This window comes from Lagopus leucura, unplaced genomic scaffold (genome assembly GCF_019238085.1).
Source record: "Lagopus leucura isolate 7727_CA_CO unplaced genomic scaffold, USGS_WTPT01 Super-Scaffold_650, whole genome shotgun sequence".
Classification (NCBI taxonomy): Eukaryota; Metazoa; Chordata; class Aves; order Galliformes; family Phasianidae; genus Lagopus; species Lagopus leucura.
This window is the reverse complement of record NW_024962253.1, coordinates 6600437-6672525: the sequence shown is the minus strand read 5'-3', so window position 1 is coordinate 6672525 and position 72089 is coordinate 6600437.

Below are 72089 nucleotides of genomic sequence, written 5' to 3'. Positions count from 1 at the left end.
TGGCCTTCAAATTTGACATATCTGCAAGGCAAGATTTGCAGAATACCTGGTATTTATTTCAAATGGCTGAGCTTTCCGAAGTTACTCCAGATGCCTAGAAATTTATGGAGCAATCGGGACTACTGTAGATTTCTTCTTGTTTGTTTGGTTTTTGGAGTTTACTTTTTGCTGTGAGTAAGAAATACAAAGCTTTCTCCTTTTAAACTTGAGAATTTGAAAGACATTAAGGACATCAGAGAGGAGGAAGGGTGATGTAGGACAGTGAAAACAAAAGGACAAACCTTTGTTTCCTTTTTTTCATAAAACAAATAATGGCAGCATGAGCAGGAGGAGGAATTAGGATGAAAAAGTGTGACTGACATCACCCTAGACATCAGGGCATCTGAGGTGAGCAGATGATAATGCTGGTGGATCTGCAGATGCTACTATGGGAACTGAGATGCAAATAAGGCATAAAGCAGAATCATTGGATGTGATTCATTGTCTCAGGTATGTTGAGTCTATTGGCAGAAGCCAACTATCATATTTGAAACTTAAACCAGGAAAAGACCACAGCAGTAGGGGCAGTAGGTTGTGTCCTGCAGGAAGAAACCTGACAGAAGTATAGAGGGGAAGGATGGAAACTTTCTGGAAGAAGTCTTTTCATTTAGGAAAAGAAAATAATCTAGTCTGACCTTGTCCTTATCTCAGAGATGGACACTATTCCAGACTCATCTAGACTGAGACCTTGCTTCTTGACATTAAAGGATCTGTAGCTGAAGATTGGAAGAAGCATAAAGAGGAAGGAAGGTAAAGACATTTTCTTCTACAACACAGAAGAATGAAAACACCTTTGTCCAATGGATTTTCTTTCAAAATAGCGCAGTAGCCACCAGTCAAAACCATGTTGGGTTTGTGTCCAAGTAACATAGCTGGTGCATAGGCAGCAATTCACTGAACAGGTGGTTAACAGGACTGGTGGATTTGTTTGTGTGTGAGATTATTTTATTTTAAGGAGCTAAACTGTTTAATTACATTGCTCCTCTGTCAGTCACAGTTTTTTCCATGGATGCCTCTTTGCTCTCAGCTTGAACCTTATTCTCAGTGCTATGTCCACCTCTTGAACTGATGTTGAGCCACTGTCAGTCTCTCTGTTTCCTCAGAGTTAGACTTCACCTCACCTGCTGCAAGAGGTTTGATTTTTGTTAGCTTGGGTAGAGCTGTTTGCCTTGGTTTCTTTTTAAATATATTATGTTAAAGAGAGGAATGGAAGTGAGTGGCAGGTCAACTAACAGCACTGTGTCTTCCAGCACCTGGTGCTGGAGGATGATTTGATAATGACTTTTGTTACCCTGTATGCCCATGTGTCTTTCTCCTGATTTCAGTGAGAAGCATTTCCTTGTCTCAGCTGAAAAATGAGGGTGGAAAATGGAAACAAAATGAAGTATAGAGTTCTTTTCTTGTATACGTCATCCACAAAAGTGAGCAAATCTGTGATGTGGACAGTTCCTCCAGACATAATATGCAGTTTCTTAACATATATTCACTAAAACCAAACCAAAGCAACAAAATGAGGTGAATAAAAATAAAAGCAAAAACGTAATCCTTCTAAATTTCCTAAGAATAAATGAATGGGTATCTAGACTGCTTAAATTTCAGCTTTATTCCCTTGCATTTACCAGAGACCACACTTGAACTAGGATTACTCTAAGAAGCATGTAGAAAAAGTGATTGGATACCACATTACAAGCTGAAGTCTGGCAATGCTTTTCAAACTAACATGAATGGATAGTGCTAGCTTTTTCTGCCTGTAGACCAGCATCTCACCACCAACCTCAACACTCACTCACAGGTGGATCAAATGGAGGCTGCTTGGAGAAGAAAAACAACAAACATCCTGGGCCCAAAATAAAAGGCTTAAAACTGCTTCCCTGCTTTGTCTAGGATGTTCCTGGTGCAAACTCACACCTGAATGCCAAACACACTTTTGGAGCTTAATGACTGGGAAACCTTTCATGCAGCAGTACAGATTTAAGGGCAGCCATCAATTCCCAGTCATTGCAGATGGTGTGCTGGTGGTTTGGCATCATTTTGACAGCCCTAAATTACCCTCTGGCTCTAAGAATCGTCTCTGTTGCCTTCACCCTAATACACATCCTCAGACTTATGCCAATTCTAGAAGAGGTTATCACTTTTTTACTCTGAATTATGTGAAATTACCAGAGACTGAATGGCACATCAGAAATGCACACTGTTTCTTAGTTCATGGCAATATGTTCACCTGCCCTTCTGTAGAATAACACTGGGGTATGATGAAGGCAGATTTATGTTGTGACATATAGAAGCTACTCCAACGATAAATTTACAAGGGGATTTGTCTAATCTATTGTTTAAGGAAAAAAAAAAAAAAAAAAAGCCTTCTAATTTAGAGCTTTGGAAACTGCTCTGATGTGCTCATCTTTTAAGTGAATCATAAACATGGTGCACCTAAGATTATGTGGGCATTCTGATGATCCAGGGAAACACTTCTTGGCTTTCCTATTCTGGTGAAGGAAGGGAAGAAAGGCCTTGTAAGAGAATCAGATCTGCTCTGGAAATGACTGAGAGCTGTTAAACACAGAGCCTTGCAGAGCCATTTTTAGACCTCTGCTTTTTAAATATAGCCCTTGCCACCAGCACCTGCTCTACCAATAATGTGTCATCTGTGAGATGTCACTCACTGACATTGAGTGTCACGTACAGAAGAAGGCCAAGCATTTGCCAAGCAGAGTGTGTTCTTCAGAGGAAGGAATATAGCCACAGAATATATGACCTGGATAACTTCTGACAGCATTATGCCTCCATACATGTTTGCTCAGCACCTTATGCATTGAAGCTCCCTCAGTCCGGAGCCACAGGACATTACTGTAACCCAAGTATTATTTATGCTGGCAACTGAGAGATAGATCATGGGTAAGGGAAGAGAAAAAGCATCATTGCTAGTGAATGAATTTGCACATTGCTGCTTTTATAGCACTGAACAACTTAATAGAGACAAAGCAGAGAGATTTTGTCTCAAGAGCGTTTGTTTTCATAGAGATCTTTGATTTGCAGAGTTTATACTTATTTTTATGCATTTTTGTGGTTTGGATGTTCTCTATTTTGCATGATCACTGCCCCTCAGTGAGTGGTGGAAGGAGAGTTGGGAGGAGGCAGAATCACAGTTCCCGTACCCCTAGCAGAGCAGTCAGTGGGACTGAAGTGACATATGCTTCCCTCCTTAACCCCTCAATTCTTTCATTGCTTGGGATTGCCTACAGCAGGCTTGATATTTCAGACAGAGTTAGAATCATAGAAACATTAAAGTTGGATCACCAAGTCCATCAATCCATCCCCATCATGTCAACTGACCACATCCCCAAGTGCTACACCTCCACAGCTCTCGAACACTTTCATGGACTGTGATTCTACCACCTCCCTGGGCAGCCTGCATCAATGTCTAACTGCTCATTCTGGGAAGAAATGTTTCTGAATATCCGACCTGACTTTCCCCCAGCTCAACGTGAGGCCATCACCTCTCATTCTCTCTCTGCTACCTGGGAGCAGAGTCCAAACCCCACCTTGCCATAACCTCCTTTCAGGGACTGTAGAGAGTGATAAGGTCTCCCCCGAGCCTCCTCTGCTACAGACAGAACAATCCCTGTTCCCTCAGCTGTTCTCCATAAGACCAGTACTTCAGACCCTTCCCAGCTTTGTTGCCTTTCTTTGGACACATTCCAAGGCCTGCCCCACTGTTATCTGCCCCAGCTCTGCTGAAATGCACCAGGAAATCTGCTACAGATCAGGATGAGAATCCCAGGTCTGGTCTGGAAATTCCTGTGCTACATTCACTGTGGGTCTTTGCTAGCTGTACTGTTGTTGAACCCCATTCATAGCATTGATGTGGGTATGTGCATGGAGGAGGCAATGAATCTTGATGTTCTTATTGCTGAAATAACTGCCTGAACACATCACCACCATTTACCCCAGTTAGACTCTTACTGGACATAGGGATATTAAAGTCACTGCTTTCCACACTCTGCTTCTGTAAGGTGCATTTGTGGCTCTCACTGCTTTTCAAATAAGCCAGCTGAGCTAAGCTGTGGTCAAGTAGATTGCTTTCTCTCTTTTTCTCTCTCATATCCCTTCCAAGCACCTGCAGTGGTTTTCAGAACACATTCACTCTCTCTCTTTCGCTTGCTGCATACACGTTACAATTTCCCAGCAGATGTATCGCATGAGGGCATTAAATTCCCATCCTTCCCACCTCGCTCTCAGAGCGATGACTCCACATTCAGAGAAACACTCATTTTATTATAACAGAGCTGAGCATTTAAACTTCATTCTCAGATTCATTTGCCGAAAAGCAGAAGATGTTAAAAATATCGTTGATAGGGAAGCGGTGAGTGTAACCTCCAAATCTCCCCCTGTTCGGATCAGATGTGGCTTTCCTGCTGCAATCATTCCTCTCTGCCCCTCTTCCCCTCCCCTCTGTCTTTTTGGAGATGTATTTCTCTCTGCCTGTGATTCTGCAGTGGCAGAAAGGGGTCAATCTAGCTGTAAAAGATGGACTCAGCCAAGCTTTTCTAGCTCTTTCCTGCTGATGGCAATTATCCGGAGGTTGGCAGCGGTCCCAGAAACCTGCAGTTCCTGCAGTCCTGCTGCTGTGGGCCTGCTCCACAAAGCCAGCATCCTAAGAGGATCACTTGGTGTGATGCCCAGGAAATGACAAACAGAAAAGGTCACACGTACTCCAAGAAGATATACTGCTCGGCAAATTTAATTGACATTGTGCAGCTTTTCAAAATGTCCCTGCAGACATTCCAGCATTTAACAGATGCAAGCCAAGAACAGCAAAATAACAGGGCTTTAGAAAAGAGGCAGAAAAAAATACATTTTGTCCCCATAAAATAATTTTCTCATACCCTGGTAATATCCTTTTCACATGGTCTATCGGATCAGGGTAATTTTTTTGCTACCCTTGGCCTGGCAAATGAAACCTGCTCCCATTCTCCAGCTCCTTCCCTTCCTCATACTAGCACTGCTGTTTTTTAAATCACTTAGGTTTCATTACACTGGGTAGCTGTCCTTGTTTTTCTTGCATGTTTTTCTGTTAGAATATTGTATGATGAACCAACTCCCTGCTTAGCCCAATGCTCTCCTGGGGCTTCATCACTATGTGTCGTGTTATCTAGCTAGAGGGAAAAATGCTGGCTGCATGAATGGGTGCTTTCTTTAAAGAAAAGAAACTGGAGATCTGTGGAAATTTAAGAAGGTGTCTGATATCTAGCACTCTTAGCAAGAGCTGATGTGAAAGAAATGAGTGGCCAGAATGAATCTAGGATGAGGGCAGCCGATCCTATTTCAGCAGTGGGTGTGCTCCTCGAGGGTTCAGCTCTTCAGCTTTTATATTCCAAACTCCTTCTGTAAAGAACAAATTAAAAAGCAATTTGTTCTTTTAGTTTTGTCTTTAATATCCCCTAATTAAATAGAGAACATTGGCAAAAGTGAGTATAGGGTGAATATTGGAGACGAAGTAGGCTTGTGACACAAGAGATTTGAATTCTTGGCCCACGTACACCCATGCAATCTACGATGAAAGCCAACACTTTCCCTCTAAAGCTAGGAACTGTAATTGCTGTTATTTAGATGTGTAGAACAGCAAAGAAGTAAAGTTTGAGTCCATGGGGAGCCTTGAATCTTCATATCAGGAGTCCCAGTATGTGTCAGCTGGAATGCTGCTGGGAGAAGTGATGAACATTTCAGAAGCTTTCACAGGTTGCTATCTACATAAAGTGCCAAAATTGTCAACTTGTACTGATAGTTTAAAATATTCATTAGACATACAGACAAATATGCATTAGACAAAATATTTCAGGATTGTGTAGAGCAAATACAAAGATCTTTATGTGGAGGCTTCTCTAATTAGGAAGAATTATGTACCCTATCCAGAGTGTGAGCATATACATGAGTAGCATCAGTGAAACCTGGTCACTTATTTATCTGAATATGGCCAGACTTCACACAAACAATTCTATGACTATAATTTCTACACAGAGTTGATGGAACAAATAATTTTGATTTAGATGAAGAATGACCAGGGATCTTACAGGGCATGGCAGCAACGCGTAGCAAATGATGAGAGACATCCGAAAGTGGTTTTGCCTTGAAGAACTGTGAAAAGACATGAATAATACAGCATGCAGCTGGAGGTATCGAAGTGCTCTCTGAACAACACCTAGCTCAACCAGCCATAAAAGATAGGGAAACAAAATGCTGTTAATTTATTTATTTGTTTCTATTTCAGCAGGCAAGGCACGGTTACTGGAACTATTGGGACTGTTGTCCAAGATTCCCTGTCCACCTCTGTACTTAAAGAGCAGATTGCATGCAAATAGTGGGGACTGGATAGTGTCAAGGCAACTTTGTCAACTTCAGTATTTGTGTGATGCAAAGCAGGATACAGCCGAAAAGGCAACACCATGCTGGACTACTTCAACATGGAGGTACCAACATCCACTTCCTGAACAAAAGGTGAACCTTATTATTTAACAGAGGTGTTACCCTGCAGCTAAAACACAGAGGACTCGTTTCTGCCTGAATGTGAACAGGGTTTATCCATCCTTCACCCTGCTGTGCTACGGCAAAAGCTCAAAGTCAACAGCTATAAATCCCACCTCAGTGCTCACACCACCAAGTGCAGGAGAAGCGTTATCCCTTCCTTTGAAATGTCCTTCAGAAGGAGTTTCAGGACTAGCTCAGTCTCAGTACAGGTTTCAATTCTGGCAAAGTTTCACCTGCTTCTCACTGTCAAGAAAAGTGTGAACAAACACACTTTAATTTACATGGTGTTGGAAAAGGATTTCGACTTCCTCTTGGACAAGACAGTTCTAGCTAAGAACCGTCTGTCAGAAATGGTTAACTTTCTGAATGAAAATGTTTCCAAGAACAGGATTTTACTCCTGACAAAATCACTGTGTAGTAAGTGACTCATAACCGTGCAATATTAATGGCTGGTTTCATAACACTCTCTCCTGTTACACTGGGCTTCACAGGAGCAACACAATAAAATTCAGAAGTTGGTTTTCTCTGTACTGCAGAGTTCTGTCAACACAATTATATTGGTCAGGAGAGGCAAGAGGTGAGATCTTTGGCTGAAGAACAGTGTCAAGAAAAGCCCAATTGTAGAAAATGTCACAGAATCCAGAACCGTGCTTTTGTCATATCATTGCCTTACTTCAGGTTGAGGTGAGCAGAGGAAAAAAAACTACATATTTTTCCTCAAATATCCTAACCTTTGGCTTTTGTTTCCCATGGGGAAGTTCTCGATAGCATCTTGAGACTTTAAACACAAAATGTTTTCTGAATTAAAGCTTGATTTAGTTCTTCTGTCTCCGAAGGCAAAAGCTCCAATGCTTTAGACCACAGGAAACTTGCCAGCTGTGTAAATATTAAGGCTTTTACTGTATGCAGTTGAGCTGCTCTGCTTCCATCTGCTAAAACAGTAAATTTTCACATATGCTTGTTTTGACTGATACCCAGTCCTGAGTGCTTTGTAAGACAGTTAAATGTGTGGGCTTGGTAAAAAATATTCATCTCTTGCCAATTTGGTTTGTGAGCAGGAAGTGACGGGATGGGCCTTCATGACTTCAGTGGAGAGAGGCAGCGTTTGTAAACCACTCTCTTGTTTTGTCAGCAAAGGGGATACTATGGCTTTTCTGGCCATCATGGAACAACTATTTGAAAAGGCTCAAGGATAGCACATACATGCCATTGAAATTCTTTTGACCTAATGACAACTAATATTCTGCAAGTCATTTCTGGGTTGATTTTCTTAATCTTGGTGTTAGTTCTTTCTGTTTTCCTCTCAAGCAACCAAGTACTTGGAAATGGAGCAGATGAAAATATCAGAAAACATAGAAAACATTACTTTGAGGCCGCTCCTTTCTTCTCATGGAACACATAGAACTAGAATAACAAAAATTTCTAAGAATAAATCCCAGCTGTGTACTATTGTCAGCGGCAGCCTGAAGACTCTGTAATCTCAGGAGAAGGAGAGAACACCGTTTAATTAAAACCTCTTATTTTAATTTCAAAATCATATTGTTCTTTATTTCAGAATTTGGCTAGGATAAAAGTAAAAGTATAAACTGAATTATGGCCAAGTATGACAGATGCTCCTTACTATTACACAACTGTTTAGGAGGGAGCAGTGGAACCTTGCAGTAATTTCAGTTGGACGGAACTTCTGGAGGTCACCAAGTCCAACCTGCTCTCAGGACAGGAAGTACTGAATAATCCCATTTCCAATCAAACCTGTGGGGAAAAGAGGGCAGGCAGAAGGTCATGATCTTATTTCCAGATGGCCTGCCTGCCATGAATTTTATTCTCCCAGTCTTCAGGACAGGGCCTGAACAGCTTCCAGGGGGAACCAGAGAAACCAGCAACATCAGCAAAGTCCACAGCAGATTTCACAACATCTCCAGATTTTCTGTGTTTTGGAGATAAAAGTTTTGAAAGGAATTAAGGTATTTTTCCTCTTTCTTTCTTTCTTTCTTTTTTTTCTTTTTTTTTTTTTTCATTTAGAATATTTTTGAAAGATCTCATCAATATCCTCTTATTGCTGAGAGCACATAAGTAAGTCCAGGTGCCAGCATCATACCTAAGGATGAGAGGATATTTTTAGATAATGGGTTTATATTGTATCCCCAGTAAAGGGAAGAACATCTACCCTTTCTTTCTGATGTATAACTTGCTGCCCTTGAGCATGAGATTCTATGTCCTCAGTCATCACATTCTCAACTCAGTTATTTAAAATATGGTTGTAGTTTCACTAAAGACAAGAAAGGTCAGGATTTTGGTATTATGTTTTGCTTGAAAGACTCGGACATTCCACACTGCACAGAGCTTTCTAAAATATTTCTGGGATTTCTGTCAGTTTTGATTTATAACAACATATGTCAGATTTAATTACACCATCACCCCATCCATTCATCACCCGTGTTGCTCTCTGCAATGCTCTTCACCAAATCTCCAAGGGATGTAATGACCTGAACTTGTTTCAGCAGTGACAACAGGATTAGATGTCCCCATACCATCAGGATTTGCAGATCAGTGACTCCAGTAGAACTGGGAGCTGCAGTCAGTCCGAACAAAGGAGAGTAAAGAGGAGATTCTGGGGATGCCCTTGCCCAAGTTTTCTTCATAACCAGCCTCACTGTTATCAGTCACTGCTGTAGGGACTTGAAACAGATCTACATTGTGAACCCACACAACTTTCTGTGTAAATGTAGTTCACCCTTAACAACTCTGAGCTCCATTATGAGGGTGCAGCAAGCCCTGAGTACAGTACTGGCCTGAAGATCCTTGTACCATGGTTAATTCTCTGATATAAACAATTTCTGGAATCCTCAACATGGTTTTGTAAGACAAAACTAATACAAAACAAAAAAACCCAACCAACCAACCAACCAAAAAAAAACCAAAACAAACAAACAAAAAAAAACCCACAAAAAACACCCCCAAAAAACCCTGAAACATTTCCATCTCTTAATTACCAAGAAGGAGATTTTAATTAATGCCAAAATGTTGTTCTCTGATCAAAAGTAGAGGAGATACAAAGATAGAATTGCCCCATTTCACCAGATTAGCACTTGCTGGAGTTGTCAGATTTAAAGTTGAGCTCTTTCATCTGATGCTTCAAATTTACAATCAGAATACAATGTTGATGTTTATTTTTTATTCTAAACAGTTTGGTTTGATCGCTCCTCATCCTTAAATTTCCTTACGGTAATAAATCCAAATAACTGTCAGCGTATGATGGCGGCATGTTCATAATTGAAAAGAGACTAAAGATCAAATTCTGAATTTGATTAACATTGGAAATATTTGTGGGGAGGCAAAATATTCCTAAAATCAATCCTTATTTTTCCTCTGAAACATTTAATTATCTTGAAAGGTTGTTTGATTTGGAAGACAAGGACTTGAATTTGGGCTCTAAAGAGGTTAATCTTGAGTAACATTTTGGACCTTGGTCAAATTTTGAATATCTTAATCCTAGATAGGAATTATGCTTTATCAAGAAATTCCACAACAGCTAAGGTTTGAAGGGGACATCTCTAGGTCAACTGTTTTAAAACCTTGCTCTGAGCCAGTTTGGATTCAAAGTTATGTCTAGTTGTTCAAAGTCTTGTTCAGATTCCATGTATAACTACTTTCCAAGTAAATTTTTTTTCCATCTATTCAGTGGGAATTTCCTACAGCTACAATCCCTTCAATTTCTGACTGAATGACAGCAATTAAATCCCACCTCAGTCTTTCCCAGTCTTAACACTTGTTGAATGTTTGCATGCAAACTACAAGATCCCCAGAAGCAGAAGAAAGTTAAGCACCCCAGGTATACCTGCTGTTTTTGTTTTGTTGGTCTTTTTTTCTCATTTTCCTTGTATTAAAAACCTATTGGACAATACCTTAAAATAATCAGCATAAGCTCCTCTTCTGAACTGACTGAAGACTACATTCACTTCATTTCAAAATGAAACGGAAAGGACTGAAACTGCTGTACCTGAGAACTGTGCCTACCCTTATGACTATGACACAAGCCAAGCAAGAGGCACAGAACAATGTGAAATTCTTGTTTCTTCTACTGTGAAAGAATTGAACTCATTTCTAATTTGTCAGAAATGGAGGACAGGCAGCTTGCAATGACAATCATCAGGCATGTAGCCTTACACATAACCTTTTGATGTAGTTGGCCAGAGAGATTTGGTCCATCACAACAAACTTTTCATTATTAAAGATGTTTAGTTGGAGGTGTTCTTTAAAACCAGGAATAGACCTTGAACTAACTTTTAAGTACTTTTAAGTAAAACAAAACAAAACAAACAAACAAACAAACAAACAAAAAAGCTTAGGTAAATGGAAAGACAAGAAATGTAAAGCCAAGAAATTCTGGCTATGAAAATCCTAACCACAAGATGGGGGAGCCAAGAAATCAGTAAGATTTGCACAATTATCAGGAATATCCAGTATGATAACAGGTAAAGCTAACAAAAACTGTATGAAAGGGATGTGAGACTTCATGTTTCAGGATTTAAATCAATCTGTAGCTGTTATGATTTAGGATGAAATGTTCACTGAGTACAGATTACCCAACATCTGCCTTTTGCAGGTATTACATGCATTCCTCTGAGGCACTGGGGCTGCTGCTGGAGACTGGATACACATACTATCTAGTCCGTGTGTCTGATCTGATCTGGAACTTTCTACTTCATTCTGGCTTACTCATTTGTTTGTTTATTTTTTTATTTATTCCCTTTTACTAGAGATAAAATATTATGAGGGGAAAAGAATGCTGATTTTCCTGCAATGTTCCTCTTGTCCCTAAAGACCTCATTTTTGTATGAAGTGGTGGAGATAAACAGAAAAGAAAACTATCCTCCAGCAGGGTGTCTTTGGATTTAGCACCCTCCAGGACATATGCCCATTGTCATTTTTCTCCTCTGAATTATTCTTTACGCTTACTGTGCAGCTATTTATTCCAAAATGGTGCATTTACCATAATTCTCTGCGTTCCCATGTAGTCTGTCTCAATTTGCTTGGCTAACACTTTGCTGTCCCTAACTACAATAAATAGTTCATCCTGTGGGTTTCAAACCTTCAATTGCAGATAACCCACTGGTGAGGAACAGATGAGCACCCACAGCATCACTTTTCATACTGCATGATCCAGCACTCGCTCACTTTGTTTCTGGTAGGCTGCACAAAGCTCTGGGATAGATCATAGCTCCATCGTGCATGCACATTATTCTCACCCAACCCTTCTTACTACGTTAATTTTAGTTAATTCATTCCCTGCAGTGAATTTAAATCACTGGGACAATTTCGCTTGCCATGTAACTTGAACTAAGTCTGCTAAGATAGATAGAGTGTACTATTTTTATATCTTAAAGATCATTGTTCTCTTAAATATCATGAGTTCTAAATATGTAACTGAAGATGATTGATGTGTCTATTTTCCATGCAGTATAACACATCTTAATGGAGTCATAAGATTTCTGCCAACACAATATGGGATTTGGAATCCAAATAACTCTTAGATTACTGGCATCCACGTCTCCTACCACGAGTCTTCACATACCGTGGTTGCAGCTGTGATATAAATCACAGGAACATATCTCTTTATCTATCATTGCTATAACTAGGTTCCAGGAAAAGGAAATAGGAATCTGTCTACGAGCAGGTGAAACCCACGTGATGACACACAGTGATTTCAAGCCCAACAGTTTCAGTGCAATGGCAATATTACACCCTGCAACAATTTGTTCAGATCTTAAAGAATGCTTAAATGTTTTACTTTTGAGGAAAACCTGCAATACTATCTCTGTCCACAGCCTTTGCTGGATGGTAGAAGCTAACTCCACACCAAAACTGTACCATGTCCACTCCTTGTCATCAGGGAGTAATCACGCTCTGGAGGATGCTATATCTAAAGTCTGAGGCATGCAGGTAACCACTGAGGTTTTAGAAAATGTCATTCCTTCAGATAATTTTAGAGCCAGGGTAGGATGGTAATTCCATCAGAAGGAGGGTGCAGTTTGAGTCAAAGGTTTTCTCAAAGAACGATGTGCAATGCTGATGAGTTTTACTCAAGTTTCATCAGCTGTATGGAAGGTGGCTTTTCCTCACAGTTACTTGAGACCTACTGTAGGGAACTTGCTTCAGTAGAGGAGTTGAACTAGATGAATTTCAAGGGTCCCTTGCAAAAATATTTTTCCTGAACTGTTCTTTATTCTTAAAAAGAGTAAAGGTATTGCCTCTTGGCTGTATCACTCTACAAATGTTGACGTACAATTAAAAGCTCAGAATTCATGAATTTCAGTACAAGATAGGGCTCAAAGCTAACAGTATTGATGACGTATCTCTACTCTTCACCTCCTTCAAGGTCCACAACAGGAGAGACTGTCAGGTGTATGGAGAAGAAGAAAAGACATACCTGAATAGCTTTTTTTTTAAACTATGTTTTAATCTCCACCACCACGATATGCCTTCTGCTCACATCTCTACTCTGCAAAGATCTTTCCAGACGACAGATGATAACCCAGCCCACAACCCTGTGAGTAGATGCGCTACAGGGGTCCTTTACACAAAATAAACTCTCACCAAATAGACATAAAACCCTGTAGGACAAAAGGAGCCACTCCAATGAATACAAAGCTAATTGAAAAGGGTTCAGATGTTGATTTCAACAGAAGAAATTGTGTCTGACTCACCCTAAATTGAAGACAGTAATTATAACAATGGTTTATCTCCATAGAGTTCTGCTGGGAATGAAGCACTGTGTCCATTGTGATCTTGATATAATCTTAGTCATTAGGAAAGTTATGAGTGAGCCCATTTTAGACCTCAAAGTGCATTTTATTTCTGGACCAAGTGACAGAATTTCTCCAATAAATTCATATTTGGATTCAGCAGCTGAAATGAATGATGAAAACTTTCCACACTTTCAAACATTAAGAAGGAACTGTAAAATGCAGATAAGATACCAAAATGAAGGCAAGTAGATTTAAAGGTCGCTCTGTCTGTCTTTCTTATCTGGGGAGGATTTTAGACAGAGTTCGTTACCGTAGTACCTGAGCACTTTACAGTCTGTTCTGAATTTGGCAGTGATTTTAGGAATAACCTGAGCACACAGTCACTTTTATTAGGCCTTCAAACATCCTCACTGCACAGGTGGAAGCAGATCTGGACTAAGAGATTGAAGTTTAGATCCTGACCATGAAAATAACCTGTTTATATTTTCCTTCTCTTATTTATTGTAATTAAATTTAGGATGTGTTTTGGTGCATAAGAATCAAGTCTCTGTGTACTGAGAACAATAAAGAAGTATTGTAACACAATGAAAAATTCACACCATGCTTCCTGAGCTGGAGAAGTTGAGAATCTTTCCAATTCTTTAAGGGAACATATAAACAGGAGGGGGTATGACTGTTTACGAGGGTGGATAGTGATAGGACAAGGCAGAATTATTTTAAACTAAGACAGGGGAGGTTTAAGTTAGTTATTAGGAGGAAGTTTTTCACACAGAAGGTGGTGAGGCACTGGAACAGGTTGCCCAAGGAGGTTGTGGATGCCCCATCCCTGGAGGCATTCAAGGCCAGGCTGGATGTGGCTCTGGGCACCCTGGTCTGGTGTTTGACAATCCTGTCCATGTCAGGGGCTTGAAACTAGGTGATCTTTATGGTCTTTTTCAACTCAGGCCATTCTATGGTTCTATGAATCACTACTACTTGCTTTGCACTTGATAAACAAAAGCTAAATTTCCCTGATTTTCTATGTATCTACTTGTCCACCTTCTTTCATTTTAGAAAGTAGAGATGACTTCTTACATGGTAGGTTTGATATAATAAAGCAACGATTGAATGAAGCAAATGAAGTTGAAAACTAACTAAACAGTTGCAAAACAGCACTTTTCTCCAGCTTGAGTTTTGACTGTAGGGCAATAATAACAGCATGCTATTCAGTAGTAGTTGGAATCTATGTAGATTATAGATAGGTGCCAGAAGTTTTAAATGTAACATCAGGACTGCTCCCCTATGATATACATGAACCTCACACCTTGATTCAAGTAACAGATTATTCTTGTATTTTGAGAGACATATTGATAAAGATGAAAAAGTTAATCCTCTTTGTACAATTATAATTCTCACAGCATAAAGATTTGAACAAGAATCTTGCAAAGTAAAAGGAAATACATAAGATTCAGACAAGAACCTTCTTCTCACATGTGGATTAACCACATTCTAATTGAGTATGAAATCAAGGCCAAAGTGTTTCTAATACATACAGAAAGAGTTCATGGTTTTAGTCCTATTCCTATGTTTTTGTGTGAGTTCCTGGTCAAATATTTCTTTATGAAGTGGGAGGCAGTTTCTCCACCTATGGGCATATGAATTATAATATCAGCAGTTGGTAGGTGCAGGATTATTTGAGATGAAATAGGGAAGGCAGTGCAATTTGTCATTTACAGTGACAACGAACAGTGATCATCTGAGGATCCTGATTATTTATATGCTGACTCTTCTTTTTTTGTGAACCAAACTTTGCAATGGTTACAACCATCTGTTAACAGGAGTTATGCTGCTTTTGTTATTCAGAGTCTTACTAACAATTAATTTCCCTTAACACCTTTATAACCAATACCTGCTCCTTCCAAGAGGCAGGTTTTTTTTTTGTTTGTTTTTTGTTTTTTTTCCCCACAAAGAAAACGTTTGAGGCCAAAAAATCCCTGCATGTTTTTTCAGGAGGAAACCTTAGACTTTATGTAATCAACACATTATGTGGAACAATTACAGAGCGTTAGGTCATAAGTGACTTATTTCCATTAAAATTAATGGTATTATTCCTGGCGATGTGGCTTGCCATCAATACCCTTAGCTCGCAAGGAAATGCACTTATAAATCAGTCTCTGCAGTTTTGGGAGAATAGAGGAAGAGGAAGCATAGCTGTAGTGTAACTCCTAAGCAATGCTAGCAATGTACTTTTGCACTCTCCACTGCAGAGATTTTCATTGTTGCTTTGGTTCTATTGAGCTCAGCATTAAACTGAAGGAAGCAATTTTGAAGCCTGGCCTTGGGGGCCTCCAAGGCAATGCAGTGGGGAGAGCAGCTCATAACCTGACTGTGGACTGGGTTCTGCAGGGAAATGCACACTTGACACAGCAAAGCACAATTAACGCTGGCTCAACAAGCCTCATTTTCAACATGTCTAGCAACCCTCCTTGCCTTCCACTAGTCTGAGTTTGACTTGTGAAGGGGTGAAAGCAGCTTCCACTGAATGCATTGCTCTTTGCTTTAATAATTAATTAAAAAAACCTCCAACCTGCAATATCTGGCTTTTTGCCCAGAAAATTAGATATTCCTAAAGGCTGCATGCATGTACACATGCACACATTTACAGAGAAGTCCTGTAGGAAAAGAAGATGAAGGAAAATATCCTTCCTGCAAGGTTAATTGACTATAAGGTGAACTTCATCTGAAGTCAGTCTCTTGTGCTGAATGATTCTGTGATTTGATTGGAGCGGAATTGATACTGTACTCAAAACAATCATGCAGCAGAAGTGAGTGAAACACATAGGAGACCTGATTTTTATATTCTGGCTATAACGAACTGCAGGCAGGCAGGACTTACTATGCATCACAGACTTCCTTTTCAGGAGAACTGGACAAGCCATACCCTCTGCTGATGCGAAGGGCTGTTACTGGGCACTACTGAAGATGAGAAACCATTTGCAGATTCCAAAATATGGAACCGGGGGCACTAATTGAAGACGTTCAGTCAGGATTATCCAAGGTATTTAAAAACCCATTTCCACTGGTTTTCATTGAAAACACTAGTACCCTTAAAGAACTGAATCTTCAGTTTGATGGGTAACAATTTCTGATGGTAGGGTTATATCACCATACAAAATCAATGATAGACTATAGGTAGCTTGTAAGAGAGGTGGTTCACATAAAGAGGCTAGAGCACAGAATGAAACAATCAAGTGGTCTTTCTGTAATGACTTGTTGATATTGTTAATATTCTTTTTGTTTGAAATGTGATGCATAAGTGCTCTGATTTCATTTAGTCATTCACTTACTTTCCTTGAGTGCTTTTTTCTTTTTTTTTTTTTTTTTTCCTTTTTGAAAACAAAATAGTGCTTCAAAAAAGAGCTAGCCAATTTCTGATCCCGAAAAGCAATGGAGAGCAATGGGAAGATACATGGATCAGCAAATGCATGAGAAAAGGAGCAGCAGCCCTTTGGTAGTCAAGACTGCATGGTGCACCCTCGGAAGGCTCGCAGTGATTATGATGATGATCTTGAAGCCTTCCCTTCATTGCTGGGGTGCTGTACCTGGGTGCTGTTACATCATGAACATGACAAAGAAAGGTTCAGCATGGCAAATAAATTCAGAGAGTGTGTGCCAAGTTTGGGTCCATAGCCTCGTTTTTTCATGGATTAAGCACTGTTCCCAGGGCTATTCCCAGGCACTTCTTACCACACGAATGGTGCTCAGTGCTGTACTAAGCCAGCCAGGGTTTTTTTAAATCAGAGCAGAGTCTTGTTCACACTGACTGAGCAAAGTAAGAATGGGTACGTGTCCTTATGGTTGTGTGTGGAAGATGTTGACCATGATTCAATGCTGCTGGCAGTGGGTCAGTATAGACTATATAACTCTTTTAACCATAGGGAAAAGTAGCACCACAGAGATGGGCTGTTGCATAAAGCTATTCTCTAGGAGGAAGCATTAAAGATTTGCATTCAGTTTTAGAGAGCCAGGATTAATTGTTATTGGTAACACAGGAGTAGCTTGAGTTCCCAGCTGGATTCAGGGCCTTGTTTTGTTGGCTCTTGTCCACTTTTCCTCTCACCCTTCTTGCAAAATACACCTTTTAGCTAGCTTCAAAACACTACTGAGAAGCACTGTTTTAAGGCCAAAGGCTAATCTTTCAGAAAACCAATCCTGGTCACTATCTTATCTTCACATATAATTGTCCTTGACTTCAAGTTTCATCTTATCTGCAGATGGATTAACAGATTGCAAGCTCTAGTAATTATAACCCGGAAAAAATCCAAGAGCCTCTTTGCTTCTGAAGGGTGGAGGAAGAAGAAAAGAAATGAGAAAAGCATCAGCCCAAAATATGTCCTCTAAGGACCACATTAAAATTTATAGATTAAAAAAATATATCATGTATCGAAACGAAGCCAAATCAGCAGTTTTGGCCTTGCTTCTCTAAGCAGAAAGGCTTTGCTGTCTGACTTCTCCTTGGCTGCCTTTCTAGGCCTGCAATTCACAGCTGCACTGAAGCGGAGCAGGTCCAATAATGTCATTTGTTTTCCACTTAAAAAAAAAAAAAAAAAAAGAAAAAAGAAAAAAAAGGAATTAGGAACATATAAATGGATCATAGAAGAAGGGGGCCATTAGCAGACATTTAGTCTGACCATGGTGAGGAGTGCAGATGGTTCAGAGGAACACAGCCAACTTGGCGTTTATATAAGCTATCTTGTATCTGCCTCCTTTTTCCCTGCACTGGCACTCAGATTGATTAAGAGGTCAAATAAAGGCTGCTTCAGTGTGAGAGTGTGCATGATATATGACAAAAAATTGTCGCACAGTTAAGGCTTTCTAAGTGACATAAAAGACAAATCAATGAATAAACTAATTCTCAGCCTGTTTAAATCTTTTCTTCCTGAAAGCCGTATGGATCTCTCTGTCTCTCTTTCTCTCGAATAACGCAATGACAAATATTTAGAGAAGTAAGTGAAAAAAGCCAGGCAGAACTGTGGAATGTGAACATTATGAGATAGAAAAGGAAAGGTATTTTTAATAAAGCAGGTGAAACAATACTATAAGCATATTTGATTTATTTGATAGGCATAACAAATATCCTTTAACTCCACAAAAGAGAATCATGTTTTAGTTGTTTGCAGGCTCTAAGAGACAATGATGTCTTACCAGAGCCCTGACAAAATGGATTTTCTGAAGGGTAATTAAGAGCAAAGACTGGATTGTGAAGGTCCCTCTTCCCTAGTGACAATCTACTGCCTGCACTCTCTTGACTTTTGGCTTCTTGGGAGACAGTGGAAATTTCATGAATGTGATGTCTCCTACAGTAATTTCCCTGGAGACGTTCAAGGCCAGGTTGGTTGGGGACTTGGGCAATCTGGTCTAGTTACCAGATCTGGAAGTTGGTGGCTCTGCCTGTGGCAGTGAGGTTGGAATTTGTTGATCCTTGGGGTCCCTTCCAAAACAAACGATTCTATGATAATAAAAGTAGTGATAATTATATGGATTTAGACACCCAGGATTTGAACATCTTACTGATGTTCAGGCACCTGCCTTTGGGTTGAGCTAGAAACTCAGCTTGTCTAAACACCTGAAGTGCACCTAAATCATATGTTCCAGCAAAGAAGCTCTCTTGTAGTCTTCTTGGGGACCTGTTTGCTTCTTTGAGTCTTTCAGGAAGCAGACCTGCAGTGAACTTCAGGCACCTTAAAGTGGTTCAGCATCTGCAAGGCAGGCAAAGGTAGGAGTTTATTAAAGTCAGAAACTCACCCACACCTGAGCACATGTAAAGATTTGGCCTCAAACCAAAGCTCAGGCTGCAATAGCTCAAGGAGGCTGACTCAAGCCTTACCGTGCTTTTAATGCTGAATTATCCCAGGTGCCACGGGGATGGATACATAGAAAACAGATGGAGAGGTACTCCTGAGCATCTAAAGACAAGCAGATCAGTTAGATCAGGCTCTGTAGATCTTGTTTGAATAGTTAATCACAGGAACACAGAGATGAAAAGAACCACATGGGTCACTGAGCCCAGGTCTCTGATATTTTTTCATTATGATTTACAACCTGGATAGTATCAAGAGCATGCCAGGTGCTTCATACAGTCAAACAGTCTGACAAGCTGGTATTTATTTTGGAGCCAAGGAAGTCTGCCTGTTTTATGAATCAGGGTTGTTGTTATTTTTTATTTCAGGCCTGGGAGGTTGCTAATCACGTTGTTTACACTGTGCTTTGTGGGGTGATATTTTTTGCTCATTTCCACTGCTGTAGACTGTGCCTCATATCTGAGTACTTTAACTTAAGATTCAAAATTGTTAAAACTTTATTTTATCTTTACTGTGTTACCTTTGATTGCTTTTGCTTTGTAATGTTTAGACACTGCTGAATACACACAAATAACGGAAATTGTCAGTAAATACGGATGTGTGTCATGTGCTGAAGCCCACTCTTGTATGCTTTCCAAATTTGTACCTGGTTTAAATATATATATGGATATAATTTAAAAAATATGTAAAAATCCAAATTTTATCAAGAATTGACGTCATTATCTGAAGCAGATAAATGTTTCTTTTCCAGGCACAAAATTGGCAGGTGATAGATGTGCCATTTACAGCTAGAATTACTGTTAAAAAAAAAATATTGTAACTACAAATTATTGTAACCAGTTTACATGTGCATAAAAGAATTAATAGCAACCTGAAATTAATATTGATAACCAAAATTCTTGTTTGCTAAAAGCAGCAAAACTGTCCATGTCTGCTTTAAGGAAAACTCTTTCACAAAGCTTGACATAAAGGAAAAAGTCTCAATAAATATTGTGCATGAAGTAAATCTAGCTGATTTTAGAAGTGCTTATAGGACTGTAGAAAGTAAGTACTATTCAGTAGGCTGTGTTCTCATCAAACATCTAAACGATTCAGAAACGGCCAGTAGATATTTTAAGCTTGGTACTGACAGGAGTGGCATCTGAAACAGATGGGAATGAACATATCAATAAAAGAAGTTATGGATTATTCTATGACATGCTATCTATTTTTTTTGTCTGAGTTGGTAACAATCGGATTAATAATCTTGTAGCCTACCTACAGTAAATTAATTATAAATGTGCCCTAATTAAAAAAAAAAAAAAAGTGTGATCATTCATATTTTTCTTTAAATATTTTGCATCTGAAAAGTTTACTCTGACACATAATTTACCCAAAGTGTTCACTGGGCAACTCTTTCTGGTAATGCAATGTCTTTGAAGTCTGGCTTTGAGTAATGAGTGTACACCAGTGTAAACCACTGTGTAAATAGATTAAAAGATGACCCTGACTACTGAAAATGGACGCAGAATGGAAAAAAAATGAGTTCTGGTTGGATGTTTCTTAAAGCAGCTGTTCTTCCAAGAGTACTTACAGATTTCCAGCATAAGAAAGGGTAAGAGGAAACATTTAAAGTTAATGTGACTCAAGTACTAAACATTTCCACAACTGACTGTCACTAGAAAAGTCAAACATAAAATGCAAACCTATCTGAGAAAACCCTTAAGAATAATCCTCAAACATACAGCCGAAAACACAAGTTCAGACACTTCAGCAGAAATGAGCTTGCTGGACAATAAATTACAATAATGTGCCAAAGTGTGACAGAAGATAGGCATAGCAGACATCTGTAACACATAAATATATGACTGTGCTGGACACGGTCTGCTGTGCCAAGGCTTTCAGTGTGTGAGGACATTTTATTACAAGAGGTAGAATCCAAAAAGTCGTACAGAAATCTTGGAAGATTCCTTTTAACCCTCTTTCCAAGGCTGGTAAAGATCTGTTATAGTGAGACAGGCTACTTAATGGATTATTAGCTTTTTAGCAATACAGAAATATTCAGCGCATTAAGCAGTGATGTACTACTAGCATGTAAGTGACAGATTGCTCATTACAGGACTTCAGAGAAGTTAATCATGATAATGGACCATGAGTCACAAGTGTCTCTTGTATATCACTTTTTCACTTTTATAGACATATATAAACTTATCCCATCAAACACTTGTAATACACAGTCAAGTGGGAGAATCAATTAAGCTGGTTGAAAGGTTTCTCAGTGAAAATGGAGGGAAAAGTTTACCCAGGGCACTACCCTGCCTTTATCAGCAGTTCAGAAAACCAGGGATGGAAGAGGAACATCTTCAGAGCCAACATCTGACAAATTTTTGAGGTAAAGATAATTAAATTTAAAGCAGCTGTGTAACCATTTTGCAATGAAATATACCAACATACCACACTATAATAGTAGAGGTAATAAAAGCTACAGAAAAACACTAGAAAAAAGAAGCAGAGCTCTTTAGAGAATTAACACTTGCCTCCCTCGAGATCGATTGCATGGGGCAAAGAAAGGCCAGTTTTCTAAAGTCAGTCAGAGTTCTTACCATCCATTGCCACACAATTTCCTTTTTTTCCCAACACTGTGGAGTTAAAACCAATCCACAGTTTTAATTATTCACAATTATTATAATTATTCTATAAGAATCATCAAGTAAAATAAAAGGAATGGCATGAACTGCAACACCAGCAACAAATACTAAGACTTTGAGCTGGTCACTGTTTGGATGCCCCAGAAGTTTTTCTGGGATGCAGATAACATTGTAACTACGTAATGTGAAAACATCAAGCGTAATCAACTCTAACACTTCTTCTGATAGTCATTTCTGGCATCCAGTTTTAACTTCTAGATGCTAGGCCTTGTCATGCACACGTCCACAAGACTGAAACTTCTTACAACCAATGATTTTTTACTCTCATGGTGTCCAAATATTGGAACACTCTTTCCAGAGAGGTGGTTGGTGTCATATGTCTCTGAATGTAAAAGAAATTTAGTATAATGCCCTCAATAATATCCTCTGACATTTGGTTAGCCTTGCAGTGGCCAAGCAGTTAGACGTGGTGATTCTTGAAGACCCCTTCCAACTGAACTATTCTAATCAATATTGATAGCTTATATTTACTGGGGATGGTGCATTTAAAATACAAGTGGGCACGTTATGACAGAGGAGTTTTGTGGGGATAATCTTGGGATGTTCATTTTACTTATTATAATCTATTGCTGAAATTCTAATTCAATAATAACGTATGGCAGCCTATATTTTACTTAATACTTGTTAAAAGAAAATAGATTAAAAGATGATCAAGCATACCATTTTAAAATGTAGATGATGATGTGAAAGAAGGAAAACTATTTAAGCATTAAAGGGAGAGATATCAATTTATCTTTAAAGGTTTTTCTATTCTTTTTTGCTGTGATATATATATATATATATATATATATATAGGTAGATGAAGAAAGTTCAAATATTTAATGCTTCTGGAAAAAAATTTTCTTAGTAAAATTCAGAGTTTCTTCCTTGTACTCTTGGATCATGGGCACAGAACACTAAATATGATTTTAAGTGTCCCTGTAAATTTCATAGTTCTTCAGACTTTGAGATTTTTTTTTTTTTGAGAATGGAGAGAACTAGCTGAGCGCAGCTAGAAACCAACACACCTCAGATAAGACTACGTTTTCACCTCTGTTTTTTGACTGTGTGAAAATGTGGCTGGTAGGAAGGTGGAATAAATTCTGCAGAACAGGACAGAACATGCTGTTGTCTTTGCTACATCAAATTGTGTCCCTTACAGGCATATCCAAAAGCCAACGTTTTTCCAATACTGGATCCTAGTCAGAAACTAGAACAGATACCTTGATTTCTTTTGCCCCGTATTGTTGCTCAAAGACTCTTGGACCAATTTCAAATTTGTTTTCTTTAAAACAATTGAACAACTCATAATGTTTTATACTGTTCCAGAAACATAAAAAGGCAACTAGTGTTGCTGATTTCCTTATTTATCCTTCATTGTGTTCTAACGAGTTCATTTCAGTTGTTAAGTAGCATCTACTGTTGCTGTCAATGCAAGTCAATGCTACTCTTGACAACTCTAATATTGAATTTGCTTTCTACTAATGCTCTGACTTTATGAGGGGTTGATGTTGTCAAATGATTAACAGACACACTTGAAATCTAAATTTTAGAGTGCAGAGCAAAAAATGGTCATATGTAACTAGAGCTTAGTCTGCCAGTATATTGTGGTCTTTGTTAATATTCCAATTCCCTTCTTCCTTCTTTCAAGAGGAAGAAACAAACAATAGGAAAAATCTACCAAGTACTGCAAGTAATAATACCTATTATTTTTCCTGAAGATGATCAATCTGCTATAACAATACAGGAAGACCACCATAGTTTGTAAAGACCAGATGAGGTTATGTCATAAAATAGCAAAACCACCCACTGCTGTTCATTGTTTCTTACTCACCTAATAAATACTTCAATTACATTTAATAAATAATGTATTCAGCCTCACTGAAATGATAATTTTAAAATTAATTATTAAATTCATGCAAAATTTCTTATTGCAAGTACTACTAAAAGAAATTTCTGACTTTAATCTAAAGTTATTATTCATTATGTGCAGTGAAGCTCCATTTGCATATTATTAGTGAAGTAACCTTTCTGGCAACAATGAAGATACGTCTTAATTTTGCTGCTGTACATTAACTTTCTTGGTTAGCCTTCCAAATCTAAAGTGATGATAAACAATATGTAATAAAGCCCTTGTTTATGGCCTTCCACCAGCTGTTTTTTGATATCCCAAATATACTACAATGACAAAATGTCCAGTAAATGTGTTACAGCAAGTTGTTAAAAGGTGTTGCCTGCAGATGGTTAGTTGATGGGAAACAGTAAAAGTGGAACCGATTAATGCCCTAGAGGTCTGAATAGTTAACTCATCTCAAAAAGATTTTTAAAAGCCCTCTCTGTTGATCTCCCATACGCTCAGCTGCCCTGTATTTGTTGCTTGTCTTGCCTACTCTACAGCAGAGCTGCTGGGACATAGACATGTTCTTCAGCACTGCTCAGTTCCCCAGATGGTGGATTTTTTCCTCTCTTACCCCCAGTTGTTGGTCCTAAATAAAGTATTTCCAACTGCCATCTACATGAACCTGTCCAGCTTTCCTGGCAAAGCAGGAAGGATTTGGGAATAGGGAAGAAAGCCCCACTGATTTTCAACGATACACATTAGAATGGTCTCTCCTTCTCTCTTTCAGTCCTCATGGAAAATTGAAACAATTAAAAATTAAGATTAGTGAGTCCACAGGTCCTGGTTCAGCTCTGTGAAGATAACTAAATCAGGAATGGAAAGAGCTATCCCATGAGAAAACCTTTCTTCTGCAATATTATATTACTTCTGGAGCTGAGCTAGCAATTTGATGCTAGCAGAGCAAAAATTACCACTGATTCATAGTGATGCCTGAAATTAATTATGAAATGACGTGTTTTAGTATAGTCAAGCCTAAGTATACTTATGTATGAGTACTCCTGTCCCTCATACTCCTCCCTGTCTCCTGAAGAGACACCTTCACTTATCGGGTTTTCCTAGTACTGGGCTACCAACCTACCCTTATTGCAGCTTTCTGTGGTACGACTGCTCAGGCCTTGGATAAGTATGTAGTCCAAGACAGACTGATTTTGCAAGGAAACCTTGGCATAATCCCATAGATTTCCCATCAGAGATGTCACTTCACAGCGTGCTGCTGTGATGAATGTTTAGATACCATCCAAACACACAAGCAATGCAGATAATTCCATTCAAGGAGATGGTGTGCTCCTTGGGAGCACAGAGAACAATCCTTTCTGTTTATAAACAGAGACATAGAGAACCTCTCGCAACACTTGGAGCTAGAATGCAAGGGTAAGTAGTTCTGGACAGTGGAAATCTAGGGTAGATGTATGAAATCAAAAAGCTTTGACTTGAGTCTTGGGAGAGACCATGATTCATCCTTTACAACAGTCTGAGGCACTGTGACAATATTGTCAATACACTAATTTGTTTTAGCCCTTTACCCTTATTCCCTTTCAAAAGACTGAAATTAAAACTAAAACTGCCAACAAGCATACCAGGTGGAAAGATATTTTGTACAAATTTCCACACCTGCTTGGTATGCGGAAGCAAAATTTCTGAAAAATGAAGTCATCAAGTGCATCCAATTGAAAGCATATTTTAAAGATGCTTTTCCATGTTGGTAGAGCAGCGCAAGCATTTCCCATAGGTTAAATAGGAGATGAAGTATTTTTTTTCTAACCAAATGTAAAATATGTGGTATAGATTTTCTTGCCTATTTGTCTGTGGCCAACAAAGACGAGTTCTTCCAAATGGCAATGCAATAAATCCAAAGTACACAGCTGGGACAAACAGGACAGCCTTCTCATTGTAGGGGTTGATCTCTCTGGAGGGATCTGACTGGAGTGTTCGAAACTACTGGATGTAATCATGATGAATCCTGACCATTGGAAAACTCAAGCAAGAAAATGAAAACAGGTAACTTATTGTGTGTCAGCAGATCAAGGCACATTATGGGAAAGCCTCGAGATGCTCATATTAAGGACATTTATTCATGCCCAGGAAAACAGCTCTATGTGAACTAGGATTTTGTTCTAGTTAATGTGAACTAGATAAGATGCACCTTCCCTTTCCTTTTAAATGAAGCAAGACTAGATTTGCTCTTTATCTAGATTTTTGTCCCAGTTTTGAGTCTGGAGAAATAAACTGCTGGACTGTGCTATAGTCCATCCCAGTTCTGATTCCAAATTAAAGGCATTTTCACTGACGGGAAGTCACTCAGTAATTCATCGTGAAAGTACAGTGCACATCAAATCGCTGTAGACTCTGCATTGTGTAAAGAATGAAATCAGCAAATCAGCTTCAGCCAGGTTCCCTCCCCCCATCCTGCTTACACTCACATCTCTAACACGGAGACCTCTGGTTCACCTTTGAATCACTTATGTTCTCTTCACAGTAGCAATCAACTCAGTCCTACATAAAGTGTAAAGTGCTGACATTTTCAAGCAGCCTAATGTTTCTTGCAGTCATCGAGCAGCCTTTCAAATGCAGAATCTTACTTTCCTTAATCAGCTAGTAGTGAAAAAGAAAAATGGAATAAAAAGGCCCCATATCTTGTCCTTTGTCCCTCCTGCAATTTGCTGTCCACACGCATCCCCTTACATCCTTCCCACTACACAGATGTAATGAGATCTCTGAACACAAATATTGTAAACCTCAACATCACTCTGCCGATTCACACTAAGTGAAATAAATTTAATTCACTCAGCTTCTCATCATCTTACAGCTCCTTTAGGGCTAATCATCTGTGTTAACTTTCTCTGGAGTCTTTCTAATGTTTGAGTGCTGCCGACTATTTTGTAGCTGAAGTACATGTGGCAAGAGAACAAAATGCCCCACAGTGGGTTTCGTTTCTACAACAGTGGTTTTACTATTAAGGAGAAAAGAATTGGGCTTAGAGTGGTGTTGGCTTAGGATTTGGATGGCAGTTTATGTGGCTGATTGTAACAGCTTCATACAGCAGTTTGTAGTCAATTTTTCTTTCTTGAAAAAACTGTATCTATGCATCCAGATAAACTTTTCTGTCTACTCAAAAGCCATATTAATCCCTTTGGTTTTAAAGAGAAGGATTCTTTTCTCAGCATCCCAGTTTTGAATTACCAGATTTTAATAGCTAGTGAGGCTGTTATTAAAGACTTTGGTAAATAAAGTTTTCAGTAGCAGTCTTGAACTCTTGATGCCTGAATTCAAGCCTGACTGAAGAGAGCTTTTGGAGATGTTACACAACGTTGATGCACTTTTGTTCAAAGCTGTGGATTCAGTTTCTTTTTCTTCCACAAATTTACAGTGCCACTCTGAGTAAGAGATTTCTATCTTTGAAATACTGCTGATATATTATTTTCTTTACTTTTTACTTAGCATTCTTGAAGGTGCAGGGGCTGCTAGTGTGTGTTTACGTCAGACTGTGAATTGCACACTGCAAACATCAGCAGAATTTGTTTTCTTTCTCGTTACCTCTCCACATCTACTTTGGTTTTCCTTCCCTTGACCTATCCTATTACCCTTTTTTATCCTAGTGGCCTCAATCACTATGGAGAGATGAGGATTAATCCTCATCTTCTGGCCTTTTGCATCCTCTTCATTCCTTTGTGGCAAGTGCCACTTAGACATTTCTCTGCAATATTCCACCATCTGTATTAAATCTGCACGGTAAAAGTAGAGCTTGCCTCCAAGATTCTTCATTTTCTGATAGCAGTGAAGCAATTCTTCTGGTTACTAGGCATTAAGAGGACAGAACTCTAATGGGCATTTACCTAGTGTGGTTATAGACTTCTAGTCTGAATTCCCTTCTGAGGGAGCCTCTAACTTTTTTCTCCGTGTTTACAAAGACTGGAAAGAGGAACCTCCTACTCTGGGCTCAATCCAAATGTGCTGAGTAACACAGCATTTCAAGAAGATCAAGATGACAGGAAGAGAATTTCCTTCATGATGAATCCAGTATCTCCCAGGTATTTCCACACAGGGACATTGTGAAAATTTTAAGGGAGACAAAGTAAAAAAAAAATAATGACATGGTCAGTGCAGAAGAAGTGTTTGTCTGCAGTAAGTGAAGATGTATCTCTGCTGGAGGGATGAAGTGCATTCTGGAGTAGCACCACTTTCTTCTCCAATCCTTCTGCTTTCAGTGGAGGGAACATGTTCCTAAAGTCCCCTCCATTATGGAGAAGGATCAGTGCACCTTGGGAATAGCCCCACTGAGTACAAATGCTTTCAGAAGGGACAGAAATTTAAGATATTGAAGCAGTGGCTTTTTCCAGTTGGTCATGTAACTTCCACCCAAGGCTCTTGATCAGGTTTTCCTTTTCCCATCAGAAAAGCCTTTTAGGTATGAATGAATTTTGCTAAATGAAAGGCCTCCATTTTATAAAGCAGTGGTTTTCACTGTATTCCACAGAATTCCCAGCCAATCTCACTGACATTATAGTCAGTGGTAACAAAGAACTAAACCTGTCTTACAGTTCATACTTTCTCTTTAGAGAGCAAATTGCAAATGTAGATAAAAAGTTTGTTTTTTTCAAACAGAAAACTCCAAATCAGACATCTTGCATGCCTTTCATATTTCAGCCAGCAATCATTCTCCTTATATATCCAGTTAGGGCTTTAAATAGTTTGATAGCAATCCTAGCTAAGAAGATAAGTGGAGAAAGTGGGAGCTACTATTTGGCTCAGTCATTGTGAAGGACATATTAGCAGAAGTAGAGTTTGTTCTTTTTCATAGTGCAGCTCTGTAGTTTTATTCTTTTCCTCTGCAATATCGAGATGATGCTAGTGCTTCTACAGATGCTGTTCCAGCTTTTTATAACCTCAGACATTTCTCCTCCCTGGCATTCCTATTTTGCTGAGCTTGTTAAAGAAAACAAAGAAACAAACAAACAAACAAACAAACAAAAAACGAGGGGAAAAAAGGTTTAATACTGTACTTTCCACTTGTTAGGTTCAATCTGTTTCAGTAGAAAGGCTGAGTGTACAAAGAAAGGCAACAGTGATTGCATGGCACAGTTCATAAGCTTACAGTAGAAAATTATATTTTGCTAAGCCTTCCAGGAAAAGAAACCTCAGATAAATAAGAATGCTCTACACAGGTATAAGCCCCTTTTGTTACCAATCAATGATATTTTGTCTTGCTTTCATTTTTTTCACTGCTTTCAGTTGGATGTGTCATTCTGAGTACTCTTTATTTTGTTTGGTTTCTTTGCCTATTGATTTAGATAAAATAACAGTACACAATGTCTGGCTTCCACTGACATTTTCATTTGTTTCACTGCTAAAATTCTGCCTTATTTTGATGGAATTCTTCTAGGATGCTGGAAAGAAAGGAGAGTTGAAAATAGAAATGTGTGGATTAAAGTGTTTTGGGGAAATAAGGAGTGTATGAGGAAGGAATAGAGAGAATTCATCAAAAGTTGTGCATGGGAAAATACTTTCAAGTGTATGACACCACACTACTACTGCACTGTTTTCTATGGCATTTTTCTCATGTATTTGAAAATATTTAGCCAGAATAAGCTTTTCACATAGGAAAAGTAAAAGGGATGATGCAAGCCTTCTCATTTCTAAGTCACGATCAGAGCTGGAGTACCTGTTCCTAACTGTGTCTATATTAAATAGGAAGAACACATAGCAGTTACATGACTTGTTTAAGCATCCTGATGTAGTGGACTAACCTGGGTGGAAAGCATCCTGGGTTATGTTCTATTTTTCTGCCTTCTTCTAGTTGTGCTTAAAATGAATGCAACTCCTACAACTGCACAAGCAGTATCATGGAGGACTTAAATGTGCCAAAAAATTAGTTGTAATAGAGAGCTAGCAAAAGTCCTGATCAGCATCATTCTTGTTAGGTACTCAAGCTGCTAAATCACATCTAATTACACCATACTTTCCTCTACCTTCAAGGTGACTGGAAATTGGATCTGAGGGTATAGGTATTGAATTATAAGGAGATAAAAAAAATATAGGTCTATATTACATATCTTTCCCTTAGCCTTTTTTATATTCTAAATAATTTTATGTCTGCAGTACATGAAGCTGGCTCCTGCACTCCTTCCCCACAGCATGAAATATCATGACTAACATTTTTAACACATAATCTGAATATTTTTTTGACTGTGATATTAATGATTCTTTGCTGGGACCGTAAGTCTGGGGTGACAGTCACTAATCAAGAAAAGAGACTGGAATCTGTTCAGTAATGTGGAAAAATATTACCAACCTGGAGGAGCAGAACATGACAAAATGAATGTGAATATATTTAACTCAATCTCAAAACTGTTGGTGGATGGGCTTAGTTTTTAATTTTTCTGTTGTCTTTTTTTCAAGAGTTTGATAGTGCCTCAGTTTCCTCACAGTGATTAGCTAGCTATACCTAGGGAGGCATAAGCCCAAATTTTTTCTGAGACAGACAAACTGTCACATGCACTGCTCAATATTACATGCCTAAACTAAGCACATATGAATCCTTCAAAACATTTATTTGGTAGTTTGGGCATGTGGAATTCACCTAACCTCAACTGCCAGATTTCATATAATCTCAGAATCATAGAATCATACAATGGCCTGGATTGAAAAGGACCACAAAGACCATCTAGTTTCAACTCCCCTGTTATGTGCTGGGTTGTCAACCACCAGACCAGGCTGCCCAGAGCCACATCCAGCCTGGCCTTGAATGTCTCCAGGGATGGGGCCTCCTTGGGCACAACCTCCTTATGCAGCCTGTTCCTGTGTGTCACCACCCTCTGTGTGAAAAATTTCCTCCTCATGTCTAACCTAATCCTCCCCCGTCTCAGTTTAAAATGATCCCTCCTTGTCTTATCATTTCTTTCATGTAGAGATCAGTATGACCTATGGTGGTCCCAGATGCCAGCATCTCAGGTTGTGTGTGGGTAAAGTAGCAAATAGAAACTATCACCAACATAGAGAGAAGAGATAGCTGATTGTAGTAATGTTTGCAATATCTTCAGCCTGAAAGCCTTTTACTGACGTGCAAACAGGATTGCTCATATCCCAAGACTACTATATTTTCTAAAATACTGCAAAGCACTCTGCCTGCCTACTAACCTATAGTTGCTTTAATATACTTGAAACCCATCTAGCTAATGTAAAAACTAATTAAAACTTCCACATTTCTTTCTTCTCAGACAATTTATTTTCAGATCTCTTATCTTTTTATCAAGCTATGTTCCTCTTGTACTCATTTTCTGAACTAGTTCTTTTTTGTCTGTGTGGTAGTCCATTACGTCTCAGAGAGACGGAATACAAAAGTATAAATATTAATCGTACAGAAATTATTGGAAAATCCCCCAGAAGAGTTCATGCTCTCCTGCCTTGAACTGTTTCCTAACTTGACTATTAAATTTATTGAGAACATGTCTGTTCTCAAGTGTTTAGAATTCATCGAGCATTTCTTGTGGCCAGAATTTTGCCTTAAGAGCTCCTAAGGCAGTAACGAGTCACTTCCTCCCATAGTCTTCCTGCAGCCTCATGATTGCATAAGAAGTAATTAGGAGAATGAACACTTCAAACTGATCAGTGAGTGGGTTTGCAGGTGGCTGACATGCTTCTTTGTCTAGAAGCCTTGAGAGAATGAGCTCTGTGCCTTGATTGTGCAGGCTGAGAGCTCAGAGCTTTTAGGTTTTAATCTAGAAGAAGGGAGATTTAGAGTAGGAAATAGAGGAAAATTTTTTATTCAGAAAATGATGCTATTTTTTGTCAGATTCCTTCTGCTCTGTGCTAAGGGGAGGAATCATGTGCTTTCCAGAACGGAAAATGCTTATTCAAGGTTAATAAGTGTGCCTTGGAAACATTTTGGTTTCACTGAATATTTTGAGTTGCATCAGTTGGGAATGAAGGTGAAAAGTAGACTAGAAGGATTTACTAAATCTGGCAAGTGACCAAGATCTCTGAGACCCAAGTATAAAGAGTAAGCATGGGTAAACAGCAGTCTTTAGAGCCAACAGGATTAATTTCCTACCATTTAATGGGTTGTAGGAGACCAAAAATCACCTCCAGATGCAACACTTTAAAAAAAATCCTACTTTGGGGATAAATCAATCAACTGAATTACCATTAGTAATATTAGCAAACATAACCTTTTTGATTTCTGGCATTTCTGGAAGGGGTTCATTGAATAAAATTAAAGCCAAAGCTGGTAGAATGATGGAACAGTGGCTCTGTTTCTATTAAAGTCCTCTTTGTCTTGTAGCACAGATGGAGTTCATAGAGATAGCTAACATTGTTGCAAAATATGAGAGATTATTATGAGTATGGCATCAAATTATAGAAAATACCAGTTAGAATAATTGCATTATCATATTTTTATATGGAAATTATTTTCCAGCCAAATGTTGTCTGTTTGGAGAAGCTGAAAACAACCCTAAATAAATCCTTCTGTATGTCACAGAACAAAACAGTTTTAAAGTTTAAAACCCATTATTTTAGAAGAGCTATTTATTTCAAGCAGGTGGCAATTTTCTCCCCCTCCTCCAGCCCACAGATTTCAGTAGCTATTCACCTCTCACAATTTTCATCTAGCCTGTTCTTTAGAAACCAATTGCAACCTTTAAAGTAGTCATCTATTTCCAATGGAAATCTTCACATCCTGCTCTCTGAGCTGCTTTTTCACACTCTTAATAAATTGCCTCTGGTTGTAGAGTTAGTAATGACACTAAATAGTGGAGGGTTTTCATGCAATGTTCTGAACTTCAATTCTCTTCTCACCCTTTCTTTTGTCCACTGAGCCTTGTGTTTTTGTAGAATTTCAACAATTGCTCATTTTAGAAGGAAAAGATGGCTTTATACTTCTGCAACAGAGATCGGGAAATTTGCCAGATAACTGGGGCTGAGAAGGGACATGTAAACAGGGTCAGCTGAAGCAGAATTGGATCTCAAAAGAGCAGTAAATACTTAGCTCTCACAATGTACTTTTCTTGGCAAAAATAATCTCTTTAGGGAGAGAAAGAAGGAATCAGAAGGTGAGTTCACATTGCTGAATTTGCCTCCTGCTGCTGCTTTGCAATCAGAGTCTATGGTGAATTGGATGTTTTTGAAAGCTAGGTAAGGCATCACAACACTGCAGCATGTCCTGCAGGCATACTCCTTGTAGAAATACTGGAGATGAGAGGTGTTTTCAAAGGATGAGAGATCGAGATGCAAAAATTTTGGCATCTGCCTTGTCTACACCCTGGAGATTTCAGCTGAGGAATGCATTGGAAGAATGCATAGCCTGTGGCTTCATTGGATTCCCACAAAACAGAGCAAGAAGGGAGATCTCAAGCTCCATTCAGTTCCAAGTCTCTGCAACCCAGGTGCCCAAATCAGCATAGGGTGGACACTCAAACATACTGTATTGATGAGGGATATTTGTTCTAGAATGACTGTGTCCTGACTGATGGAGTTATACTGACAACAAGTTATATTGACAAGTGTGTGTCTTGAAAAAAAAATTTGCTTTCATGTAGATGTAAAGTGCATCTAATGTAACCTAATCTAATGTAAAGAGGGCAAATGCAATCCTGAACATCTGAGCAGAAGAATGATCAAGTGCAATAAAAAAGCAACATTTCTTGGTACATTGGAAACAGTTGGAGGAAGGTACCATCCTGATGCTGGTTCCCACGCTTCAAAAGTGGATGTGGGTAAGTCAGAAAGCATTCAGAAACAATTTACAGGCGTGATTTAGAGTCTGGAAAACCCATTTAATCATGATAGATTTAAGAAGCTCAATCTATTTAGCTTATCGGGGACTAGATTAAGAGGTGAATTGATTATAGTCTACAAATATCTACTTTGAGAAAAGATTTTAGAAAGCAGACAATACTTTAATTCAGTACAGCAAAGCTTAATGAGATTTGTTAGTTTAAAACAAAGCTACTATGAAGTAGGAGTGTGGCACAATTTTTTTGACTGTGAAGATAATTAACTATTGAAGCTGCTTAACTGGATGTGTGAAGAACCCTCCACCACTTGGAAATGAGTTGAAGAAAAACTATTATTTAAACTCAATTAAGTGCTTGTTACAGATTTAGCTTGCAAGGTTTTTTGGTCTGGTGTTAGGTACATCAGATTAGATGGCTATGACAGCCTCTTCTAAGTTATAATACTTCATTAATTATTTCTGTATCAAAGCAATACTTAAGAAAGGGCAGAATTTATTCTGAAGACTGCAATTAAGAGCACTACATTATCACTTATTTAATGCTACTGGAACATAAATGAGCTATAAAATTTAAAGGCTTCAAGAAATAAAATGTTCTACAGTTCTCAGGGCTTGCCATTTCTACCCTGAATAATCAATGTCTGCACAGTTTTTAGCCTTCTTTATCTTTCCTTTCTATCTCATCTCGCAGGTCACAACGAGCCACTGAAGTCAGCAGAAGTAAGTAGATGCATGAAAGATATTGGAATCTAAGGAATTTCTGTAAGTATTTCTATTACTTTTAGGTATCTCTTTACTCATTCTGTGTCAGAATTTGCATTGGAAATGTGCTTTCAATCTGTGAAGTCCCTGTGCAGTTTCCAGGAGAGGAAAGGCAAATTCAGAAGGATTAAATCATGGAATCCTTAAGGTTGGAAAAGAGCATTCAGATCATCTAGTCTAACCATCGTCCCATCACCAGCACGCCTACTGACTATGTCACTCAGCGCCACATCTACTCTTATAGAATGGCCTTTATCAGAGTCTGACATGAAGGGGAAAGATTTCAAGCTTAAAGAGAGTAGATTTAGTTTAGTTGTAAGGAAAAAGTCTTTCACAGTGAGAGTAGTGAGGCACTGGGAAAGGTTGCCCAATGATGCGGTGATGACCTGTCACTTTCAAGGCCATGCTGGATCAGGCCCTGGGCAACCTGATCTAGTTGTTTTATTCCTGTTCACTGCAGAGGAGTTGGACTAGGTGGCCTTTTAGGGTCCCTTCCAACTCTAAGGATTCTATGATTCTATAATTCTATTTCTCTCCACTGGCCATAAAAAGTAAGCTGAAGTCCTGATTCATACATCTGTAGTTTGGATTTCTGAGCTAAGTCATTACCATGCTCCCACTTTCCCTCCTCACTTGTCTGTATTTATTCTGCTTGCTTGAATTGTTCGGTCTTCAGGGAAAGCACAGTCCTCAAAGAGTGCTAAGAACATCTGAGGCTGTTGTGGTTGGCCTTTGAATGGTTCAACAGCCAGAAATAAAACAGCTAGAAAACATGAAGAAAAGAAAATACAAAAAAATTATTCAGTTTAAAAGATTTGGTAATTCTTCATTGCAATTCAAACTATTATTTATCTTATTAAAACAATAAGTTTTTAAATTACAGATCAAGTAGATTATCTTGCTGAAATATCATTCTGAGCTGAAGCCAGGAATTATTTATTTTGAGAAGTCCAGATCAGCCATCTGAACAGCTAAAATAAATATATATATATATATTCTTCTGCCCCTTCTTGTACAATCCCTCAAGAAAACCAGTCTTTCAGTCCACATTATTCAGTACTGATAAATCAGTATTTCCAATGGGAAATAAAGTGATTACTTGACAAGTTCCCAACCAGTTCTAGCAAGAAACAGCTAAAGTAGAATTTGATGAAAACTTGCTTTCTGTTAAAGTATTTTCCCTTCCACTGAGTTATCTCTGGACACCCATTCTTTCCTGTTAGTGATTATTCTGTCTGCTGACATCAAAACCTATCCTAAGGAAACACCTGACTGAGTTCCTTCTCTTGGGAAAATGAACAGGAACTTTCCCATGGTGCTACAACAGAGTTTCCCTGATCTTTGAAATTCTTCTCTGTGTGTGCAGTTTGGACCCCATAACTGACTTGACTGACTTGTTTTCAGCATTATGATACTGTGCTCCCTGGGGAATGCAGGAGAACAGTACTCTTCCTTAGTGAAAGCTGCTTTAGAGACACAAAATAGAACTACACCTTGTTTCTCGGACTGAAACCTTAAGGGAAGGGGCAGCCAGTGTGATACTTACACACTTCTGTATAAGGCAGTTGTAAGGAAGACAAACCACTAAGTTCACGAAATATGTGCAGTCTCTGTAGCAAACATCTGTGCTACTGATTTCTACATGACAAGGAAGATGACCTGCATAGCATTACAGGTGCTTCTGCTTAGCAGAAGAGCAGAAATTTATCAGTTATCTCCTCATCAGCTAATGTTTGATCATGCTGATGACATCCCAGATAGGTAATTTATCTGCACATGTTCTAGTACAGATTATTGCAGAGGCTCTTTCTACCAACCCTGTATCTTTGTCCTCTTCACTAAAAACCATGCCTTGAGGTTTTAAACACATGGAAAATTCCAATACTTCACATAGATTCTTTGATAATTTTGGCAGGAGAACTAATGATTCTTTTACACACTTAAACTGAGAATATGCACAGCGTGACCTGCTGTAAAATCAGTTTTCCATCAAGCAGCCTGAACTCTGAAGATAAGGTTACCAGCTCAAGTTCAGCATCCTTCTTTCCTTCTATGTATCTTTCCCTGTTCTTTCTTCCCCTCTCCTCCTTTGTCCTTTAGACTTTTCTGCATGATGTTCTCGCAATCCTCTCTATTTCTGCAGTATTCCGTGGTTAGTTATGAGTCTGGTTCTCTAGATTATGCTGATGAAATTCTTTGGCAGTTGTAAGATGATGCCAGATTTATACCAATATATACTTGGTATCACAATATGACCACAATGCTCTTTCCCACGTTCAGCATTGGCTCATCATCTCAACAGCATGATTTCTTCCTCAATATCTCAATTCTACTCCATGTATAGAATTGTAGAATTGTGGAATCACCACGGTTGGAAAAGACCTCTACGATCGTTCAGTCCAACTGTCTTCCTATCATCAATATTTCCCACTAAACCATGTTCCTCAGTACAATATCTAAACATTTCTTGAACACCTCCAGGAATGGTAACTCTACCACCTCACTGGGCAGCCCTTTTCAGCATCTGACCACATTCTTGGAGAAGTATTTCTTTACATCCAATCTGAATCCCCCTGATGCAACTTAAGATCATTCCCTCTACTTCTACTGCTAGTTATGTGGGAGAAGAGATCGACCCTCACCTCCCTGCAGGTCACTGTAGAGAGAAATATGGTCACCTCTGAGACTCCACTTCTCCAGATGAAATAATCCCATCTCCCTCAGTTGCTCCTCAGAAGACTTGTGCTCCAGAACCCTCACCAGCTTTGTTGCCTTTCTCTGGACATGCTCCAGGGCCTCAATGTTGTCATGAGGAGTCCAAAACTGAACTCACTACTCAAGGTGCAGTCTCACCACTGCTGACTACAGAGGGGTGATCAGTTCCCTGCTCCTTCTAACAACACTATTTCTGATATAAGCCAGGATGCCATTGGCCTTCTTGGCAACCTGGGCATACTGTCGGCTCGTGTTCAGCCAAGTGTCAACCAAAACCCCCAGGTCCATTTCCTCTACACAGTCTTCCAGCCATTCTGCCTCCAGCCTGCAGCACTGCGTGGAGTTGTTGTTGCATGTTTCCTATCTGAAAACAGTTCCTAACTGAGTATGACTTCACAAGACATGATGAAAAAGAATCTTAAAAGTAAAGAAGTAAACTAGAATGTTTTGTCTTGCAAATGTTTGGGGCCATTTGAAAATTTGTCCAGTTATTATCTCATATAGGAAAGTAATATTGTTTTTTAAAAAGTCTTTTCATTCACCTTATTAATCTAGCTGGAAATCCGTAGTTATTGTTAAATCTTACTATAAATTACCTTTCTAGGAAATAGAGCAGAGAATGAAATACTTCTATGTAGATAAATGACTTCAGATGAATACTTTTTGCTCCTACTTCTCAACTTATTTTCTTGGTATAAAACAGTTCCTTAAAATTAGGCCACTAAGTGCTTCAGTGTGATAGATTTCTTATGATGCATTCTACTTATTAGCCTTTCATGGCTATGCACAATGATGTTGTGCATTTTGTACAGTTTTAACTACACGTTTTTAACTTCTCTTACAGACACATCATCAGTTCATTTTCTTAAGAGAAATTACCAAAAACTGCCAGAGAGCCATCCTTCATGTTGTTTCTTTGGAGCTTCATTTGCCAATGCAAGCAATCAGTTTTCAGGAAGGATATGACAATGCAGAACATTGACTGTAAAACAACATAGAAAATGGACAGATTGTAAAATATCCAACAATTTTGAAATCTGTCTCAGGATTCCAGCATAAATTTTGCTGGAAAAATGGCAGTGTGCTTTCCATGACAGAAGAAAACAGATGTCACTTCATCTCAATTTGCACTCATGTGGTCAACACTTTTTGTGGCTTTGCAGTAACTACTATGCACATAGGTAGGTAAAGAGTCTTCTGCTGCCGTCTCTTTGTGATAAGGCCTGAAGTTTAATATAAATATTTTTATAACTATGTTATTGAATATTAGTTTTCCCTTTAGTTTTCTACATAGCAGAAATTCTCTTTCCCGTAGCTCTTTTAAGCCATGGATATTTTACAATATTCGAGGCATAGTTTCTGTGTAAACAAGGTGAATGAATACAAACTACACTTCAAAAAAACCTTACTCCTTCATCAGCCAAGGCGCATGGGAACAAGAATTTAACTCCTACACATCTCCAGCAAGTGATCCTATGTTTAAAGACCTCCTTTGCCTATTGTTATAACAAGAGCGTAATGAAAAGGCAAAGAAAACAAGCTATTGCAGATGACTCATTTATCTACCAGAAACTAAGAAGACTGTAAAAAAACAGAATGTGGCTGATGAACAGCAGACCTCAGGTAGATTCATCTTCTGCTGTTGATCTTTTTATCTTTTTCACTTCCTGAGCATTGCATGCATTAATTGTGTTTTCATATTACCGCACAAGCAACATGAGTGGAAACTCAGAAATCAACTCCCTGGTGGAATCAAATAACGAGGCAAAGTGAGTGTGGATCAGAGATCTGTGAATCCTCTCCACAAGGAAAGATTTTTACAGTAAACTCTTGTGTTTATTTTTTTCTTTTAGGGCAAAGAAAAAGTCATATAGTATCTGAAGATGTGTCATTTTGCTCCTACGTATATTGATTTATCTAATGAGCAGAACTCATCTACTGAAATCAATTGATGTTCATTCTTATTCCAAATCATGTTACTAATAGAGGAAATTTTCATTGTTGCAATGGAAGAAATGCATAAAGGGTGAAGGTCCCAAAAGAAACCAGCTGAGTTGAGTTTGTGTATCTAATTACCCTAAAGCAAATCATAAACAAGAATTTTAGAATACAGAAGAAAATACAGACCCATGCATTTGTGCATGAAATCCAGTCTCTTTATTCAGGAAGTGACTTGACAGTAGTGAGAAAGAAGGTTCTCTTCACAAGGAACTCTCAAAGTGAGCACTTAATGTTCACAAACTGTATCCAGAAGCCTTCATCCCTGGAGATATTTGGGGAGACCCACATGACAAACGTGTGAGATTAAATCATTTAATATGACATTCTGTATAATGAAAGGCAGAAAATGCCACATCATTGTGCCTAAATTAAGACAAATAACTCATTCTTGACCTAAGCATTTCAAACAAATCACTCAATCTTGATTTTAAGAGTTGTGTCAAAAGAGTAATATAACTGAACATTGCCATCTCCAGTGTGTGTGTTTACTGATTAACCAGTCACCTTGGCCTCCCTTCTAAGCAATGGCAAAAAATAACTATTTGTAGGGAAAAGCACAACTCACAGTCTAGTAAACATCTAAAACAAGCTAAAAAAATAGTGCCTATTTCCTAACAGTACCCATCTCAAGACTTTATAACAAGTCCAGCAAATTTTGGTTTGGATGCACTGGTTATGAGTACCTATTACACAGTGAAATATCATTAAAACAGACAAGAATCAACAAATAGCAGGTAAGTGCAAGACTGTAAGTTATTTCAATTAATCATACATGTGCAAAAAAAGAAACAAAAACCTTGCCCATTTTTGCTTATTCTGCTGTTGCTGTTTTGTAAACTCACTTACAAAGCTTTTTTCTTTTGGATAGTTTCAGGTAATTAAGTCAGTGTGGTAAAAATGCTTTATAGTAATATTTAGATACAAAGGTTACCCTAGAGATGGAAGCTCTATGAAAATTCCTATGCCTATGATCTCAGATATTATTTCTTCTCAAAAAGAAGTAATATTTCTGCTCATATTCATGAGCTGGAATTTACCCATGATGTAACTGCTGTATAAAAATTACTGGAGTAATTTACACAGATCACTAATCCCTCACACATACTAATGTTTCCCTCTGAAACTATAAATTAGAAGCACAGTTAAATTCATGGATTTTCTTTAAAATACATGCACACCTAGAACAGTTTAAATGCGTAAGAAAGCCTTTCAAATGGTGAATGGAAGGGCCAGGTGTGCAGCCTGCAAATTTCCCTTAAAATATGACCCAAGGTGGGTGTGAATAATTAGAATGTGACTCTGGCTTTAGAAGTTTCTTGCAAAAAGATAGGGAAAAAAAAAAAAAAAAAAAAAAGCGGGCTTTATTTCCCACAAATGATTTGATTGTTAAAATTCGCATTTCATTTATGGCACAATAATATGTTATGCACACATGCAGACACAGCCTGTCGTTTTACATCTGGGTTTTGTGAGGCTGCAGTGGCAATAAAGAAGGAGCCACAGTTTTGGTGAAAAGGGGGCAGTACTTCTTGCAAAGTTCCCTTTCGCCACGTACCGCAGCCACGATGAGCAGTGCTCAAATTATGTCTTATCGATGGTTAATTTCCAACCCAGAAGTTGATTAACTTTGACTCATAGCATAAAAGGCCACGACCAATTATTATTCAGAAAAATCCTGCAATCCTGTAGTCGATGTGCTTGTGATAAACGTTCACATGACAAGGTTATTTGGTGTACAACGGCTCGAGCAGTTGTCATAGCAACCTGCGCACAATGCTCATAAATCTGATGTGTAGTTATCCTTGCTGTGTATGCAAAAAAAAAAAAACACAAAGCCAACTCAAGCAGTTTAATTTATGGCATTGACTGTCTAAATAAATAAATAAATAAATAAATAAATAAATAAATAAAGCAAGAGAATAATGAATTCTAAGGATTATACTCCTTCACAAGAAAAGTACTCCAAGAGCTGAGACAACCTCTTCAAAGCCAAAAAGACTTTTAAGATAATCATTATGGTAGGAAGTGCAGGTCATCATTAATACTGAGCAAGAGAATAAAGAACTCTCTTGAAAATCTCTGCCTGAGTATATTGATTGTTTTCTGTTACTCACACAAACAGCTGTCTGTAAGTGGAAAAAGCCAACGACCCATGTATGTCTTCTTTTTTATTTTGCTTTTGTTTTTCAGAAATAGTGAGATAAAACCTTAGGATCACCTGTCAAGCAGGTCATGACAAAAAAGTTCTTTCTGTCACCAGTATAAGTAGAGTTTATCTTTCTTTACAATCCCATCCCATTTAAATAGAGGGTAAAAGTGAAAAGAAAGGCAAAAATATCACACATTTCTCATGGTTAAAAACATTTGGTCTGGAGATACAGACAAATGATAAAGAAGCTGGAGATTTTAACAAGTCCACCAGTCCACTAAGACATTGTTGGGCCAAATTGTTTAAACTGTGGGCTTAAATCTCCTTATCTGTATGGTGGAGATCTTCAAGAATATTTTATCACCCTGTTTATAAAGAAGCAATGCCTGGAAAAAAAACTGAGATTTTAGAGTAAAAGCACTTAAATAGAGTAGGATAGGAGCTCTGGACCTTTCTTACTAGCACTGGGGACATTCCACGTGTAAATCCTCCTCTGCTATGTGCTCTGCTATGTGCCTCCTCTGCTATGCTGTCACTCACATGACAGACAAGGGGACCAATTAGAAAAAACTGTTTTGTATCTTCACCCACAGTGCTGCAAATCAAGTTCATGCACAATAGGGTGTGACAAGTCCCAAATGCCTTCAAAGCATTGGGATTCTCCTCTGGAGGATGCAGAGATTTATTATTACTTCCAGATGAATAAATATTCATGAGACAAAGGTCCTGGGTATAACCAAAATGAAGCTCCCAGATGCAGAACAGGATGAGATCTACTCAGGATCATCTTCCTGTTCTAATACTCAGGTGTTATGCAAGAATGCACTGGAATTATGAGAGAGGATACTTCAAAATAAGGAGATATTCTCAAAGCTTTCTGATGTGTGAGTTGTAATATAACATAAAATTTATCTCCCAGGGATGATTGCAGCTCCTGTTGCAAGAGAGGAAAACGCCCTAGACACATAGCTAAATTCAAAATATAGTATTCATTACAAAAGGAGTAAAGAATGGTGCAACTTACTGGAGACTGACTTGAGCATTTCTGTAAAATCATTCTTAGTCCAAAAGGAGTGATCAACATGTCAGATAATGAGCATCCAAAAAGCATATGAACAATACTGTTTGCCGTGAAGGAATGCTGGGACGATGAATTCAAACTTAGATATAAAAGATCTGGAAAGGAATAATCTACCCTGATCATAGGTGTCTGCAGGGAAGATGTCTACATATCAGTTAGATGTCTACTAGCCTGCTATGCTCAAGGAGATTTAGACAAGAAAGTTAATAGGCAAAATAAATTTTAGCCTCCAGTTGAGTTGACTTTTAATATTTCCTTAGATGAATAACTTCCTAATTTTTGTTCATTCCTTCGGCTAGAGTTTTATTGTTGATGACAGTAACCAAGATGACAAGTTCATATGGAGACCGCTATATTGTGGATCCCTAAAACTAGGTAAAACCTACTCACATGAACACTCTTTTACTTTTCATCCCAGATTAAAGCCTCAGAAACATCATTACTTCCCATATTCCATCCTAAGGCCAGATGTTGGATGGATTCTTTTTTCTTCCCCAAAAAATCATATGTAACCCTAAAATGCCAAAGAGCTATGGTGCCATATTGGAGAAATAGGATGTTCCCACAGGGACTGTCAGCTTATACTGAGAAAACCTGCTATTTTGCCATTACCAATCACATTAAGAGGATAAAAAAAACCCCAAAACATGACGTCTCTGCTCGTGTAGTCTAACATAGTATAATAAGACCTATCTCCAAGATTGTGATCCTGCTTTTGTAAACTTTATACATCTGCCACATAAATTGCAAAGCCAAAGCACGTCATCCTGGGATCGTTTTGTGTTCAATAGGATATAGTTTGAAAAAGCAATTTTGGGGCATAATTTATCTGAATAATTTGAGATCTATTTCAGTATGAAATGAATCACTTCTTCAAGATCTCTGTGGGGATCCTGGAGTGACTAACACAGTGGTAAACACCTACATGACACACACAGTTAAGAGACAATGCACAGTGTGCCATAGCAACATCATGGAAGATGAACATGGCGTTTTCCTTTATATATGTATAGCCTAATATGAATAGGAATAAAATGAGGAATTTCTTCATTTCAGATATATTTTATGCAGATCAGAATGTTCTTGTATTTTCTGAGAAGGAGAAGACATAGCCTGAATCTGTCCCTCCTACACAAAGACTGTAGGACTGGGGCTGCTTCATCTCCTGAAGGATTTCTGCTGAAAAAAACGTAGTGGCTGCTTTGTTCTTCCATCTTTTCCTGCCTCTCAAGGGAAAAATAAATGCTTGCTATGTGGCAGCGGGGACCCCTCAAGCAAGGGGAAGCAAGAAGAAAGCTCTGTGGTTTCTCACATCCTCTATTTCTGCATAGCAAAAAAAAAAAAAAAAAAAAAAAAAAGAGAATCACACAGTTGTGTGACCAAAGGGAATTTGTTTGGAGAATAACTCTGCTGTGAAACCACCAGGCAGCCCAGCAGCTGAAAGGAGCTTTTGCAAAGCAGTGATCCTGATTCATGTGGCAGGGCTGGGAGAGGATCTGCTTCACTTTCCTCTCTCAATGCAGAGTTCTTTTGTTTTAGACCCCGATGACTGGGGATGCTCATGGTCATGAATTTCTTCTTTTTGAGATAAGCAGAAGTGAAAGGTGAGCTATAAGGGAAGCCCACAGAATGCCACAGAAGGGAGAAGTTAGCAAGAGCTCTCTCTTTCACTTTCTAGTTAAAGTCTATTGAGTAGGTCAGTCCATATTTCACCATCAAAGAATAGTTCAGAACAAGCTGCAGATGATGGAAAGAAGCACGTTAAATTTAACATGAGGCATGTTAAAAATCTACCAGATGAATAAGAGAAGCATCTTAAAACAATAAAATACAGGATGTCTGGACCAACAACACATGCCACTTTTCTCCAAGTTCCTGTTTGGTGATTTGAAAATATCAATGATTTATGGGTTTGGCTTTTTTTTTTTAGTAAGATGGTGAAGTTTATTACCTCACTTTACAATAATTCTCAATAATTCCAGAATAATGCAGGCTGAGAAAAATCCCAGAGTTGCTCTCTTCCATTGAAATGTTGGGGGAAATAAAAAATATTGGAGGCAATCAGCATTTCATAGTATTTTCTTAAAGTGTCTGAGAAAATACAATCTGTTGGCAGCTTCTCTCTCCTTGTTTTTATTTTTACTTTTATTTTTATTATTTTTTTATGAGCCACTGGTATATACAAAGGAGAATGTAAATCCACCAGTCATTGGGACTGTGACATAAATGTGAAACTGATGTAGATGTAAAACTGAGAGAAAGCTCTTTTTTGGGCATGAACCAGTGTTTGGAATGGTCAGACTTCTCCGTGTAATTCCTTCCATTAGGGAGGATAGTTATGTCTTAGTTGATATACTGGTGACACCAAAGTCAAAGGAATATAATCATTTTCAGTAGGACCAGATCTTTACCTCCTTATGTTTGGGTATATTCCCTCTAATCTGAAAAGCCTTCCACAACATGTTTTGCAAACTTGACTCTAGCTACAGGCGCATGTATGGATTAACCTCTAGTAAGTAAAGCTGTCCAGACTTGCAAAAGCTGCAAACAGATGTCACACACTCTCAGAGAGCCTTGGCTCAGCCCCAGGAATGGCCAGTTTACCCCTAGATGAATCAAGGGGGCAATTTTCCCATACATTTTGCTGCCTCCCTTTTAACACCCTGGCTGCTCCCAGGCGCACAGGCAGCAGGTTTGTGCCCAGCTGCCACTATGCAGACCACCCCAGGATCATGCCTCAAGCTTTGCCTCTCTGCTCAGATGTCCACAGCCTCAGGCTTTGCTTTGACTGTGACAGAACCGCACCGTTCCCTGATTTGGGTTAAGCTATTGCACTTGCACAGACACACTCAAACAGAGGTAATGGAAAATACAGGGAAATACTTTATTTTCCAGTGATGAGAATGGTGCAGAAAGGCATCAGATGAAGTGCTATGGGCTTGTGAATGATCACAAGTGGAAAAGCTTTCTGCAGGATGCCACTGCTGTCAAAACAGCACTCATTAACAGCACCATGGTGAAAAAAATCAAAATATTGAATCATCTGTTTTGTGGTGGTGGTTTTTTTTTCTTTCTTTTTTTTTTTTTTTTTTTTTTTTCACAGCATTTTGATGTTATCCATCCGTATAATGACCAGGTCCATTTTATGAGCTAGTGATTATTACCTAAGTGAAAATGGCTGCAGGCACAACAGGGAAAGTCATGAAATGGAAAACAAACAAGCACAGTAAAACGGAAAATCTATTGACTGATCAATGAGGTGCATTTGTTTCTTCAAGAAAACAGAGAAGGATTTAGGTCTATAAATAAGACCAAAGATAATAAGAGAGCTTTGCAGAGGGTAGCTCTTGAAACAGCAGTGTTTCAGCCCAAGAGGCTTACCCCATTGCACAAGCTCCAGGAGAAGCTCTCCTTGCCCCTTCACTCCCATTCAAACTTGCATTTACCTCCACGGGGTGTGCACCTTTTTGACAGTGATTCCCATGAGCGAATGAATTCTTGCATGAGATGAGAGAGAAAGCAAGTGTTAAGCTCACACTAACTCTCATCTTTGCTTCGGAAGCTGTGTGGGATGACACTGCTTCACACAGCAGGGGAATAAGATCACCAGGAAAACCCTCAGCCAAAGCACTGACAAAATGACACTCAAAACAAGACAGACATGAACCTGATTGCCACCTTCACAGCAAGGGCACTTAGCACTTAGGCTGAATCTGACAAGATAAATTTAAACTCCATCCAGCTAATAAATCTTAAAGGAGCTTATTTTTATTGTTATTATTTAAAATAAATGATGCATTGGGCAAAGATGAGTAGTCCAGGAGGAAAAAGGTTTATACATTTCTCTCAATTCTATAATACGACTTATCTGCAGTGTTTCCTAATACTTCTCCTAAAATATTCAAATATGTGTTGGTTACATAAACTCCAGTTTCACTTGGCTAGATGGGGAAATGAAATTGGAGAGTGCAACTTCCAGGCCATTAGCACTAAACAACCCAGCTTGATTTCTAAACACTCAGAGCCACTTAATCACTCAAGAGCATTAGTAATAATAATAATAATAATAATAATAATAATATCATATTCAATCTTGATTTTGAAGGAGTAATAATCTGTTTCTGGGCATCCTGACCTAAATTCCTCTGACCTCACTCCAGGCCTCATTGAATGTGACTTTCTGAACAGAAAGGTTTCATCTATTTCTACAGAAATTGTTTGCTTGAATTTGGTTGTTACTATTCTACTCGTTGCAAATCTGAGAGATTGGAGTGATAACTCTTAATGTATGGAAATGAGCAATTGCAAATGCGTTATGTGAGTCAGGGGAAACTGCACTGGGATGAGAACTGTACCCTTGGATGCGGTTTTTCTTTCCAGGCATACTGGAGGACAGCAGCACTTGGTCCATTTTTGAGCTGAACGAAGCAGTAGGAAATGTTCTGCAAGGAGCATTGGGCTAACATGTAGATTTATGACCTCAAATGCCTCTGTGAGTTTTTAACATCTGTGATATCAGAGTATCTCTGTGATGATGATCTTTAAATCATGTCAGACTGAAGTCACAGGATGTCTGAGTATAAGCAGGACAAAGCCTACTAAAAGGCATTTACTTTGTCCTTACACCATGAAAGAAGGAGCAGAAAAAACTCTGACATGACTCCTGCCGTGATGGCATATCATTTCCAGAAAACCTTAGCTTCAAGAAGACTTAAGATTGTTCCTTGGACAGACTTAATAACCCTGTTGGATCTGACCCTCAGGAACACACGGTGACAAAAGATCTGTCAGATATATTGGGCCACAGTCACAGAATGCAGTAAAAATAAGCCGTAAAAAACCCTGAAATCGATAGAGAATTTTGGAGGGAGTTGGTGTGAAGATTGTAAAATAGGAATGATGTTTTCACCTATGTGTGGATGTTTTTTTCAGGGATGTGCTCTAGCCTGCCTGCAGGTCTGTGGCTGCCATTAGTGCTAATGGAAGTCACATACCAGCAAGCGTAAGAGGGGGTCAGAGAGCAGATGAGAGGCAGGAGGGACTGAATATCCTGAACTGGATTTGGAACCCAGATGTAAATGGAGAGAAGTGACTTTTCCATGTCTGCACTCATGTACTTGTGATAAGATTTTGTTTAGACATGAACAATTTTATAGCATATTTAGGTATAAACTTAATAGACTTTTTAGACACATTGCACTAGACAATAAACATATATAAGATTTATTAATTATATGAATAATGCTTTTGTTTATGGTTGCATATGCCTAACTCTTAATATTTTTTTTTTTTTTTTGCATACTTTTTTTTTCAAATTTACAGATTATTCTTACTATTATCTATGTAGGTATGAATGTATGCACTGTTCCAACTCCTTTACATTTGTTCTTTTGGAGATGCAGAAAGAGGGTGGTGAGGCACTGGCACGGGTTGCCCAAGGAGGTTGTGGATGCCCCATCCCTGGAGCCATTCAAGGCCAGGCTGGATGTGGCTCAGGGCAGCCTGGTCTGGTGGTTAGTGACCCTGCACACAGCAGGGGAGCTGAAACCAGATGAGCACTGTGGTCATTTTCAACTCAGGCCATTCTATGATTCTATTCTATGATTCTATGCCCCTGTGGAACTGCATTAGACATAAAGTTTTGTATTTGGATGACCTTGGTTTGTATTTCCATTGAACTGTGCTTGTAAAGGAAAGCAAAAAGTTTAGTCCTTTTACAGATATTGCTCCATAAACCTAGATGTTTGTTTACTGCATCTGCAACATTTCTGTGAGCAAGCTGAGGTCTTTGCAAAGATGCTCGCCTCTTCGCTGCCACCAGAAGGTCATACTGTGCATGCTAGGGATACCTTTCCCTTTTTGAACTGGGTTTTTGAGCAGGCTCTGTGTCCCACAGATTTAAAGGAAATAAACTGTATACCAGATAATATAAAAGTCAGATCTACTCCAAAGATATGGAGTTAGAATGAATCTGCAAAATGAACTCCTTTATCATATGCAAGAAAATATTCATCCCAGGTAAAGATTGCCTATGCTTGGTCACAGAATATCCATTTAAAACATGTTATCCTGTACAAATAAATTAACTAATAAAACGTCCCCTTATGGCCAGAACTCCAAAGAGAAGCCACAGAAATGTTATCTATCCACACTGATACAAAAACCATGTGATTCATCTAGTGAATCAAAATTGGAGGACACCTACAGCATCTAGATAGCACTGAGCTGTGCAGTGCAACCTCTTCATCCTCACATGGCACAGCCTATTGTGGAAAGCCACTGTCCTCTCTAGTGGGTAAACACTTTTCTCATTGGTCTCTAAGGAGAGAAAAGCAGCATGCCAGTTTCCACCAATGAAAGGCATCTTCAGCTTTCTGAGTGCTCCTACAGGGGAGTCAGGATTGCTGCAGTATTATGCTGTAATTAAAAATACCTTTCAATCTGTAGTCCCTTTAGAAATTATAAGTGCTCTGAGATTGTATGAAGAAGATTCAGGCATGTCAAGACTAAGATCTCTCCGGGGAGGGGCTGACTTCTTTTGAACCTGCTGCAAAGCAACCAGGCAAAAGAATGTTCTGTGCTCACTAAAGGTATTTCAGTCCTGTTCTAAAACCAGAGCCCACAGTGTCCTGACAGCTGCAACTTTCATTTCTAGAGCCCTCACTCATTCCTGGGGTCTGTACAAACCACAGCCAACACAGAGATAGAGGAAATGCAGGAAACTCCCTGTATTCCTTTTGTTTCAGCTGTTTTTATCTGTTTATTCATCATTCCTTGCATTCCCTTAAGGTCTTTTGGGTCAGACGTACATGGCATTGTGCAAAGATCAAGCAAGTCAGCTTTGTAGGCATTCGCCTTTGGATGGAGAGGAGATCCTATGTTATTTTACGCATAACAGGATCAGACACAGAAAAAGTCATCCATAAAGATATAGCAGTAGCAGTACCTAGACCCCCACATTCCTAGTTTACTCTGACTTTGAGCATTTGTCCTTAATCGGGAGCAAAATCCAAGAGCCAGCTTTGAAACACTCACTGGTAACAGATGCTACTGTGAAAAGAGGTTTTCATCATCACAAATGACAACATTTTAAACAGGTCACGGATTTAAACTACTTCCAGAACAGGAAAAATACAGCGCATTGGTTTAGAGCCTATAGAGTCTACCTAAAAATCCGTAAGCAAGACTAATTTTGTATATTAATGAGATGGTCTGTATGTCAGGAGCTGCACACATGCCTACACACAAGTCTTGCTTCATTCTGTTGCTGGATAGAATAAAAGATGCTTTTATTCAGTGGAAACATGAGCAGCCTAAAGGAAACTCTTTCCACTGAAGTATTTCTTGGCCTGGGATTACCATACAGACTTTTGCTTAGATCTCTAAATGGATTCTCCCTGGGAAACAGGAGGTTACAAAAGCAGATGTCTGCTAGACACAATTGCCTATTTCCCCCCAAGTGGCAAAGTCACTCAATTTGCTGAGTGAGGAAACAACTACAGCATAGTATATAACATCTCAAGGCATTTGTTTCAGGACATAACATTCTTTCATTATCCACTCACAGACTTCAGCATTTCTTCAGACACCCATTATTAAACCGCAGCTAATTATTAAATATTTAACAAAGACTTTACAGCACATTGACTACAGATATCAAGGTAGGCAGAGCTGCACAGATTGATTTCTCTGTGTCTGGAGCTCAGTACACATCAAACAGAGCGGATGCTTTGAAATTTCAAATCACAACGCCAAGTTTGGACCATTGGTAATGCTCAAAAGGAAGTCATTTCCTTATCCCATGAATATTTTTATGTCACTGGAAAAAAAAAAAAACAAACACCACAAATCCAGAACAGAGAAAACCTTGGAATCTTAAAAAGATATATTCAAAGTGAAATATATATATATATACACACACACACACACACACACACACACATATATATATATATATGTATATATAAATATATGTATGGTTTAATAAAAAAATTCTCTTAGATAAATCTGAAATTTTTGATCACCTTAATCTATTATTATAGGGACTTAAACTTTTAAAAGTTAAGTTCCTTTCAAATGGAAATGTTTTCTTTTTTTCTTCTTCTTTTTCTTCTTCTTCTTCTTCTTTTCTTTCCTTTTATGTTAATTTTAAAGCAAAGTTCCTTGAAATTTTCAGCTGTGGAAGAATTTAACTAAAATCAGCCTTACTCAGTGGTCAGTTTTGCTAATGTGACCTTTCAAGCTTGAGAGCTGGCAGCTTGGTGCTTACATTTCAGTCTTCAAGACCTTTTTGGAACTCAGTTTACTTGTCATGTAGAACAAATGTTGGGACTTTGGATTAATCCTTTTGCAGATATTTCACCACACAGATTAATGAACTTTAAAGCCGTTATGATCATCTAGTCTGACCTCCTGCATAACATGAGTCATAAACTGTCATACAGCAGTTGTTGCATCAAGACCAGTCATCAGAGGCTAAGCTAAAGCCATCACTCCCTACAGCACAGTTTCCAGCATCCACAGAGGAGCAGAACAGCAGCACAAGTTGCAGTTTAGCAGAGCTGATTTTCATCACAGGGAAGGGTACTCTCAGATTAGATTTGCTAAATTACTATAGATTACAAGAAGTAAAAAATTCACTCTTGGATGTCTTCCAAACAAAAAAAAGAAAAAGCCCTATGACAAGACTGCTGTGTTTATTCTATGCTTCTGGAGTGGCCTTTATTTGTTAAGATCAGGATCTCTGAAATGTGCTGCTAGCATGATTCTATCAGGCTTGCAGCCTGATCCTCAAGATTTAATCAGCATTCCAGGAATGTAGGCTGGCAGCAATGTTAGCCTTAAGCACGACTGCAAGACTTGCTTTAGCTCTCATGATGTTTGATGAAGAACCATTGCCATTCCAATTGCTAAGAATGTATGAAAAGAGCCACCTACTAAAGGGTGTCAGAAGCTATGGAAAATTTTTCTTCTCCTTCCTACTCACCATTGTTATTTAAGGCAAAAAGATCCCCACGGATACGCTGTCTTGTGAAAATAACATTTAAGAAAAAAAGGGTGGGTGGAGGAGGACTTTTCAAAGGTGAGAAAAGAGTGTCAGATAGCTATTTTGATGGATTTTTCATTTATTTTCTCCTTCCATTTGGACACAGTTTTCTTTACTCAAGAAATTTATATATATATATATATATACGTGTGGCCATTTTGGCCATTATTTGAGAATCATAAAATCAATACAGTGTGAGCATCTACCGTTTTTCCTTATCAGGATGCTGAACAAATACTAGATAAAAGAATCGACCATGGTAAATATTGGTTGCCACCTCTCTAAGTGCAGAATTACTGCAATGGGCTGTCAAGGAGGGTGCATTACTCCTCCCAGTGTCCGGGATGATCCAGTCTTCCCTGCTATGATGGTATGCTCCCCCCACTCATCCCCTTCCTTCTCCCCTCCTTAACTCCCATCCCTGACTTCTGCCCTCAGCTCCTTGTTTCGTCTTGGCCTTGTTCACAAGGCCCTGCAGAGGAAGACAATGGACAGTGCTACTGATAGCATTTTTGCTAAAAATGACTAACGATCACAAATCTCAAACCGGGGTCTGAAAGATCTGATAGCAGTCCCCTGGTTCAACAGCTGAGGATCAATTAAGTGTGTGCCCAAACACTTGTGAACATGAGTTAGTCATCTTAACCACATAAAGAGTGAGAAGCCCAAGAACACTCTTTGAGCTCTCCTGCATAGCAGGGGGCTGCATGACAGGATCTCCTCTTAAGCAGGGAAACCTCTTGATGTTGCACACCTGCGTTGAGGTCCCTTACTCCCTGATGTCAAGATGCCTTGCTGATACAGATCCTCAGTAAGTGACTTTGTTTTATTTTTGAATTGTTTTAGGCTTTGCTTGCCTCGCTAAGATCACATCTTATGTTGATTGTAAGCTTTGTTATTTTCTTTAAGATTGTATCTCAGTTTGACTGTGAACATGTGATCCCTTAGACATAAATCATTGATCAAGTCTGGGGCTTGAAATGAATCCTGCTGCACCTGGACAACTTACCTCTATGATTCAACAATGTTAGAAGGTGAGGAGGTGCCCTCTGAACCTCATGACCCAATGGGAGGACCTCCTGTATGTGCGTGTTTAACCTTACCCTCTATGCAGTAAATAATGAAGTGTATCCAGCCACCTTGAATCTTGTTAAATTTCCACCTTATTTACAACCAAGCTTTGTTAAATCACTATATTGAATCCGTATTATTTATACGTATATATATATATATACAATATTCTAGCTTCTCTCCTATGACTGCATTATAGTTGTTCTCCATCCACGACACCTATGTGTTAGCAATGTATTGAAGCTGCACAGACATCTTTCCCCTCCATCAAACCATCTGGACCTGAAGGTATAAACATGGGTTAATTCAGAGACTCACAGGGCTTTTTTTTAATGAGGCAGCCATAGAGATGGCATTGGATACCTGGGATTTCACCTGCTCTATTTGATTTTTAGATGGTGAAGTGGTTGTGAATGTTTGACAGAGTAAGCATTCGGAGGAGCATGGGGAACAAAGCAACATTTTCTCAGCTGGAATGTGCTTACTCCAATTAAACTTCTGTTGAGGAAGTATTATCAGGTACAACTTTTTTTCCTCCTTTTTTTCTTTTTTTTTTTCTTCCTTTTTCCTAGTTAAAATGAGAATCAGATGATTTTGATTCACGCAGAGCAAGAACTCGGATATTAGGTAGGTGTTTGTACCTCATGGGAATGGGTCTATCAATGGAGGATTATGAAAATTCAGTCAGGCCTGAGAGGTTTATTTCAAATTGCTATAATTTTTTAGAGAAATTGGAATTAATACATTTTTTGGGTGTTGAAAACTCCTTCAGAACAGCAGTCTCATTTTCCATCCAGCTTTGGGTAGGCTCAATGATCCATTGCTACTTTCAGTCAATTTTTCTCAGAGCCAAAGTAGGCTGTGGGCTTCAGTCTGGCAACATTATTTCTCAAAGAAATTCTGGCACCACTTCCCTTTCCATCAATAATTGTGCCTACTCATTAAAGGGGTTGCCTCAAACCCATTTTGATCAATGGGAAGACCACCTCTGTTCTCAGTGGGGTTACATCATACCCTGTATAGATAGAACATGGGAAAATACAGACAGCAGTATCTATCTGCAATGTAGTCAATGATATCTTTGCTTTTGTATGGCCCAGTATTGATTCACTGAATGGCAAAATCATCAGATCAAATGTTTCCGCTCCCTATAAATTACCTAAAGCAGAGAAAAAAATGACCTTGGTAGTAATTATGGGAAATGCACAACACATTTTCTTAAAACTGGATTCCTTTGGGGTAGACTTTGAGGAAGTCTGCATATCAGCTGCCCTTCGAATGGTGACAGAAGTAATTTTTCTGTGACGCTCAGTAAGAAAACAAGAAAAAACAGTGTAAGAGAGCTCAATAAAAATGTTTATAAATAGTGATCTTAACAGTGCTTGGAAGACAGGCTTCCAAAATGAACAGGGCTACACACAGTCTCATATTAAGTGTTATTTTAGAAATGTACTTTAAAAAAAAAAAATGAAAAATTTCCATTTTACAGCTTCTGATCTGACTGCTGCAGAGAGCTGGAATAATTTCTGCCAACACTCATTGCCTAGTTTGGTTTGGGTGAGTCACACCTATAACAAGTGTTTTGGGGCTTGTATGTAACTTGCTGGCTCTTGTTAAACTGCATTTCAGCCTTTGAAGTATGTGAAACAATATTGCCAGTCCCCCTTACCGCACAAATCATAAGGCTGACTAATAAAAATACAAAGATTGTGAATATAATAATGAGCTCCCAAAGGTGGAAAGAAGGCTCTTTCACACTGAGCTGCACACAGGCACGTATTAATGCAGTTTGATTTGATCACTGGAAAATTGTGTCCTGTAATTACTAAGTAAACATGAGGTGGAATGACAGGGAAATGCAATGAAATGGGGCTTTGAGGTGGAAGATGAATTTTCAGTGTGTAGCTGGGAAGGAACACAAATGAATCCTGTGCTACTGCCTTGAAATACAAGGAACCCATTGATTCAAAAATGAATTGTATGCTCACTTATTGCTGCAGGACCTGTATGGGGCAGTATAGACCAAGAATTATGGGGAAACAACTAGATTTGGGGCATCTGGAGTCTCATATAGTAGGCACAACTTTTGGAAAAGATAACTTGCGTAAGTGGCTCCCCTTAGGCAACCAAAATTAGTGAGTATTTAAAAAAATATAAATATATATATATATATCCAAATCCCAAGCCAACAATATTCAGTTGCAATTTTTAATAATCAGTTTTCTACATTATAATAACAATATTGTCTTCCTTTATTGGAAACTACGACAATTTATGAACTGAAAATTTGTTACCAAGTCCCTGAGCGTACTCACATATAACAAGAGTTATTTTTCTATATCATGATCTCAGTCTTGAGATAGTAATATTCCACGTTGTTATTCACAATTATTTGCAATTGAGGAAATGTATATATCATGTAGAATGTTGCTCACTCAAAATCATTCCATGGACTAGACATGACATGATCTGGTCAACTCTGTGACACCATCACACTCTGCCAAACTCTTGGCGTCCATGTGTCCCAAATGAGGACTCACCCTCACAGAACAGTGCAAAGTTCAAAATATAAATTTAGCTTAGAAATAGTTACGCAAAATCAAAGGATTCTCCAGAATTCCTTGGTGCTACTTAAGAATTCAAGACAACCTTGCAAATGTGTGTACTGCAAACTAGAAATGGAAGGTTGCCTTCAAATACCAGCAAATCTTTTGTTTCCTGCCTGCCCTGACAAAAAGAAAGAAAAAAAAAACAAACTGTGCTGCAAGATGTAAGGACAGCATGGCAAAATGGATGCTTTCAGTCTTGTTTCATTTCCTGCATTTGAGTACTTTAATATGGCTATTGGCATAGCTGAGCAGAATTATTAAGAAGAGTTTAATACATGGCTTGTGTATTGGTAACATGTGTACTGATGATAAAAGTAAGCACTGATCACCTTGTCCTTTCAAATACCACTCTGGACCACAAATCTGTGTGCTTGCAAGTAGGTACTCAAAGCTACCATTAAGAAGAACTGGGTGATCATAGAAGTTCTTGTGAACTCAGTACGAGTATTACTAAAGGATTAGTGTTCTGAATCAGCTTCTCCACACTGCTCATAAATAGAGAGTAATTGCTTATGTTCAGAGTATACAAGCTCTAGTTTGAATTTTATCCTAGCACATGCTGCCAAAGTCTCAAGAAGTGACAGAGTTGCAATAAAACTTCTCAAGAAGAGAAACAAACAATTAATTTTCAGCAAACAATAAAAATAGAAGAAAAATTGAACATGTAGAATTCCTAATAACAATGATGTGGACTGGTGCTGCCTTTATTAGTCTCCTTTGTGTTCTTGTTTGAAACATTTATCATCACTGAACTAGCTGATTATTCTCTTTTAATTAGTTCATATGGAACAATTAAATAAAATGAAAACAATAATCTTTTATAGATGGTTATGAAGACGAACTATTTTCTCAGGGAACTGAATATAGATTCCTTTCCCCTCCCCTTTGCCTCCCAAGGCTATAGGAATCTAATTCATACAGTGCTTCAGCATAAAGAAAGATTCTGAAATCTCTGAATTATTTATTTTTAATAGTTAACCATCATTTAAAAGCCTCACCTGGATGACCTATGATTGAAGATCAAGCCTCATTGAGCACAGTGTTTTGTTCTGATGAGACGTTTCCAGACAATTTCCTGTGTATTATATGAGAAGCTGTAAGAATTGCAACCTGCTCGTATTGAAAAGGGCCATAGTGTCATACTGAAATTCCCTGGAGCTGTTGCTCTGCCCCTCTCTACATAACGCTATATGCCACACTGTGCTGAATGTGCAGGACTGGAGGACAGCAAGACTCCTTTGAAGTGTTCCCAGATGAGATGGAAGTTTTTACTGCAGCAGCTTCTTGCCTGCTCTGTGGTGGCAGCCCAGCACTCAAGTGTATGTACAGAAATGTACAGAAATAGAGAGTTCAAGGATGAAATTGTTCCAGAGGTAAACCAGAAGAAGGAAAAAAAATAGTGATGCTGGCTGTGAAACTTAAAGTCTGGCTGACCAAAAGCTCAACCTTCCCTCACCAAAGTGAGAGTGAAGTCCATTTTTGTTTCTGTATTCTCACTTTGTCACAGTTAAAGCTCCCAGGGATCTGTCAGGTTAAGAGGAAATGGATGGATGTGATCTACAAGCAAATGAGCGAGGGGTACAGTCATGTCTCTTGTCATTAGAGAAGATTACTGTGGAATAAGCAGTAATCAAGAAGAACCTTTAAAATAATGACTGCTCATACTGCCAGCTGAGTTTTTGGGAACATCTAGGATAGAGAGAAGGAATTACACAAGAGAACAGTTCCTCTGTGATTCAGGTATTTGGGCATGTTTCTATCAGTAATCAGTGTAGAAAAATTTCTTTCACAGGAGGGGGGAATGCATTTCTATATTTGACGTGACCCATATGAATCATTCCCTAGTGCATGTACAGTCACCCCTCCTGTGCTCTGAAGCTGCTATAGCTCAGCCCACATCTTTCATGTGTCCTTGCAAGAGGTGATAGTAAGGTTGTCAGCAAGCAGATGGGTTGAGAATGATAACCTACATTTCACATCACGCAGATCTGAATAAGCTCCAATATCTTTACCTATTTTCTCCTGCTGAGTTGACAGACAAGAGCAGGCTAGTTGGTTTTCCCCTGAGGATCACATCTCTCTCTGTTTATGATGGATGCTCCAAAAGTAACACCTCCTATGTTATTATTTTTGCCTCACAAAGTCAGAGACAGATGTTGGTGACATGGAAGTAGAGGCTGAACCTTCCCATCAGTATTCCATTACATTCTGTTGCCATGAAACAGAAGGCAGCAGAGGGACAGCCTGACAAAATGATGTCTGAAGTGGAAGTGCATACAAAGTGAAGGGGTCCAATTGAATTCCTCAATCTGTAAAAAAAAATACTTGGATATTCTTGGACAAAAATCCATGGACATTCATTGATGCTTGGTTTAGGGAGACCAAAAATTGGATGTCAGCACAGTGAGGTGGCAAGTGGTGAGTTTCAGCAGTGGCAACCATGACACTGAGTCACATCTGTTGGGGCAGATATTTATGTATATGACAAGCAGGCTTCTATTCATGGTGATGGTGTTGACTACTTTGAAAAACAGTGTTTTGTAGCTGAGAATTTACTCTATTGAATAATTTTATTGTTCTCTTTGTATCTGTTACTGCTCAGGAGGCATTACTTTTGGAGCAATTTACTGGGAGAAGCTGAAGGTACATTGCTGTATATTAGCTTTGGGTAGCTCTACTGAGTGAAATACATCAGTGAGCAGCTTTCTTTGAGGCTCTTTGTTTGACTCTTTGTCCCAGGCTGCTGACTACCAGAAATCAAATGCCTTGGCAAAAAAAACACACCTCTCCACATGCTCTGTTCAGTAAGTGATGGAAAAGGGCCTGTGATGAGCTGTGTTTTTTGTCAGCCTTTTAACTGTCTTGTCATCTGTGTAATCACAATCTCGAATACAATCTTGATCCAAACTGAACTTAAAACTTAGGTATAAATGGGACATTTTGAGAGGGAAGATGATCTCTGGGTATGGTGGTTTTGAATTCACGGCGTTCTTAAGGGTGAAGAAGGTCCCAAATCTGGAAAAGCAGTCATTATTAATAACATAGTTACTATAATATTCTCCTTTTCAGGAGTTGTTTATCCAACACCACTGTTTGATCGTAAATACACCAATCTTACAACTTAATGAAAAGAACTATTTTTTTTTTTTTTTTTTTAATGGCTTAATAAGTCTGGGAAATGTATTTCTATCAGAGGGATCATGCTATGGAATTTCTAATCTGGGCTGTGTCAATCTGCACAGCTGAACACGCAGACACTCAAGATCAGAGTCAATATTGTTGTTGTATCTCAAATGCATTTGTAGTTGAAGGGGAACATTTAACCCAGCAGTGTTTTTTCCCTGAGCCAATTACTCCTTATCTCCAGGACAACACTGTCGCCCTGTGGTCCGAGTATGGGCTCACTCACAGTTGGGTTGAACAGCAAACCATCTCAGAAAATTTGTTTCTCACTGAGTTTCCAGCGTCATAACATAGTGCAGGAGAAGGCCATCATTCTGACTCTGCTTTACAGATATCAAACCCTTCACGGGACTCAGTTTAAATTTTGGGCTCAGTGTCAAAAATAATACCCAAAAAAATGGGCTGTGATTACCTCCTGGAGCTAACTTGCAATAAATTTAAACAAAACAAAACAAAACAAAAATCCACTCCACATTTTAAAGGAATGTTGACTTTCTGCCTAAATATATATTTTTTCACTCCTTGCTTGGAAACTTAAAGAAGGGAAAAATTAATGAAATCCCATTGCTGGAAAATCATGGTTTTCAGATCATTTTGTTTGTTTCCATGTCTTAAAATAACTCACTGTTTCTTGACATACTTCTAATCCATAAGAAATCTTCTAATCCAAAGAAAAAAATATAAATGTATGTAGATCAGATAAAGAAAAATACAGAATTATTTTTATTTTGACCTTCTATTATCAACTATCCACTCATATGCTTCATTTACTTCTTATTGACTGCTCTAATGGTTCAGTATTTCTATAGTATTCATCATTATAATTAAAAGAGAGTGTATTTTTATGGGTGAAATACCCTTTATGTGGCCATTCCCAGAGACTGTTAGTAAAATGCAAATTGAATGCAGACTTTTGGAGCAGTAAAAAGTTCTGGTTTGTTTCCCTACTCCAGCATATTGTATTTTTCACTTTTACACTTTTTTTCCTTGTCAGGTGCAACAGGTAATAAAAGGTCAGTAGTGCTAGATTTTGTAGGATCTGGGACCTGAACAGAAGCAGGAGATACGAACCCAGGTGTCTTGCTCAGATTTGAAAGCTGGGAATATCATCACAACATATCCGTCTTTATTCAACACAAATTCAAAAAAATTCAAATTTTTTTGACACACAAATTCAAAAAAAACTTCCACTCCACAAGCAGGCAAAACTCTCAATCCATTCCCATGTCTGTGTGACTGTCCACTGATCACAGAATCACAGAATCACAGAATTGTAGGGGTTGGAAGGGACCTCCAGAGATCATCGAGTCCAACCCCCCTGCCAAAGCAGGTTCCCTACAGTAGGTCGCACAGGTAGGCGTCCAGGCAGGTCTTGAACATCTCCAAAGAAGGAGACTCCACAACCTCCCTGGGCAGCCTGTTCCAGTGCTCCGTCAATCACCCTCACTGTAAAGAAGTTCTTGCACACATTCGTGCGGAACTTCCTATGATGCAGCTTATGTCCGTTTCCCCTTGTCCTGTCTCCACTCATCATTGAAAAGAGTCCGGCCTCGCCATTCTGCCCCCCACACCTTAGATATTTATAGACCTGGATCAGGTCCCCTCTCAGTCTCCTTTTCTCAAGGCTGAACAGACCCAGTTCACTCAGCCTTTCTTCATAGGGGAGATGCTCCAGGCCCTTCACCATCTTCGTGGCCCTCCGCTGGACTCTTTCCAAGAGATCCCTGTCTTTTTTGTACTGGGGAGCCCAGAACTGGACGCAGTACTCCAGATGAGGTCTTACCAGGGCAGAGTAGAGGGGGAGGATCACCTCCTTTGACCTGCTGGACACGCTCTTTTTAATGCACCCCAGTAAGCCATTGGCCTTTTTGGCCACAAGGGCACACTGCTGGCTCATGGCCAACCTGTCGTCCACCAGGACACCCAGGTCCCTTTCCGCAGAGCTCCCCTCTGATGGAGATGGAGATATGACTGTGCAATTCACTGAACAAAGAGCATCAATGGGAATGTTCTTTCTAAAAGTACCTTTTTCTCAAGGCAGTCTTGTCAGCTTTGCCTCAAATGACAGTTCTCTTTCCTGTTTTACAAGGCTATCTAATTCAATTTGACCCTGGGCCATATGGCTTGCCCAGATTGTACTACTGACCCAGTCTTCCTTTTTTTTTCTGGATTCTGCTGCCTGTTTTTAAGCATTGTACACAATTTATCAGATGTCTCAATCTAAACTCAGTCCAGCTTCTGTGCAATTACTCTGCATTTGTAGAGTTATATGTATGTTGTATTTATATACACCGATACACTCAGTCTCATTTACTTGCATGAACATTCAATAATTAATGAAAGACTAGCTTTTAGCCAGAGGATCTGTGTCAGGTACATCAGTGCCTCTGAAAGGATTACCATGTGTAATTCAAGATTGCAGATTTTCAGAGTAAATAGTGAATTAATTATTCTATATTTATCCTTAGAATAAGAAAATGCTAGTCTCTTCACGTCAGAAACCTTAAATTCCCTATCAGAAATACTTCTCCCAAGTTTGACCTCTACAGGAAACACGAAACACAAAGTTTAAAATATATCAAGTTTAGCAGGTTTTTTTCATTTGTCAGTGTGAAAAAGTAACTCTGTGTGCAAGAATTAATTGCCGCCAGAAACTCACTTTATGGATGTAATCAAAATGAGTAATTCTTTGAGTCTAATGGATTTGCTTCAAGAGAGAAGCAAAATGAGCCAAGAAAGAAGCATGTAGGGAGTTTTACAAGGATGCAAGGTTAAATAAGACACCATCCTTCAGAAGTCTAATGAATGACAAGTGAGAAATCAAGACTTTCAGACACAGGAATAAGTCGCACTTTTACTGTAAATGAGGAAGTCTTAAAGAGAGAGTTGTAATGGGAGGGAACCAACATATTTTTTTAGTGTGTATAACAGAGTTGATTTTAAACCCCTAGTACAGAGGAGCCTATGTGAAATTAACACAATTATTAGCGAAAAGAAGATGATAATTTTGTGTGACGATTTTCCCAGACTAAAGTTATTCTTTAATGATCTTTAAATGACTTACAAGTGTAAATCAAATGGTGGTGTATTTTAGAATGCTGGTTGCTGGAGAGTGGTACAAAGCCAGGTATGTTTGATCACAGCAGCCCACGGATTCCAGTCCATGCTCTTTACATGGGAAAACCCATCCTAGCTCAGTGTCTTGTCTCCTATAGGCATTACGCTTGCTCACTAAAGAGCATGTAGAGTATCTGCTTCCTTTGACATCCTGAAGCATGACCCAAGACAAGAAGAGTTCCAATTTTATGTGACTAACAAAAGAAATACAGAAGGAGGAGAACATATGCAGAAACCAATATTTCTATTGCTGGAACATTGGTCATGCAATTTCAGTGAGTAGGGATGGGTTTCTTCACCTGATGCTTGTCCACACAGTTGCACATGTAACTTCTACTTATCTTTCTTCCATAGTCCCTTCTCATACTCACCATTCTTCAGAACTAACAGTATCTAACTAAGTACATGGTCAGTGCCTAACACAGCTTGCAATCCAAGTAGCACTGCAGCCAATTTTTATTTTTTTTCACTGGTGGGTTGTCTTCCAGCTGTGCTACAGAAGTGAAGCAAATTCCTTGTTTTGTGATGTTCTCATAACAAGTAACTTGCTGGTTTCAGGTTGTCAGCTATGGTCATCTGAAGAGAGAGGATTGTGAACAAATGCCACTGCTAAGAGAAGAAAATGGTGCCCAGGATCACAAACACAATGAATTGGAAAAGGGAAAATCATTGAGAAACAATAACTCTCTGAAAGTAGAGAGATGGAAATGATGGAATTCAGTAGATCTGGCACTAATAAATAGTTTCTGCATACAACTTGACCCATTGTGAAGTTGGTTGGAAGTACATTGTGCAGTTTGTCCACCATTCACAACGTATCTGCAGTAAATTCTATTCAGTCTGATAACTCTGACACTGAGCTTGCAAGACACTTATTTACGGATTTCTCTTTCTTGAGTGATGCAGATATTTGGGTTAAGTAATTTTCACCACAAAAATCTCGCTATCAGACATTTGGCCATTCCTACAGTTTAGCATCAGATATTTGAGGTAGAAAATACACTATTCAAACGAAGGTAATGACACTACTTAAGAACTAATGTTTAAAACCAATCTTGCCAAGATTTGCAATAAACAGGAAAGATACACCTTCTCTCATCACCGGTCCTCTTTACTTTTTTTTTTTTTTTCCCATAGGGAAAAGGATGTCTTTTGAATCTGCAGAAGCCATAAATCATCTCTGAATGATCTCAGAAACTCTGATCCAACAGCATGAAGAAAAGCATGTGTTTCTACTAAAAGTAAAAAAAAAAAAAAGTTCAGGGGGCTAAAATGATGTGTTTAAAGATGTCTTACAAGGTCCAAAATTCCTCTATGTGTACTGCCTATTCAGCCTGTAGACCTCTACATCACCAGATGTAGATGTGCAACACCTCGCAGCGCTCTATAGCCAAGACACTGGCATCACAGAGGTACCTGCTTCTGTCTTGTCACAAGTTTTTTAGGGTTATATGCCCAGAAATAGCATTTTATTGCATTCCTTTAGTGGATCACCTTCAAGAGTCAATTGAACGTGTTCTATCAAATGGTTATTCACTTTTGCAGGAACTGTGATAATTATTGGTGCTTTGATCTCAGGATCTCTACTCCTTGCAGACAGTTATCCCGCTTCCTGATGGCTGAAATCCTTTTTTGTAGCTCAGCTCAGCCCAGTAGGATCACCTCAGGAGTGTTGTGGAGAAGCATGGAAGGGAAGGCTAGGTGACCGAATAATGCTGTTTAGATATCAGCTCTACGAAACTAACAGAACAGAGCAGAGATAACTTCATTTCTAATAGTAGTTGCAGTTCTGACTGTTCACCTGTAAAAATGTGTTCCTGCCTGACAGCACAATCTTTTATCTGCATGGCCTGAATTTGGTTGGCACTAATCAAGCTTTTAAGCTGAACAATCTGAACACAAATGAAGTTTAAAGGTACTGTAATGTCTCATTTCAAGATGAATCTCCAGGATTAGAACAGTAAATTATCCCAAGGATACCTCCATAATGCAAGTTTATCAAGTCTGTTTAACATGCCTGAAGAGACTTCACAGTGCAGATATTCTGCAGCTCCTCATTTCCTCTTGAAGGGAAACAATTACATTGCACTCATGCTCTTGCTGTCCAATCACTTCTGCTTTGCTTTCCTCCATGAGTTGCTGAAAACATGGGCTAGAGAAGCTCCAGATAAACACAGAGAGCTGATTTTTCACTGAGCGTTTATGATAAGTGATGAGACAAGAGCAGACCTTGTAGGTCTCTGTTCTCTCACATACAGCAGCAAGGCATATCTCTGCTGCAGCCCCACTGCTGCCCTTTTACGTGTTTGGGATCAATAGTTTTGGAAATCCAGCCAGTCACAGAGGAGTACTAAGGAGCAAGAATCACTGAATATCCTATTCTTTTTCCTAAGTCAGGAAAGGGAGATACTGGGCTCCATGTGGACCAACTGCCTGGTTAGGGTTGGGAAACAGCATGTAAGTTGATGCTTCCTAATGACTCCTACCACCTACATAGTGGGAGAACCTAAAAGAGTCGATTTGGACCTGAGCAGTGCGTCTTCAAGTAGAGTAGCTTAGCTGAAAGCACCTGAGGCAGTACTGTCAGTGCAGGGCTGCTAAAGTCAGCATCTGTGCTCCTTTAAGTGTGGGATTCTGATATTTTTCTGAAAAGATTTTTTTTTCCACCTGGTTTCAGTTCCATTCTCACGTCTAATGCTGCACAGCAAGGAATTCTACAGGCAGATTGCACAGTAGGGGGAAGGGTATTTCATTCATTTGTTTTAAATTTACCTACTATTTATTTTAACATATGAGCCCCAGTTCTCAAATTACTGCGTAGTGTAAAGAGCAGGAATGATCAGCTTTTCTTATACCATTCATCATCTTAAATAGGCCAATTAAGTCCATGTAATTATCCTTCTTTCCAAGTTAAATAATCCAAGTCTTTGCAGCTTCTCATATGGAAAGTCCATCATGCCTCTAACCCATTGAAAATTATATGGTGCTAATTTAAAACATGGCCATTTGTAACATGTGTATCTATGTCTAAATCTACTGATGCTATGCTTGTCAGCTGATTAAACATGTGTAACACAGAAAACATCACTCCAGCATTTTGTTCCCACATCCAGTAATGAAGGGATTGTTAAAAGCAATTTGTACGTGCTGAAGGTGGTCTGACCTTCCAGAGGGCTAGCAGCCATGGATGCTTACAAAATTGTGAGTACATTTTACTCCCCGACCTCTAGAGACAAAGGGCTCTTTGGCTATGTCCACACTGTTCTGTTCCCCTGCCAGAGTTTTCTATTGCACTGATGCAGTCCCAGATAGAGGAAATTTCTGTTATTTTTGCAGTGCAAATAATATTGAGTGTCCCCAGCTGAGATCAAGACTCCATTGTACTCTCAATGACATAAACCTGTCCTTACAGACAGTCCTTGCCCTGAAGGGCTTAGAGTCTAAATAGAAGAGACAGATAAAGGGTGAGAGAGAAAATAAATTTGGAGTGACTTGCACAGCTGCTGGAACAGCTGCTTTCAGAGGGAACCAGGAACAGGACCCAATTTGGAAGGGCTTGAGCCTGTTCATTTGCTACTGGGCTGCCTTGCTTGGCTGAGCTTTTGCCACGAAAGGCTATTGTGGAAGCTGATGATTTAATCATCACATCTTGAAAGCACCTGGCCATGGAAAGCTTTGGGAATGTTGGAACTGAAATACAAAGAATTATTTGGTGCCTTGGCACCATTATATTGCATCAGCTGCTGTTGTGGTAGAGGCAGTGGAATTGTTTCAGAGAAGACTTGGTGTGGGAAAAGCCGTGCTGAAAGAAGTGCAATGTCTCCTGTGGGCATGGATAAATGATTTATGTTAAACATCCAGAATTCAGGTCACATGAAATTTCTGGTGAACTTCTGAGCAAATGAGAACTAGCGGCTCACTTAGCAACAAAATTAAAGAATTAAATAATTTGATCTCTGAGCAAAAATCCCAGGAATGTTTAAATTTGAACACAGATTTTATTGCCTCCTTCCACTTCAGCATGACAGCTCTGTGGTTGAGTCAGATACCATGGCATCCCACAGCTGACACAAAATGCTGACTGATGAATGAAAGGAAATGGAGGGAAGTCTGTAAGTGAGGAGGTCCCACTGCCAAGGACAAGCGCAGCTTCATCCCCTGTAGTCTTGCCTTGTCAGACAGACGTGTCTGCTTTCATCTACTGAAAGCTATTGGATCTGGTCTGCCCAAACTGAGTATCCAGGTAACAGATCATTTTCACCAGTGTGAGATGTTTGTGCCTCTCATGCCATTTTATGCACTAGTGAAATCTTTCTCTTCAAGGCTGATAAATCTGATGAGATTTCCTTCCTATAAATGTGTTACTCATCCATATAAACCACATCCTACTCATTTTGCCAACCACAGACAGCACACAAGTTAAGGCAGATGTGCCCAACTGTGGCCAGTTCCCCAGTGTCCCAGAAAGACTTCCGAATGTGGGAACCTCTGCTGGGCAGCCCAGACCAGCCAGGGGGCTACCACATACCTGGTTCATCTGTAGTCACTCCTAATTTTGCTGGTTGACTGAATTCCTGAAGGATGGAGTAGTACAGCAGCCATGAGGTTTGCTGTGATCTCTGCAGAAGATTTCCTCTTCTGAGACTTTTTTCCACCCTCTTGCTCGCAGCCACTTCAAGAGACAGCCTCCTCCCTCCCACTCTCTTTGAGATGGAAATGACTGATCCAGCTCCTACTTCATTTCCCCCCCCACCTCGATAGGTAGTAAGCTCTTCTGCTTGTGTGCACTGCCTGGTCTCTGTTTCATGCTTTCTCACCTCAAGCACCAACCAGCAAACTAAGGAACCTCATGGATTTACCGCTTGGCACTTCCTCCCCAGTGGCACAGGTAGCACAACTTCTATGCACAGCAGCACTTACTATTCAAAGACTAGATTTACAATAGCATGCACAGAAGATTTTACAACCCTTTATTCCAACAGCTGGACATATATTGGATTTGGAGGCTTCTTTTCCTCAGAACTTTGCTACAACCTTCTTGCTGCATTCCTCAGTTTTCTCTTGGTATATTCACCTCCTCCTCTTAAGCTCATAACCGAAAAGAAGAGTGAACTTTAAGCTGTTCAATGGATTTTTGGCCAAGATCCCCTGGGATGTCGTCCTTAAAAACAGAGAAGTTGAGGAGAGCTGGCTACTCCTCAAGGATGCTTTTCTGAGAGCACAAGAGCTCCCCATCCCTCTGAATAAGAAAGCGGGCAGAGGAAGTAGGAAACCAGCATGGCTCAGTAAGGACCTGCTGGGCACACTGAAGGCAAAAAAAGATGCATACAAGCTCTGGAAACAGGGGCATCTCACCTGGGAAGAATACAGGGATGCCATCCGGACTTGCAGACATGGGATCAGGAACGCCAAGGCGCAGGCACAACTGAACTTGGTAAGGGATGTGAAAAACAATATGAAGATATTCTACAGGTATGTTGGCCAGAAGAGATGGGCCAAAACTGGTGTACCTCCTTTGGTAAATGTAAAAGAAGAACTGGCTTCAATGGACAAAGAGAAGGCTGAGGTACTGAATGAGTTCTTTGTCTTGGTCTTCATCGGCAGACAGGATTCTAGTATTTCATCCCTGAACCCTGCATTCCTAAAACTCTAGGTGAGGACCAGGGTGATAAATCCCCCACCACTGTAAGGGCAGAGCAAGTCCGAGACCGACTCCTAGGACTGAATGTGTTACAGGTCTAAGAGGCCAGATGGAGTGCATTCCAGGGTTCTGAAGGAGCTGACTGAGGTGGTTGCTGAGCCACTCTCCATCATATTTGAAAAGTTGTGGTTGTCAGGTGAGGTCCTGAGTGACTGGAGGAAGGGTCAGGTCACTCCCATTTACAAGAAAGGGAGCAAGGAGGATCCCGGGAACTACAGGCCAGTGAGTCTCACCTCTGTGCCTGGGAAGATCATGGAACAGATCATCCTGGATGACATGCTTGATCACACGAGGAATGGGCGTGTGATCTGAGACAGCCAGCACAGCTTCACCAGGGGAAGGTCATGCTTAATGGCCTTCTATGATGGAGTGACAGCATCGGTGGACAAGGGAAAGGTGACTGATGTCATTTACCTAGGCTTCAGCAAGGCCTTTGACATTGTCCCCCAAACCACATCCTTATCTCCAAATTGGAGGGATGTGGATTTGATGGGTGGACCACTCGATGGGTAAGAAATTGGTTAAAAGGCTGCAGACAGAGGGTGGTCATCAATGGTTCTATGTTGAGGTGGAGGCTGGTAACAAGTGGCGTCCATCAGGGTTCTGTCTTGGGACTGGTGCTCTTTGACATCTTTATCAGTGACAGTGATGACAGAATTGAGTGCACCCTCACTGAGTTTGCTGATGACACCAAGCTGATTTCAAATGTCCCTTCCAACCCAAACATTCCATGGTTCTGTGACATTTAAGGTATTTGATGACACGAAGCTGAGTGGTGCAACTGACACTGTGGAAGGAAGGGATGCCATTCAGGGGGACCTCAGCAGACTTGAAAGATGGACTGGGGTGAACCTAATGATGTTGGGCCAGAGGAATCCCAGGCATCCATACAGACTGGAAGGAGCAGTGCTTGTAAGCAGCCCTGCAGAGAAGGACCTGGGGGTTCTGATGGATGAGACAACAGTGTGCTCTTGCAGCGCGGAAGGCAAATGGTATCCTGGGCTCCATCAGCAGAGGGGTGGCCAGCAGGGGCAGGGAGGTGTTTGTCCCTCTCTACTCTGCCCTTGTGATGCCCCATCTGCAGTACTGTGTCCAGGTCTGGAGCCCCCAGTACAAGAAAGACAGGGAGCTGATGAAGAGGGTCCAGAGGAGAGCCACAAAGATGATCAGGGGACTGGAGCACCTTCCCAAAGCGAATTCCTTTTTTTCCTTCTCTGCAAATTCCCTTTTGGAGAATGAACTGATCCATATACCCAACCTGAACCTCCCCTTGTACAGCGTGAGGCCATCACCTCTCATGTTGTTGTTGTTACTCACATCACTACACTGTCCTTTCAAGGAGTTATAGGGAGAAATGAGCTTTCTCGTAAGCATGTGACTGGACAACCTCAGGTTCCATCCAGCCTGGCCACGGGCATCTCCAGTAATGGAACACCCACAGCTTCTCTGTGTGACCTGAGCACCCTCACAGTGAAGATTTTCTTCCTTATGCCTCTCCTAAACTTATCATCTGCTCCCCTTGTACTATCACTATAATCTTCCACAGAGAGCCCCGTTCTCACCCCTCCTGCAGCCCCTTTAGGCATCACAAAGTCCCTGAGAGTCCCCCTCAGAACTTTCCCTCCCCTACCTCTCAGCCTGTCCCTATAGCACAGCTCCTCCAGCCTCTGAGACCCCAACAGCTCTATATCCCCCAGGCACTGAGGTCTTGAGGCCACCCCTCAGCCAGGGGCCTGCTAGGCTCCAAAAATATGCAAAACATCTATCTAACCAGACTTGGATAAAAAAAATGAACACCTTTTGGAGATATCTCTAAGAAATTATTTTTCAGATGCTCTCAAATTAATTTTGCAAGCAAGTGTTCTTTTATATCTAGCTTGATCTAATGACAAACGAACACCAGAACCTGTCTGTATCCTTCTAACCACAGATACACCCTCTAAAGAAAAAGGGGAGAAAAGAACACTTCTTAAAGGTGAACCAGTCCATCATAGATCTGATCCACAGTTCAGAAGACTCATACTTCCATATCCTCTTTACCTAGCAAGGCATCCAAATCTGGCACACTCCAAACACAAAGACATATGTTTGGTGGCAGGAAATAGGTGAAATGATACCAACCTTGCGAAAGATCTCTCTAGGGTAGCTTTGTTCCATTGCCTCTACCCTACAAGGCCATCTCTTTGCTGAGAGAATGTGAAAACTCTCAGAAGTAAATATCCTGCCAGTGTAGCTGTGAAAACCATGTAGAACAGCATATCTAGGTCTACAGTAGGATGCTGTGGGCATAGATTCACTGGCTGAGCACATCTGATTTTTTTCATGCTCTTAGTCAGAGGAGCTGTGCCAGCAGCGTCTAGAGTTCACTGCAAGTAGCCCATCGTAAATGGACTCAAAGATTCACACATAATGATCATTCAAAAAGATGTTCCCCAATTCTCTGCTAAGTTCTTGCTGGCCACAGATACGTAGCAAAGTTAAAAATAAATAGATGAACCAATCTGCCAGCTACTTAATGTGAGTCAACAGCTGTTTCTTTGTGCTAGTAGGAGCTTCAATCAGAGGTCATGATGCAAATTAATTTTAACAGCACTCAGCATTCTCCCTGATGAATATGATTCTTTTGGATCAGTCCTGGGTCATGTAAGAGTCAAGACAAAGCATTTTCACCAAGTATTTCCTCAGGACAATCTCACTACAAAGCCATTCCTTGCCAGAATTATGTGACACAGAACAAGATACTTTCCCTGGGTTAATCATTTAAGATTTAATTCTCAGCTTATAAAAATGGTTCACACCGTAACAGAGAGTATTCTCAGGGTTGATCCTCTTCCTCTTTCTAAACTGATTTTCAATTCACTGTTACTCAATGTCACTTCTGCTGTTCATGGAGCACAGCCAAGTGAAAGCAGGACCCGCTATGCTGCTGATTTACACTATAGAATCATTATTAGCTGAGCACTGCATTGGCATTCCAGTCATTCCAGAGTGTAGCTAGTCTCCTGTGTATTTATTCATTGAAAATAACAACAGGGCTGATGAAAGATCCCAGAGTGACAGCCCTGTGGAGAGACGGCGTCCGTCATGAAACTGTGGGATAGGAATGATAGAGCCAATATGGACCACCCCTTGTCCACACCTCCCACATGCTCCTTGGTCCTCATCTGAAGGCTGTCTGCACCTTGCAGAGTTCAAGTCCAAGACAGTGCACTCTGCAGGCATGTTTAGCTTTTGTTGAGATGTGCAATTTTTGCTCTCACTGTTGGTGATCTTTCATCACTCCTAGGCTAAAGAAGGCCCCAGCAAAAATATACCCATCAAATGGTCCTTCTTCCTTAGTCACTAGGACAAATACACAAAATAAGTGTGATAACTTAGAACTCTTGGACTGGTAATCAAGAGAGACCTGGACATATAATTCACAACTTTGCAGTATGTTTGAAGTCTGTAAATGGTGCACCATTGCAGTAGATTTGAAGTCCCTAAATGATGCAACAACTTGGGTCAGCTGGAGCACACTGCTTACTTTGCTTTCAGGCCTTTCCCTCCTGTTCTTTTGCAGGAAGGAAGCATCATGATGGATTATTAATGTTGTGAAAAATGTTCGCTCAGATACAAGGGAGTATAGCAGGGAGGCAACAAAAATGTCCTATTGTGCTAAGAGTTGTGCAAACATTGAAACAATGGTCCCTGGCTTGGGGACCTCACCACTGAGGCACTAAAGACAATGGCTGTAATTCACACCACCTATTATAATTTATTTGTGTATTCATTTTAAGTGTGAGTCATAGCCTAAGTTTTTTTTTTCATATGGGCCAAGTAAGATGCTTTCAGGGAGTGATTCAGAGCACCTAAGTTACATGGCAAAAATTAATATGCTACACACCTTGCCCTGAATGTAACTCCTCCCATTTATTTCCATGGAAGTTATAACAGATGCGAAGAGCACAATAGCACTGTTTGACAGAGCAAATTCTCAGCTATGAAACACCAATTTTTCAACATAGTTATTACCATAAGCTACGTATTTTTGCCAGTGATGAATAAAAACCTGCATTCCACGCTCATAAAAATCTGCATCATTGGAGGTGACCCACTGTTGCTGTTACCGCTGCTGGAATGCACCACCCAAAGCCTGACTGTGCTCACACCCACAGTTTGGTTCCCATAAACATTCAGAAGGAGTCAATGAATGTCAGTGGGTGCCATTTTTTTCTGCATGAAGGAATTCAATGACACACCTTTTCTTCTCGCACACTTCCAGATGTCATTGTGTCAGACTGCCCCTCTGCTGCCATCTGTTGCATGGTAACAAAATGGGATGAGAAACGGGTGGGAAGGTTCATTGTCTACTGCCATACCACCAATATCTTCCTTTGGTATAGTGGGCCAACATAGCAAAACAAGAGGCACTACTTTTAGGGTGGCCCGTGAATTAAAATCACCCCTTTGTTATCAGAAGAGAATGAGGGAAAAGTTAGCAACTTTTATGTAACGTATATGTGTCCCCAGGTTCCTTTTGTTGCCAACAGGATGAGAAAGACTTCTGCACATGATTCAGAGCATTCAGATTGAGCTCTCCCTTCTGATGGAAATCTTTTCTCTTTACTGAAAAAGAAGGGGAAGTCTGGGGATATAAGTGACCCCTCATAACAGCCTTGCAGCCAGCAGGAAGAGCAGCATGTAGCTGCTTAACTTTGTGTTGCCCACTAAATTTGTTAATGGACATAAACTGACCCCCTCCCCTCCACCCCCCCAAAAAAAATGGGTGAGCGGAGGGGGGGCTGAGTCCATTCATAGGAAAGTTAACATCTTTCTGCAATTCAGCCAAATGTACTCTAGAAAAAAAACACCCAATCTTTCCATAAATTTAGCATCTCCTCTCAGGTAGCTCTGTGATTCTCACCCACAGCAGTACACTGCAAAGTCCCAGCCAGCACAGTGTTAGGCCAGCTGAGCATGGGGCTGGTCTGTGCCTTCAGTCTGACTTGGGGACAGATGCCCAGGCAGCTGATTTCTCAAGCTGTGAGCCAGTCCTTCCTCTCTCAGGTCACACAGCTTTGAGAAAGGCAGTACCCTTCACTTACAGCAGTTGAGAGGAACCACAGAGGTCAGGGCTGCCTCATAGCACTTGGAGGCAGCCTGTGTACCACCACTGAATTTTCTCCTATGTGGTGCCTAACACAGGGCTAACAGTATCTACCTATT